The sequence below is a fragment of the Salvelinus namaycush genome, chromosome 19 (genome assembly GCF_016432855.1).
Source record: "Salvelinus namaycush isolate Seneca chromosome 19, SaNama_1.0, whole genome shotgun sequence".
NCBI classification, from domain to species: domain Eukaryota; kingdom Metazoa; phylum Chordata; class Actinopteri; order Salmoniformes; family Salmonidae; genus Salvelinus; species Salvelinus namaycush.
Window position 1 is genome coordinate 37090912 of NC_052325.1, and position 72089 is coordinate 37163000.

Sequence of the window (72089 nt, forward strand, 5' to 3'; positions counted from 1 at the left end):
TGTCTCTCCAAGTAGCAGCAGCAGTCATTACAATTGCCTTTTACAGAAAATGATCCCTGGGAGGGACAAAGTGCCTTTGTTACCCCCGAGTTAAGGAGATCCATCTCTAACCTTTGTCCACGTCAACCGAAATAGAGATCAATATCCCCAGCGGTGTCTGTGTGCGTGCGTGTCCAGGGGTCTACATCCTGAGGTTAATGGTTTTGAAATGAGGACAGATATGTGTGGAACGTCTTGATTGGAGATAGCTAGCGTGTGTTTGTTGGGACAGGTATAGACCACATCATTGCTTCTGGTACAAAATCAAATATGGGAGGGTCACAATTGATATCGAGCAGGTTCTCCTCTCTCTCTGTACTCGTTTTCCCAAACAGTCTCTCTCTCTCTGCCGAGAGGTCTTGAGGGATCAATGGGCACAATGGCATGCTGGGGGCGGGGGAGGGGCTATGAAGGTCAAACGTTGAAATCTGACATTTGATTGGCAGTCAGGGATCGTGAAAGTTGAGCTCTGCCGTGAAAGAGAGGCGAGGAGAAAAGAGAGAGACACTGGCACTAAAAGTAGAGAGAAAGATGCGCGCTGACACTGTTGGCTGACACTGTTGATAGAGGGATGCAGAAAAAGTGAAGGCATATGAAAGAGTGACACGAAGAGAGGAAGAAGACAGGATAATGGGAGGCAATGATGAATGGACAAACAAGCAAACAGTATTATTTATAAAATGTAAATGAATGAGGGATCAGGGGAAAAAGGAAATAGGTGGTCCACATCTGTGTTGCTCTCTTCTCCCATTACCTGTGCCTAAGTGAGAGGCCCGCTGCATCTGCTAGTTTGGATGGAGATCTGAGAGGAGAAAACGATCTCATTCACACAGCCCCGTTCTCATTATGACCAACATCTGCCATGAGATAGATGAGCTCTCAGAGGAGAGAAGGAGATGAGAAATTAGTGTGGAGAGAGGAGTGCAGCTGCTCTCACTCAAACCTCCCTCCATCTGCTTTCTCACTGCAAACCCTCTGTCAATCAGAGAAAAGGAAGAGAGAGGGAGGGAGGGAGGAAGGAAGAGGGAAGGGGGACGATAGATTGAGAGAGATGGAGAAGGCAACAGGAGATGAGTGAGTGGAAAGGTAACAGGAGGTCGGAATAGAAAATATGCACAGAAGTCAATTTAAGATTAAAACACGGTGATCTGATTTCAGAAATTGAATTGCTATACAGCCTGTACTCATTTCAAATGTCAGCGCTTTGTATTTCAAATACTCAATGTATTTAGTCACTGTCGAATGAGCCCGCATCTGACTGAATGTCAGACTAGATTCAGTAAAGAACCGCTAAGGTTCATTCACTCGCCTCAATTAACGGGGTACGCTACCTGCTATGCTTCCCTGCATTGTCACACACTGCATCAAAGCCAACACTAAACTTCCTCAGAACATTCAGAGAACTTCATCATTGACTATTTCAATATGTATGCGAGACCTCTGTTTCCATATAGCCTCCTGACATGCATAAGCATGTAATAAAGTATGAACTTCGGCTGTTTCGTGACAGTGCAAAGCACACAAACTAACCGCTATTGCATCTTGCCTCAGTACTTCAGAATTGACTAATTCACTGTCCACTAACTGATTGGAAAGCCGATCTGCAGTGCAACCAATCTCCAGCGTCCCATGGGATTGAGACACTGCTAGGTCTTACCAGACTACAGTACTTACCAGGCTGACGAGCCATAAGAAGAAGATGGAGGTCAAGGAGGCAGACAGACAGACAGTTAGGTACGCAGAGAGACAGACAGACAGGCACAGACAGGGTTGAACATTAATCTTCTTCTAGACCAGTTTATCAGATAAATGATGACAGAACCTTCAATCAATCACTATGTAATCTGCAGGTTAGCGTTATTTGTCATGAATCTTGTTCTGGAGGCAGCTCTACAGAGGTCACTAGCTGGCACAGCCACAAATTCATAAACACTGGAGTTTAAGCCTAACCACACTGCTTAACCCATATCCTAACCCTAACCTTAAATCAAGGCCAAAAAGCGATTTTATTTTTACAATATAGCCCTAAAGGGAAATCATTCAGCGCTGCCTCCAGGACAAGACTCGCGACTATAAACGTCAACTTGCATGTAATCTCCCCCGGCATCCATCCTGAGCATCAATCATTACGAACCACACCAGAGACACTCTACACCCCCACCATAACACCATGAGCTTCCTCCCCAGTCAGCCAGGGGTGCCAACCTTAATCCCTTACCTGTTCAATAATTCCCTCTCTACTGCACCAACAGGGACCCCCAGCTCCAGACCCAGCCCCCACAATACACTGGGATGTGGCAGATCTGAGAAGAGACCCTGTAAAGGGGCTGGTTTGCCCCTCACCCCACCCCTCACCATGGCAGCCACACTCCCCACCCCACCCTCCATGAGAGATCAATGGTCTGTGTGTGACTATGCCGTTGGTTTTAATTGAGACTTCCAAAGGGCTGCATGGAGGCCAGGTGAGTTTAATGAGCTAGGGGTCGTGTTTCATCCTGACCTTTGAGGCGGTGCACTGCAGGTGGCCATCCTCTCATCTCCCTCTTTACCCAGAGACCTCTCTACCGTAGGTTTATGTAAAAAGTCAACAGTATGGCATGGTTGCGCAAAAATACATTCATCCTTACTCTGTTCTTCTGAAAGTCCGAGAAGGTTTTATACATACATTCCTGTAGTAAAGTTGATCTTAAGAGTTCCAAGGACAAATAGATGAACAGGTTGTTGTTTCTAGTTGTCACTAGATTGCGTTGCCTTATGTAAGGAAGCATGTTGTTTTACTAAACACACACACACACAACACTGTTCATTTGCTGTTTTATTTGTGCTGTTGCCAGTGTCTTCGGACTGCGTTGTCCGTTTTGTCTTACATTGGTTGGTTTATTTGTTTTTATCCCTGCCCCCGTCCCCACAGGCATTTTAAGAATTAGTTGTTAATTGACTAGCCTGGTTAAATAAAGGTTAAATAAATAAATATATTGTGGCTGAGTGGAACATTTTGTTTGTGGAGACAGACAGGGTTGCTTAGACTTGCTGGAGTGTTGATCCAGGATCAGGTTCCCCCCTCTTCATCATTATGATCTAAAATCACAACTGATCCTAGATCATCGCTCCTACTCGTTATGAATACAGGCCCAGAGCTAGTGGGTACAGTTTATCTAGATGAGACATATTTCTCTAAAGCATTTCAGGAGTTAGCATGAGCAATTAGCAGCATGACTAACCAAATGTGCTTTTAAATAGCTTCCTCTCCTGGCCTGCTTCAGGACCACAGATCTGATAGGGCAGGTTAAAGCTACGCTGCTATACGATGGAAGCCCCTGAGAAGCTCCGCTTGTTTTTCTACTAATTTAATTGGCCTGAAGATGCAAGAGAAGTGTGTGTGTGTGCGCCCGTCTCTTCGCTAGTCCTCGGGGATAGCACTTCACCTTGTCTAAACTCCACTGTCGACATTTGAACTAATGCGAACTGGCAGCTTCTCCCTAAGCCATTTGGCCAGGTTCGACAGCCGTATAAGCAAGCTCACTTTTTGAATCTGAAGAGAAACTACTCGCTGTTGATGAGGTACCGGCAATGTCTCTACGAGGAGAAATAAGAAGACAACCAAACCTGTAATGGAATGTATCCAAGCAAGATCAAAAATTGACCAATAAAGACAAAGAAATACTTAACTGAAATCCTCAAAAGTATCATCTGCTTTAATGCTGTACCTTTACAAATCAATGAACTTAAAACGTTAGGCAAGTGGCTCTTCATTGACAGGCTCAACTAAAGATGTGGCGGAGCCTAGTGGTGGGGAGGTGGTACAACTCAAAAGGGCAAAGGTCAAAACCATAGTAGAGAAAAGCAAAGAGAAATTTAACATAGTAAACATTCCCCATGTTCATGTTTAGCCAAAAAAAGAAAATTAGACACTCTTGGCCCCTTTGCCAGTATACAATTCAATAAGGATACCCTCTCTTTAAAAAAACATTGAATTACCATGATTTTCTTCTCAATCTCTTTACACAGTATATGGTAGTTCTTCCCTAACAGGTAAATACTGCTCTGTAAAAAAAAAGACACCGTGAAAAATTTATCAGAAGCAGAGAGTTGAAGGTTGGAGTGGTACTGTGTCTCACACAGCGACAGAGACACCGTCATATACGGTCACATTTCGGAGGGAAAAAGCCACATGCTCTGCAAATGTCATCCCCACGCCACCGCTAAAGGCCTCGCTATGGGGGGTGCCTCCGCGTTTGAGCAGGTCACCCCATCCCGGGGGTTACCGCAGTAACATCAAAGCCAGTATTATTCGCTCCAGAGTTGTCTCTTTCCCTGTGGAGGGAGCCCCCCCCCCCCAAAAAGCCTCTCAATCGGATGAAAAAAAAGAGAGCTTGTGTGTGAGAGGAGAAATGAATAATAAACAGCTTGCCCTGAGAACAGTAAAGAATTCACGGAGTGTGGAGACAGAGAGCCATAAGGTTGGAGCACTGGGAGAGAAAAGGAGCGGCGTGGTCTACTGTGGTCTAATGAACTGGTTGGCAACTGTGTGTGCGTGAGTGCGTGTGACTTGTTTTTCTGGACAGGTTCCCAGATCTTCAACTCTGTTCCTGTTTAGTAATGGGTACAGGAGGTAGAGACAGGATGAGAGGGGAGGCAGTGTGTGTGTCTTCACTAGGCATCATGCTGTGGTTACAGAGCAAAACTAGAGTAGTGTGCTGTAACATTCAGCTACTGTAATACTGAGGAAACACTGACTGGTTGAGCTGAGTCTGAGTGACTTGCCAGACTAACACACTGCTAATACACCTGTCATGGCAATAGTCTGGTCTCTAGAACAGAATTGGAACTAGAGTGACATCTTGTTTTCCCTCTTCGAGGGGAGAAGACGAGAGGGTGAAGGAGACACGACAGAGAGAGACAGAGAGAGAGAGAGAGAGAGAGAGAGAGAGAGAGAGAGGCTGTGTACGTGAGTGTCTGAAAACACACAGTCAGAAGTACATCTCCTGGAAGATGTTCTGTCCCATCTCGATGTAGGCCTCTTTCTCCTGAGAGCTCATCTTCTCCACTAGCTCTGGTCTCTGGCTCACCTCCCGATAGGAGAAGGACCGTCCCCCCACCATCACCATGGACTCATCGTCCCCCACCTCCTCAAACTCGTCATCATCATCCTCCTCCTCCATCTCCATGCCAGTCGGCCGCCGCTGGGCCGCAGCCACAGGCGGCGGAGCCGTGGGAGCGTCCTCGTCTGATTCGCTGGTGTCGCTCTCCGAGTCGCTGCCCCTGGCTGCTGATGAGGAGGTGAGTGCCCTGGCTGCCGCTACGGCTCCGCCTCCTGCCGGCCCGGCACCGCTCCTCTTCTCGTGGATGAGCAGGGCGCGCATCACTTCCTCGTTCTCGTCCGATTGGCCGCCGCCGAGCCCGGCCACACCCACCTGGGCTCCTCCCGCGTCGTCTCCGGCTGCAGAGAGAACATCACAAGTCAATCAGAAACAGCTAATAATAAATCGTTAGAAAAGCAACAGTACATACGGCTATACAATTACAAGTAAACTAAAAGACGAGATGTGCAGATTAAATGTCTTCTTTTAAAGTTCAATGGTCTCGGAGGTCATTACAAAGACAAACACCTCCAATAAAGGACTGAAAGATCATGAATCAGACAGGGTTTTATTAAAGGGATAAGTGCAAGATTTTATCTGTCTACTTTCCCAGAGTCAGATGAACTTATTAATACCATTTGAATGTCTCTGAATCCAGTATGGAGGAAGTTACGAGGTAGATTCGCGAGCCAATGAAAATGGTATCCATGAGATCTGACTCTGGGTAAGTAGATAAAGGGCTTCAGTGCCAAAATCCTGCACTATGCCTTTAATGAGCAGTCTAACCTCAGACACACTGATTACTCCCATTCAGACATCAAGGCTTAGCCTTTAGTGGGAGATGGTAAAACATGTAGAACCTGATGTCTTAAGGCCTTAACTGAGGAGACGGATCGACTTCAGTGCCAACAGAAATTGTATTCAAATTTCATCATTTTGAATTTGTATTAGGATACAGAATTTATTTTTTATTTGCAAATTGTATCATTGAATTCATAAATCAGAGTTGTATTCCATGATTTAATTATAATTATATATATATTCAGTTTCATCCCGAGACTCGAACTCAGAACCTTTGCCTCGCAAACACACTTGACCGCCCACCTGAAGCATTCCAGCCCGCTGCGCTATTGAGAAAAAAGGCCTTCTTCAAATTGCGCGAGGAGCAACGCTTCAGACGCTGATGAGTGAGTTTCAAAAGAGCTTCATCTGCTTCATTCACCCCCTTTAAAAATCCCTCCACAGTGACCCCAGCAGTTGAACCGGCGCAACAGTAGATCCAAGTCCAGTGGCACCACTTTAAAAGAAGTCACGCTGCCTGCTTAGCGAGTTACGCTTCCCCTGATCCAGCTCATATGGAGACTCGAACTCGGGTCTTAACACGAACCCATCGTGCTATTTTAAAATAAAGCCTTCTACAATTGCGCAAGAGGCTACACTTCAGGCTTGAGTGAGTGTTACATTTCCCCATCTGCTGCAACATCACAAGTCTTCGAAGATCCAGCAAAGTTACTCGCCTGGTTTGGTGATCCATGCTTACGTGATGAGAACCTTGTCTGAGACCCGTTTAGACATTTTTTAAGCAGGGGCGGACTGGTTATCTGGCATTTCGAGCTAATGTCAGATGGGCTCGTCCATTTTAAACTATGGTTTTCTTGCTCAAAATGATCATTCTCTGGCTAATAATGGGGGCCTCAAGGAAAATAATGTGCCAGTGTGGGGACCTCAGGGGAAAGAAGGGGCCGGTGTGTTAGAAATGCCAGGGCCGATTTTCGGTCCTAGTCCGCTCCTTGGTTTCAAGTCTCCGGCAAGGGCAGTCGTTATAAGGTTAACATGACTGACTGGGTTAGGACTGTGTTAGCCTGTTGAGCTAAAGCCCAGGCATCGGTCCCGTGTCTTTGACGGGCCTCTTCAAGGAGGAGGTCAAAGGGGAATGAAGTGTAACACAGGTGGTTCGGTGACCAGACTCATTTGAGAGTAACTTGTCTGAGACCTGAAAAGCGGCATTGTCTGGTGCACAAGAGACCTGGGTTAGCGCCCCATCAGTTAAACGAACACATCTTCAGCCAAGGTTGTCCATCACATAGCCTCCTCGCACCTGGTCCTGACCCCGCGAGCTTACATGAACGGTTCGCTACAAGCGGGAATCAGGCAGGTAATTACAAGACTACTCATTAAATGGGGTGCACAGAGCTTTCTGTTTGCCACAGAAAGTGTTGTTGTGCAGTAGGTCTGAGTTCGAACCCAGTCACTTATATTGGTGCAGTGATCTCTGAGTATGAGGTCAAAGGGGGTTCGATGATGCTTGCTGGAGACTAGCGTCAGCTTCCTGAACGCATCCCTCTGGGCTTTCTCCCAGTGGGCTAACACAGTATTGTGACATGCAGGAGACCCGGTTCGAACCCAGTCAGTCACAAGAGCAAGAGGAAACAGGGAGTGGAAAGAGTATCCTTAGACGGGTTCTGACATGGCTATTTAACTATATTATATTTGGGGTCGTCTTGCGGTTTGAGTGACACTCCATTCTAACGCGGCCTGTGATCATCAGAGTGGAACAGAAGGCACGTCCATGCTCCCAGAGAGTCTTAGCATTCATAATAGCTCGTAGCCAAATTGGTTCAAATGCTAGAGCCAAATTCATGGGCAAGAAAATAAACTCAACATGCCACATTGGATTCAGAAACTGTTCTCCTCTATCTTTCCTCTCTGGCGAAGTACCAGAATGTTGTCTCTGATGATTCAGAGAACTGAATTAGAAATCTGAATCCATTGGGGAAGTTGAATACAAAACTTTGATCAACTTGAAATGACAGGTTTGTCAACTTGATAGACAATGAATGCAATAGCTACCATATTGAAACTGAATATATACACATATTGAATAATACATTTAAAAACAATGTGATATTCATTCAATTTCAAATCATGAAATACAAGTTTGATTTATGAATTCAATGATTACATTTATGCATTACAAATTCTAAAATATTAAACTCAATATCCTAATACAAATTAAAATACTGTTGGCACTGAAATCGCTTCATAAAATGATTTGGAGAACAAGTACACAAAGGAAAGCCTAGACAGACAAAGAGAAAGAGACACAGACAGACAGACAGAGGGAGAGAGAAACAGCAGAGTCCGTACTGTGTGACAGCAGCACTTAGTAACTCACAGTTCTTGAGTGGGTCTGGCTCGCTGTACGTTCCTCCATGCACAGTGCTCTCTGTCAGCCACACGGGTCTCTCCCGAGGTGCCTTCCCCTCGCTGGCCTGCTTGCGCTGCTGCTCCTCCTGCTCCCCCATGCTGATCTCCACGTTCTGGGTGTACAGGTCGGCGTAGGACGAGCCCTTGGTGGACCAGGCCTCGCGGTGGGGACCGCCAGCTGCTGCACCCGCTGCCGCCGCCGCACGGTCTCGACTACAGGGCGGGACAGAGAGGAGAGCGCGACAAGTTAGCACTGTTGCACGGGACAGTAGTTCAGTGTGATCTGTTAATGAGAAGCCCGAGAGCAGTAAACTACATTGCATTCCACTAATAACAGACACAAGGACTTCATCTGTGAATAAGTCACAGATTGCAGGTTAAGCAGAGCTGTTACAGGTCAGTTTACAGGAGAGCTATATATTTAGGAACTTTTTACATTTAAAATATCGTTCTAAATTCTAGACATTGTTACATAGCATTCTTTAAATACCCCCCATGTAATGTTAATGTGGTGCTAACATAGCTGCCATAGAATGTTGTAGTGTCATGTAAAATGCATCATAAGTCAGAAACCTCAACGTCCTAACTAAATATAACGCTCTGGTGTACAGGACTAGCCGAGCGGTGACAGGACCACATTTACAGCGGGACTCAGAAAAACGTGAACACTGATTGGATGTTGGAGATGAAAGGGGGTGAGGCCGACCTCTGTTTGAGGGCAGGGATCTCGGCAGGTTCGGGCTCCAGCAGGTCGTTTGATAGGTGGACGTCCTCGGTCTCACGCAGCAGCACGTATATGGGCTCGATCTGTTCGTTGAAACGGGCCACCAGGGTCCTGGCATCCTTCTTGGGCACCGCAGACTCGTCTTCCTCTACCTCCGTCTGACAGAACGTACAGCGAAACGTCCCTGAGAGATAGGGAGGAGAGAGAGCGAGAGGGAGAGAGAGATAGGAAGGAGAGAGAGAGATAGGGAGGAGAGAGAGAGAGATAGGGAAGAGAGAGAGAGAGAGATAGGGAGGAGAGAGAGAGAGAGATAGGGAGGAGAGAGAGAGAGATAGGGAGGAGAGAGAGAGAGAGATAGGGAGGGGAGAGAGATAGGAAGGAGAGAGAGAGTTAGGGAGGAGAGAGAGAGAGATAGGGAAGAGAGAGAGAGAGAGAGAGATAGGGAGGAGAGAGAGAGAGATAGGGAGGAGAGAGAGAGAGAGATAGGGAGGAGAGAGAGAGAGATAGGGAGGGGAGAGAGAGAGATAGGAAGGAGAGAGAGAGTTAGGGAGGAGAGAGAGAGAGATAGGGAGGGGAGAGAGAGAGAGTGCAGCATGAGTTCTAGGTCTCCAGGGCTGGTGCTGGTGCAGTTTAAGGCTTGCGTGAACATGGTTGATGAATAATGCATGGCGGTGGTGGTGGTGTAGCTCCAGAGAACAGATAAAACTTGAAAATGTGCATTTCTCTCCCTCCCTCCCTCCCTCTTTCTCACCCCCGCTGGCTAGCTGATTACACCCCCCCCCACTACCACCCCTACCACAGAAAAAACGAACTAAGGCAACCTACAGTAGGTTAGTAGGTATCGAACGCCGTTTTGGTCAGTACTCGTCTCGTTATCTGACGCGTCAAATAAGAGTAATTGACCAATCTGGACTTGAATAGCACAGCACGTCACTTAATAATTGAACACGTACATAGTTTTTTTTACGAATTGATTACACTACCACTCGTAATTCACATGTCACAGAGATTTCACTGGTATATTTGGTATATTATATATTATAAACTGGGTGGTTCGAGCACTGAATGCTGATTGGCTGACAGCCGTGGAATATCAGAACATATACCACATTCAATTAGTAAAAAAAAAAAAATTTTGTCATACGTGGTAACCAGTTTATAATAGCAATAAGGCACCTTGGGGGTGTGTGCTATATGGCCAATATACCACGGCTAAGGGCTGTATCCAGGCACTCCGTGTTGTGTCGTGCGTTAGAACAGCCCTTAGCCGTGGTATATTGGCTATATACCACACCTCCTAAGGCCTTATTGCTCAAGTATGACGCTGGTAAAGTTGGTTGGGTTAGACGGTTCAGACCACAGGCAGGAGCAATGCAGTGACGGAGCAGATAGACCAGAAAGAAGAACACGGATGTAGAGGCGTCTGCCTGTCTGTCGTTCCTCTATAGTTACTCAATCCCCCTGGAGGAGACCGGCTGTGTGACGGAAACCCACCCGAGTGTGTGTGTGTGGTGTGTCATCATACAGACTTCTCCCCTCTGGTCCTCTGAGGGGGACAGTTACAGTATCTCATCCCACACACCATGGGAGACCCAATATGGCCCATACAAACAAACACACAGATACACACATGCAGTCATTTACACCACCACACAAACACGGTGCCCCCTGCGAAGAGATCCTGATTAGAGCATTGGGAACATGATGGACACACACACACATTCATTTTTGTCAGCTGTATTACATTTGTCTTTTTCTCTTATATACAGAACAAAAATATAACCGAAACATGCAGAGTGTTGGTCCTATGTTTCATGAGCTGAAATAAAAGATCCCAGAAATGTTCCATACACACAAAAAGCTTATTTCTCTCCAATTTTGTGCACAAATTTGTTTACATCCCTGTTAGTGAGCATTTCTCCTTTGCCAAGATAATCCATCCACCTGACATAAGCAACGGACAACAAACAAAATTGAATTTTATCGATGGCTCCGTGACGAGACCCTGAAGCCCATCGTCATGCTATTCATCCGCTGCCATCACCTCATGTTTCAGCATGATAATGCACGGCCCCATGTCGCAAGGATCTGTACACAAATCCTGGAAGCTGAACATGTCCCAGTTCTTCCATGGCCTGCATACTCACCAGACATGTCACCCTTTGAGCATGTTTTGGGATGCTCTAGATCACGCCTGGGCAATTCCTGTCCTCGGGGGGGTGGGGGGGTTGATTGGTGTCACACCCCCCCCCCCCCCATCCCTAGCAAACACAGCTGATTTAAACTAATTGCATTCTAAACTGAAGATCATGATTACGTGATTATTGGAGCCAGGTGTGTTAGCTGGGACTGGGGCAAAACTGTGACACCAATCAGGACACCGAGGACTTTGCACAGCCACTGAAGAGGAGTGGGACAACATTCCACAGGCCGCAACCAACAGCCTGATCAACTCTATGAGGAAGGAGATGTATCGCGCTGCATGAGGTAAATGGTGGTCACACCAGATACTGACCGGTTCTGATCCACGCCCCTACCTTTTTCTTTTAAGAAAGGTATATGTGTAGATCAGGGTCTAATTTACTTATTTAAATTGACTGAATCCTTTAAATTAACTATACCTTTAGTAAAATCTTTGACATTTTAGCAAGATGCGTTTATATTTTTGTTCAGTGTATTTAATATTATTTACCTATAACTTCTATCATGTGCACATTCAGATAGGTCCAACTAGGCTACTACCCCCTCATATAGCTGACACACTGCTATTGTGGCATATTGTGACCAACGCCAGTCATGATTTACCATGTAGGCTACAAAGCCTTGGCTACAGGTTAAACAGTTTAGGTATACCGCTCTTTTCTCCCAATCACAACACTGGGATGCGGTAGATAAATTATTCCCTTAAAAAGGGGGATAATCTGAGCTTGACAACACTGCTAGAAATATTACTGTGCTTCAATTGTTAAGCAATTGCTAATAGCATAAATATTTTCCCAAATCGAAAAAAAAAAAAAAAATGCGCTCGCATTTGCCGACCACGAGAGCGGCAACACGGATTAATAACAACGCACAAAAAGAAATTCTGATGTGAACAAAGCAAAATAGCCTAGCTACATGAAAGTTCAAGAGAGTATACGTCATTTCTTCTAGTTGAGGTTAGTTACAATCGAAGTGTCCTGGCTCGCTGGCTACGCATCAGTTCAAAACTGAGCCATCTGCTCCATAGGCTATTTTCAGTCCCTTAGATGGGAGCGGCACCAGCATGACTACAGACCCTCAACCACCCGCCCTGTGTGTGTGTCTCCCTCAAATGAACGCCTGTCAACAGTTTGAAAGATCCACTGGCTCATCGCCAACAACTTCAAATAACAAGAAACAAAAATCGCAGTCCGTTTTGGTCTGCTTTTCCTGTTTCCAATGTGACAGACTAAAATAAGGAAAAAATGAAAATCTGACAAACGAAGATAAGAAAAATAGCTACGGGTGAAAACATAGCAATACGTGTATTTTTTTCCCCCCTTGACAGGGGAATGTATGGACAAGCAAGAAGAGTGTGATCTCTCTCTCTCTCTCTCTCTCTCTCTCTCTCTCTCTCTCTCTCTCTCTCTCTGCGTACGTCTGGCCACCACAATGCACAGGAGCTAGTACCGGCTGCACCAGGTGAACAGAGAGGACCAACAGCCACTACATACTGTGTGTGTGACAGAAAATGGCCTCCGGCTTTCTGATTGGTGACAAGGTGGAAAGTGAGGGCACGCTTGTCGAGAGTGACACCTCTCCACAGAGGAATAGCGACTGACATGGACTGAGGTGTCATTACCGCCGCAGGAGAGAGGGAGGTGACATGACTCAACTCTGGCTGACGAGCTGAAGAACAAAATACTCCCTGTAACAAGAAAATCTATATTGAAAAGCTTAAAATAACTCCTTAGCACAAACTGCCAAACTGCAATGAGGAAAAGTCAGACAGTTATAGAAAATCGAGTGGTACAACACTGCCCAGTGTACCCCCAAACGTTTCACAAGTTTGTTGTAGCCCTGAACTAGCTAATTAATTTACCTAATCGAGGGCTTTATAATTCGTTTAAAAGTAGACACAGATGTACTAGTTCAAATACATGGAACCATTAATGCAAAGGACAATGGGGGGGGGCTCAGACCCAGACAGAGAGAACAAGCCTCAGAGGGAGCCCATGCTAGTCTAACAGAAGGGAGACGAGAGATCAGCGAGAGAGACCATAGAGAGAGACCAGAGAGAGAGAGACCATAGAGACCAGAGAGAGAGAGACCATAGAGACCAGAGAGAGAGAGACCATAAAAACCAGAGAGAGAGCGACCATAAAAACCAGAGAGAGAGCGACCATATAGAAAGAGAGAGACCAAAGAGAGACCAGAGAGAGAGACCATAGAGACCAGAGACCATAGAGAGAGACCAGAGAGACCAGAGAGGGAGAGAGAGACCATAAAGACCAGAGAGAGAGAGAGACCATAAAGACCAGAGAGAGAGAGACCATAAAGACCAGAGAGAGAGAGACCATAAAGACCAGAGAGAGAGAGAGAGAGACCATAGACAGAGACCATATAGAAAGAGAGAGACCAAAGAGAGACCATAGAGACAGAAAACATATAGAGAGAGTAGAGGTCGACCGTTTAATTGATTAATTAGGGGCGATTTCAAGTTTATAACAATCAGTAATCTGCCTTTTTGGACAACGATTATGGACGATTACATTGCAATCCGCGAGGAGACTGCGTTGCAGGCTGACCACCTGTTACGCGAGTGCAGCGTCAAAAGGACCTTGTGGCTGCAAGGAGCCAAGGTAAGTTGCTAGCTAGCATTAAACTTATCTTATAAAAAAAACTATCAAATCTTAACATAATCACTAGTAACTACACATGGTTGATGATATTACTAGTTTATCTAGCTTGTCCTGCGTTGCATATAATCAAAGTGGTGCCTGTTCATTTATCATCGAATCACAGCCTACTTCAACTTCGCCAAACGGGCGATGATTTAACAAAAGCACATGCGCGAAAAAAGCACAATGGTTGCAATAATGTACCTAACCATGAACATCAATGCCTTTCTTAAAATCAATACACAAGTATATATTTTTTAAACCTACATACATAGTTAAAAGAAATGAATGTTAGCAGGCAATAGGGAAATTCTCTTGCGTTCAGTGCAAGCAGTCAGTGTATATGCAGCATTGTTGGCCGCCTGGCTCGTTGCGAACTGTTGAAAGGCCATTTTTTCCTAACAGAGACCGGAATTAATTTGCCAGAATTTTGAAAAATAATTATGACATAACATTGAAGATTGTGCAATGTAACAGTAATATTTAGACTTAGGGTTGCCACCCGTTCGATAAAATACGGAGCGGTTCCGTATTTCACTGAAAGAATAAATGTTTTGTTTTCGAAATTATAGTTTCCGGATTTGGCCATATTAATGACCAAAGGTTCGTATTTCTGTGTGTTTATTATATTATAATAAAGTATATGATTTGATATTTGATAGAGCAGTCTGACTGAGCGGTGGTAGGCAGCAGCAGGCTGGTAAGCATTCATTCAAACAGCTCTTAGCAATGTTTGAGGCACAGTGCTGTTTATGACTTCAAGCCTATCAACTCCCGAGATTTGGCTGGCAATACTAAAATGCCTATAAGAGCATCCAATAGTCAAAAGTATATGAAATACAAAATGATATAGAGAGAAATAGTCCTATAATAACTACAACCTAAAACTTCTTAACTGGGAATATTGAAGACTCATGTTAAAAGGAACCACCAGCTTTCATGTGTTCTTGTCACGTTCCTGACCTGTTTTCCTTGTTTTTGTATGTGTTTAGTTGGTCAGGGCGTGAGTTGGGGTGGGCATTCTATGTTATGTGTTTCTATGTTGGGTTAAATGTGTTGCCTGATATGGTTCTCAATTAGAGGCAGGTGTTTGACGTTTCCTCTGATTGAGAACCATATTAAGGTAGGCTGTTCTCACTGTTTGTTTGTGGGTGATTGTCTTCCGTGTTTGTGTTCGTCACCACACGGGACTGTTTCGTTTGTTCGTTCGTTTGGGTAGTCTGTTCCTGTTTCATGCGTTCTTCGTGTTTATGTAAGTTCTTATGTTCAGGTCAGTCTACGTCGTTTGTTATTTTGTAATCAATTCAAGTGTTCTTCGTGTTTCGTCTTTATTTAAATAAATTCATTATGTATTCAGCACCCGCTGCGCATTGGTCCGCTCAATCACCTATAGACGATCGTTACAGAATCACCCACCAACAAAGGACCAAGTGGCGTGGGAGAAAGCAACAGCGATCGCAGGATTCATGGACATGGGAGGAAATATTGGACGGTAAAGGTCCATGGGCACAGCCAGGAGAATATCGCCGCCCCAAAGCTGAGCTGGAGGCAGCGAAAGCAGAGAGGCGGCATTTTGAGGAGCTAGCCCGGAAGCAGGAGCAGGATCTGGGCTACACTACGTGGGAGGAAATCGACAGGTGGGCGATCGACCCAAGGAGAGTGCCGGAGCCCGCCTGGGATTCTCTGGCGCAGTGTGAGGAGGGATACCGGCAAATGGAGGCAGCACGACGACGCGGTAGGAAGCCTGTTAGTCAAGCCCAAAAATGTCTTGGGGGGGGGGGGGGGGGGGGGGGGGGGGGCTAAAGGGTAGTGTGGCGAAGTCAGGTAGGAGACCTGCGCCAACTTCCCGATCTTACCGTGGAGAGCGAGAGTACGGGCAGACACCGTGTTATGCGGTAGAGCGCATGGTGTCTCCTGTACGTGTGCATAGCCCGGTGCGGGTTATTCCACCTCCCCGCACTGGCAGGGCTAGATTGAGTATTGAGCCAGATGTCATGAAGCTGGCCCAACGCATCTGGCCACCAGTGCGTCTCCTCGGGCCGGCATACATGGCACCAGCCTTACGCATGGTGTCCCCGGTTCGCCTACATAGCCCAGTGCGGGTTATTCCACCTCCCCGCACTGGTCGGGCTACGGGGAGCATACAACCAGGTAAGGTTGGGCAGGCTCATGGTCCGGTATATCCGGCGCCACCTCCCCGCCCCAGCCCAGTACCACCAGTGCCTACACCACGCACCAGGCTTCCTGTGCGTCTCCAGAGCCCTGTTCCTCCTCCACGCACTAGCCCTATGGTGCGTGTCTCCAGCCCATTACCACCAGTGCCTACACCACGCACCAAGCCTCCTGTGCGTCTCCAGAGTCCTGTGCGTCCTGTTGCTGCTCCCCGCACTAGCCTGAAGGTGCGTGTCCTTAGCCCGGTACCTCCAGTTCCGGCACCACGCACCAGGCCTACAGTGCGCCTCAGCCGGCCAGAGTCTGCCGTCTGCCCAGCGGCGCCTGAACTGCCCGTCTGCCCAACGGCGCCTGAACTGCCCGTCTGCCCAACGCCGTCTGAGCCGTCCGTCTGTCCTGAGCCTTCAGAGCCGCCCGTCTGTACTGAGCCTTCAAAGCCGCCCGTCTGTACTGAGCCTGCAAAGCCGCCCGTCTGTACTGAGCCTGCAAAGCCGCCCGTCTGTACTGAGCCTGCAAAGCCGCCCGTCTGTACTGAGCCTGCAAAGCCGCCCGTCTGTACTGAGCCTTCAGAGCCGTCCGCCAGACAGGAGCCGCCAGAGCCGTCCGCCAGACAGGAGCCGCCAGAGCCGTCCGCCAGACAGGAGCCGCCAGAGCCGTCCGCCAGACAGGAGCCGCCAGAGCCGTCCGCCAGACAGGAGCCGCCAGCCAGCCAGGAGCAGCCAGAGCCGCCAGCCAGCCAGGAGCAGCCAGAGCCGCCAGCCAGCCAGGAGCAGCCAGAGCCGCCAGCCAGCCAGGAGCAGCCAGAGCCGCCAGCCAGCCAGGAGCAGCCAGAGCCGCCAGCCAGCCATGAGCAGCCAGAGCAGCCAGCCAGCCAGGAGCAGCCAGAGCCGCCAGCCAGCCATGAGCAGCCAGAGCCGTCAGCCAGCCAGGAGCAGCCAGAGCCTTCCGCCAGCCAGCCAGGAGCAGCCAGAGCCTTCCGCCAGCCAGCCAGGAGCAGCCAGAGCCTTCCGCCAGCCAGCCAGGAGCAGCCAGAGCCTTCCGCCAGCCAGGAGCAGCCAGAGCCTTCCGCCAGCCATGAGCAGCCAGAGCCGCCAGCCAGCCATGAGCAGCCAGAGCCGCCAGCCAGCCATGAGCAGCCAGAGCCGCCAGCCAGCCATGAGCAGCCAGAGCCGCCAGCCAGCCATGAGCAGCCAGAGCCGCCAGCCAGCCATGAGCAGCCAGAGCCGCCAGCCAGCCATGAGCAGCCAGAGCCGCCAGCCAGCCATGAGCAGCCAGAGCCGCCAGCCAGCCATGAGCAGCCAGAGCCGCCAGCCAGCCATGAGCAGCCAGAGCCGCCAGCCAGCCATGAGCAGCCAGAGCCGCCAGCCAGCCATGAGCAGCCAGAGCCGCCAGCCAGCCATGAGCAGCCAGAGCCGCCAGCCAGCCATGAGCAGCCAGAGCCGCCAGCCAGCCATGAGCAGCCAGAGCCGCCAGCCAGCCATGAGCAGCCAGAGCCGCCAGCCAGCCATGAGCAGCCAGAGCCGCCAGCCAGCCATGAGCAGCCAGAGCCGCCAGCCAGCCATGAGCAGCCAGAGCCGCCAGCCAGCCATGAGCAGCCAGAGCCGCCAGCCAGCCATGAGCAGCCAGAGCCGCCAGCCAGCCATGAGCAGCCAGAGCCGCCAGCCAGCCATGAGCAGCCAGAGCCGCCAGCCAGCCATGAGCAGCCAGAGCCGTCAGCCAGCCATGAGCAGCCAGAGCCGTCAGCCAGCCATGAGCAGCCAGAGCCGTCAGCCAGCCATGAGCAGCCAGAGCCGCCAGCCAGCCATGAGCAGCCAGAGCCGTCAGCCAGCCATGAGCAGCCAGAGCCGTCAGCCAGCCATGAGCAGCCAGAGCCGTCAGCCAGCCATGAGCAGCCAGAGCCGTCAGCCAGCCATGAGCAGCCAGAGCCGTCAGCCAGCCATGAGCAGCCAGAGCCGTCAGCCAGCCATGAGCAGCCCCTCAGTCCGGAGCTGCCCCTCATTCCGGTGTTGCCCCTTAGTCCGGTGCTGCCCGTTAATCCAGTGGGGTTAATTTGGAGGGTGGCCATTTGGAGGAGGCTACGGAAGCGGGGTTTGACTATGGTGGGGTGGGGACCACGTCCAGAGCCGGAGCCGCCACCGTGGACAGATGCCCACCCAGACCCTCCCCTAGACTTTAGGTGGTGCGCCCGGAGTTCGCACCTTGAGGGGGGGGGGGGGGGTTCTGTCACGTTCCTGACCTGTTTTCCTTGTTTTTGTATGTGTTTAGTTGGTCAGGGCGTGAGTTGGGGTGGGCATTCTATGTTATGTGTTTCTATGTTGGGTTAAATGTGTTGCCTGATATGGTTCTCAATTAGAGGCAGGTGTTTGACGTTTCCTCTGATTAAGAACCATATTAAGGTAGGCTGTTCTCACTGTTTGTTTGTGGGTGATTGTCTTCCTTGTTTGTGTTCGTCACCACACGGGACTGTTTCGTTTGTTCGTTCGTTTGGGTAGTCTGTTCCTGTTTCATGCGTTCTTCGTGTTTATGTAAGTTCTTATGTTCAGGTCAGTCTACGTCGTTTGTTATTTTGTAATCAATTCAAGTGTTCTTCGTGTTTCGTCTTTATTTAAATAAATCAGTATGTCATCATACAACGCTGCATTTTGGTCCGACCCTTACTCCTCCTCCTCATCCGAGGAGGAGGAATTAGACAGCCGTTACAGTTCTCATGTTCTGAGCAAGGAACTTAAACGTTAGCTTTTTTTTTTTTTTTTTTTACATGGCACATATTGCACTTTTATTTTCTTCTCCAACACTGTGTTTTTGCATTATTTAAACCAAATTGAACATGTTTCATTATTTATTTGAGACTAAATAGATTTTATTTATGTATTATATTCAAATAAAAAAGTGTTCATTGTTCATTCAGTATTGTTGTAATTGTCATTTATTACAAATTATATATATATATATATATTATAAAAAATATATATATATTTTTTTTTAAACGGACGATTAATCTGTATCGGCTTTTTTGGGTCCTCCAATAATCGGTATCGGTGTTGAAAAATCATAAATCGGTCAACCTCTAAGAGAGAGACCATATAGAGAAACCATAGAGAGACCAGAATGAGACCATAGAGAGAGAGAGAGACCAGAATGAGACCAGAGTGAGCCCATAAAGACAGAAAACAGAGACCATATAGAAAAAGAAACCTTAGAAAGAGAGAGAAAACAGAAAGACCATAGAGAGAGAGAAAAAACAGAGAGACCAGAGAATAGAGGTTCAGGGGTCCAACCTGTTTTTACAATTATAAGCATTGGGAGAAAAACCAAATAGAAAATCTACATACAGAATTCCGCAGAATTATCCTACATATCAAAAGAAACTACCAAATAATGCATGCCAAGCAGAACTCGGACCATTCCCTTAAATTGTAAATATAAAGAAATGGACACCAAAAAAGGGAGACACAAAAAGACATGGCTACCCAAAGAGGAGTGTCTATGTGGTCACTGCACAACAGGGGAGGAAGAGACAGAGATGCACTTTTTCCTTCACTGTGAGAAAAACTCCCAAATAAGATAATTTTTCAAGGAAATATCTCAATCAATTCCCAACTTCTGTGCATTTACTAATAACATAAAGCTGGGAATTATTCTGGGTGAGGGAGAAACTGCAAATATTACCGCCAGATATGTATATGATTGCCAGAGCCTGAGGGACATCCCATGACCATTCATTCCTTTGAAGTATTTACATTGTATATAACTAACAAGAAATACATAGTGTAGCCATTATCCATGTACATTTGGTTGTTTATTTATTAGCCATTTCTTTTTATTTCATTAAACGTATCAACCAAAGATTACACAATACAACAGTCGTGTTCTACCTGTATACATGATTACACACTAAATACAGTATCAGTCAAATGTTTGCACACACCTAATCATTCAAAGGTTTTTCTTTATTTTTTACATTGTAGAATAATAGTGAAGACATCAAAACGATGAAATAACACATATGGAATCATGTAGTAACCAAAAAAAGTGTTAAACAAATCAAAATATATTTAATATATATTTGAGATTCTTCAAAGTAGCCACCCTTTCCCTTGGTGACAGCTTTGCACACTCTTGGCATTCTCTCAACCAGCTTCACCTGGAATGCTTTTCCAACAGTGTTGAAGGAGTTCCCACATTTGCAGAGCACTTGTTGGCTGCTTTTCCTTCACTCTGTGGTCCAACTCATCCCAAACCATCTCAAATGGTGCAGCACTCCATTACTCTCCGTCTTGGTCAAATAGCCCTTACACAGCCTGGGAGGTGTGCTGGGTCACTGTCCTGTTGAAAAATAAATGATAGTCCCACTAAGATGGGATGGCATATCGCTGCAGAACGCTGTGGTAGCCATGCTGGTGAAGTGTGCCTTGAATTATAAATAAATCACAGACAGCGTCACCAGCAAAGCACCACCACACCTCCTCCTCCATGCTTCACGGTGGGAACTACACAGAGAAATCTTCCGTTCACCTACTCTACGTCTCACAAAGACACGACGGTTGGAACCAAAAATCTTCAATTTGGACTCAGACCAAAGGACAGATTTCCACCATTGCTCGTGTGTCTTGTCCCAAGTAAGTCTCTTCTTATTATTGGTGTCCTTTAGTAGTGGTTTCTTTGCAGCAATTCGACCATGAAGGCCTGATTCACGCAGTCTCCTCTGAACAGTTGATGTTGAGATCTGTCTTACTTGAATTCTGAGGCTGGTAACTAATGAACTTATTCTCTGCAGCAGAGGTAACTCCAGGTCTTCCTTTCCTGTGGCGGTCCTCATGAGAGCCAGTTTCATCATAGCGCTTGATGATTTTTGTGACTTCACTTGAAGAAACTTTCAAAAGTTCTTGAAATTTTCCGGATTGACCAACCTTCATGTCTATTAGTAACGGACTGTCGTTTCTCTTTGCTTATTTGAGCCGTTCTTGCCATAATATGGACTTGGTCTTTTACCAAATAGAGCTATCATCTGTATACCACCCCTACCTTGTCTCAACACAACTGATTGGATTAAACGCATTAAGGCACACCTGTTAATTGAAATGCATTCCAGCTGACTACCTCAAGAAGCTGGTTGAGAGAATACCAAGTGTGCACAAAGCTGTCAAAGGCAAAGGGTGGCTACTTCATAAAATATATTTTGATTTGTTTAACACTTTTTTGGTTACTACATGATTCTGTGTGTGTTATTTCATAGTTTCTAGTTTCTAGAAAATTGTAAAAACAAAGAAAAGCCCTTGAATGAGTAGGTGTGTCCAAACTTTTGACTGGTACTATAAATACAAAAATATGTGGACACCCATTCAAGTTAGTGGATTCAGCTATTTCAGCCACACCCGTTGCTAACAGGTGTATAAAATTGAGCACATCGCCATGCAATCTCCATAGACAAACATTGGCAGTAGAATGGCCTTACTGAAGAGCTTAATGACTTCCAACGTGGCACCGTCATAGGACGGCACCTTTCCAACAAGTCAGTTCTACACATTTCTGCCCTGCTACAGCTTCCCCGGTCAACTGTAAGTGCTGTTATTGTGAAGCGGAAACGTCTAGGAGCAACAAAGGCTCAGCCACAAGGTCAGGCCACGTCTGTCCTCGGTTGCAACACTCACTACTGAGTTTCAAACTGCCTCTGGAAGCAACGTCAACACAAGAACTGTTCTTCGGGAGCTTCATGAAATGGGTTTCCATGGCCGAACAGCCGCACACAAGCCTAAGATCACCATGCACAATGCCAAGCGTCGGGTGGAGTGGTGTAAAGTTTGCCGCCATTGGACTCTGGAGCAGTTGAAACGCGTTCTCTGGAGTGATGAATCACACTTCACCATCTGGCAGTCCGATGGATAAATCTGGTTTGGCGGATGCCAGGAGAACGCTACCTGCCCAAATACATAGTGCCAACTGTAAAGTTTGGTGGAGGAGGAATAATGTAGCGTATTATTATTATTACTACTGAAATTAACTGTATTTCATTATCCTCATTGCAGTATTTACTGAAATGGTGTACCACTACGCTGCTCTGGCAATATCAAAAAATTGTATTTCATGCCAATATAGAAATCATTTTTTTTGGAGAGGGACCAGAGAGAGAGAGCTTGGCTGTTAATGGTAATCCCATTTCCACTACTACTAATATTATTGCCATTGGTCCCACCATTTTTTTGTTATACGTATTCTTTGCCAATGTACGTAATTTAACTTGCCATGTCAATAAAGTCTACTGAATTGAATTGAGAGAGCAGAGATTAAGTATATGTTGCTATGTGAGTACGCCTGTGTAACACATCCCTCCAGATTACACTGCTGTGTTTCTAACAGTGAAGGCCGACTCGCCAGAAAATAACCACTCTCCAACACTCCATCCCCTCTCGGAAAGAAAATGGGGAAAAAAGGAAATCACCGTCTTTGATTTGACTAAAGACAGGCCTTTGCAAATTACACGTAATCACAGGCTAAAAACAGAGTGCTGGCTGGCGAGCCTAGACTAGACAACGTTAGCAGGCCTTTTTCTATCTCATCAAAGCCCGTGACAATTAGCCGGGTGACAGAGACAATGAGGCTTGGGGAGGCTTTTGTCTCAAGCTGAGAACAGAATGTATCTGGAACTGGGATCCTAATTACAGCTCTGCTCACAGCTTATTTGGGTGGGGGAAAAGTTGGCATGCAGATTCCCCTTCATGCTTATCAAATATTAATATGTTGGGCAAAAATGATACGGACTCCGGCGTAGAGAGTTGGGTGGTGATATGTCTTTCGTAGAGAGAACAAGACTAGAGGTCTGTAATGGAGAGGGTGGGTTAAATTGGGAGGCTGGTGACTAATTGTGTTAAAGGGAAGTTGGAGCTCAAAGTTGAGTTCAAAGTTAATCATAAGACTTGAAGGAAGTGAATTCAGTCTTACCAGGAAAAATACCATTTGATTACCTAGTTGCTAGTACTGTACAGTCGGGAGTGGCTTGTTATTTCACATCTCATTTATGGAACAATGTTCAGAATAACCTACAGTTGGATGCATTGGTGCCACTCGGGCAATTCAGAGTGTTGGTTGAAGACCTCTTTTCTGAGGAATGTGGTTGTTTTTTTATGATGCCCCCCCCCCCCCCTATTTATTGATTGCACTTTGTATTTGATGCATCTATTTCTGTATTCTGCAGGTCTCATTTGTAATAGAGAACTGGGACACAATGTCCCAGTTAAAATATAGGTTAAATAAAATAACCCACAAATTTAGAAAATGCACTGTAGCCTACAGTCAGATGCCGCAACGATTTTTTTGACAGGGGGTGCAGTGTTATTATTACCATTTGCCCAATTTAGATAAGCAGAAACATATGTCTATAATTAACAACATTTTGGTGGGCTATTTCTTGGTCAACTTGTCTATAATAAGATACATGCAGCTTCTCTTGTGCCATCACTTGTTGCCCTGGAAGACAAAATAAACCCTTTCTTACCAGAAATTGTCATAAAATCAATAGAATGAATGCTACACTGAACAAAAATATAAAATGCAACATGTAAAGTGTTGGTCCCATGTTTCGTGAGCTGAAATACAAGATCCCAGCTTATTTCTTTGAAATGTTGTGCACAAATTTCTTTAAATTACTTTTAGTGAGCATTTCTCCTTCGCCAAGGAGACCTTGGCAGGTGTGGCATATCAAGAAGGTGAGTAAACAGCACGATCATTACACAGGTGCACCTTGTGCTGGGGACAATAAAAGGCTACTAAAATGTGCAGTTTATCACACAACACAATGCCACAAATGTCTCAAGTTGAGGGAGTGTGCAATTGGCATGCTGACTGCAGGAATGTCCACCAGAGCTGTTGCAGAGAAATTATTGTTAATTTCTCTATCATAAGCCGCCTCCAACGTTGTTTTATAGAATTTGTCAGTATGTCCAACCGGCCTCACAACAGCAGACCACATGTAACCACGCCAGCCCAGAACCTCCACATACGGCTTCTTCACCTTCGGGATCGTCTCGAGACCAGCCATCCGGACAGCTGATGAAACAGTTTGCACAACCGTCTCAGGGAAGCTCTTCTGTGTGCTCGTCCTCCACACCAGGGTCTTAACCTGACTGCATTTAGGTGTTGTAACCGACTTCAGCGGGCAAATGCTCACCTTTGATGGCCACTGGCAATCTGGAGAAGTGTGCTCCTCATAGATGAATCCCAGTTTCCACTGTATGAGGTAGATGGCAGACAGCGTGTATGGCGTGGTGTGGGTGAGCGGTTTGCTAATGTCAACGTTGTGAACAGAGTGCCTGCTGGTGGCGGTGGGGTTATGGTATGGGCAGGCATAAGCTACGAACGATGGCAATTTGAATGCAGAGATATAGTGACGAGATCCTGAGTCCCATTGTTGTGCCATTTATCTGCCGCCATCACCTAACGCTTCAGCATGATAATGCAAGGTCCATGTCACAAGGAACTGTTCAGCTGGAAGCTGAAAATGTCCCAGTTCTTCAAATGGCCTGCATACCCACCAGACATGTCACCCATCGAGCATGTTTGGGGTGTTCTGGATCGACATGTACGACAGGGTGTTCCAGTTCCCACCAATATCCAGCAACTTCACACAGCCATTGAAGGGGAGTGGGAAAAATTCCACAGGCCACAATCAACAGCCTGATCAACTCTATGCGAGGGAGATATACACCATATACTTACTGGTCTTCTGATCCACACCCCTACTTTTTTTAAAGGTATTTGTGACCACCAGATGCATATCTGTATTCCCAGTCGTGAAATCCATAGATTAGGGCCTATTTAATTAAAATTGACTGATTTCCTTATATAAATGGTAACTCAGTAAAATCTGACATTTTTACATGTTGTGTTTATATTGTTGCGTAGTTGACGTCGGTAAAGTTCTCTTTTATCTCTGCTTCTCTCACACACAGCAAATGCGTTTAGGGACCGGGGAGATAATGGTATAACAAAAACAAACAAAAAAGATTTTCTGGGCAAAATTTACAAACGACATCCGTTTTACCGGTTTTAAGGGAAGTAAAAGACGTGAAAAATCGACCCAACATGTACCTGATAAGATTTCAGTTCGGCTTGGATGCATATTTTGTGTGTTTGAAATACTATTAGCTTTTACGATGCTGATAAAGATAGAGCACCTTTTTAGACGGTCCCTAACCGCACATCCATTCTCCCTGTAACGTGCGCGCTAAGAAACGGGAAGCAAGTACAGGGAGTGAATTTAATAAATAAATGAAACAAAACAAGAAACACGAGTAGCGTAGACATGAGACAGGAACAGAAACAACAACGCCTGATGAAAGAACCAAAGGGAGTGACAGATATAGGGAAGGTAATCAGGAGGGTGATGGAGTCCAGGTGAGTCTGATGAGGCGCTGGTGCGCATAACGATGGTGACAGGTGTGCGTAATAATAAGCAGACTGCCTACCTCGAGCGCCGGAGAGAGAGGAGAGAGAGTATACGTGACACTCTCAAGATGCTGAAAGAAATCAATCATATTTCTCCACTCCTGTTCCAGTCAAAATGTAAACTTGGTGTATAGTTTTACTGTAAAAGCTGCTTAATTCTGCAGGAGTTAATATATGACTCCAATCTATTCCGATGGTAAATAAGCAGCCTTTCAAGAGCCTTGCCTTATGCGGGCCAAAACTGCTCATAGCAGCAGGAGCCCATCTCCTGTTTCTGTAGCACGAGGCAGCTTGTTGTACAAGTACACCCCCTCTATCACATTCCAATGGTAGCTGTGAAAATCCAGAGCTGTGCTTTAGGGAGGGTGGAAACACTTCCATTGTCATCTGTTATTCCCTGTGATGTGGTGTTGAGTGTTGCTGGGCCAGCAGAAACAGCTAACAGATTGGTAACAGTGAACCCCGTGCTCTCTCCCTGTCAATCTCTGCAGGCAGGCCTAGCTGTCTCACTGGTATGGGGTACTGTTACTGCCACAGCGGCACCATTCGATATGGACGACAGGAAAACAGGTGCTCAGTGCTCTGGAGAGATGGACGGTGACATAGCCCTGTACACTCGTACCCGTATACAGTTTGAAAATTGGAGATTTGGGCACTAAAATTGGAACATAGTGGCTGTGCAGTAACATACTATACATGACGTCAGAGCTCTGGCTCTGCGCTCACAGTGCTGTGTGGGTTTTGACTGACAGCGGTTCTGAACTTGAGCACAGCACACGACAAGTTGCCCCCATCCCTCCCCGTAATTGGGCAACTTTTGCTAATTTTCCGTTGTTTGAGTGAGGATTAGAGGACTTTTATGTATTTTGAAAGATGAGACATTGAGGATTATAATAAATACTACTTGATGTCATACAAGCAAGCCAAAAACCTGTGAGTCCAAATGTGCTCTACACATTTCATATCATAAAACACATGTCATATACAGTGTCCACATGATCACTATGAACATGGTGTCATACTCTGGGTTGTTCTGAACAGAATGAGCTTGTTTTTGTATTGTGAAGAAATTTTGCCGCGGAACACGCACCTGAATGCACTCACGACTTACAATTACGATCAGTTTCTCTGAGACGGGTTGTGTTGCAAGCAAAGCAACTACAAGTGGGATTGCTCTAGTTCCTCAAAGGCACAGCTAGGAGAGCAAAAAAAAAAAAAAAGCCTTATAGTTGACTCTTCTTTCAGTCATGAAATTACGTAGGATCTGTGCACTTTGGAGGTGTGTGGCAACTTGGAAACCAGTTAGTCCTCTCACTCAAACCCTTTTATTTGTCTTATGTTCTACCTACCCCAAATATCATGTTACTGAATGTATCCAGAGTATTTTCAGATTTCGTTATCAACAAATGCAGCGAAAAGTACAGTAAAATGCACATAAAATCAACAGCGTAAGGTTTGGATTCAGTCTTGTGTAAAGTGTAAAGGGTTAATGGAGAAGAAAACAATTGAGAGACGTAAGCAAAATGCTTCCAAAAAATGGACAGTAGGGCAAGATTTGGCAACAGCACTGGTGACCCGTCATTCAGGGCAATTGGGGCAGAGCCTCACCTATTTAGCAAAAAAATTCAAATATATATAATTTTTTTGTTGCCTGTTTTGCATGTTATTTTGGCATTAATTTGTGTCACATATCAGTTCGCAAACAATGAAAAAAAAGAAAAAAAATCATTGAGTTAATAAAGTCGCATACAAACATGGTCTCCTTTTTGCTTTCTTGAGTAAGGCAGCTCCAAAATGCAGGTGTTTCAGCCTAGCTCAGTGCTTTCTGTGGTGGTGGTGCAGCCAGCGGAAAATAAGGAGTGTAGGGGTTGGTAATATTCTCTAGTTGCGCCGTGATTGGCTCAGTGTTGTCACTCATGGGACCACTACGTCACCGCAAAATCTACGGGTAGAGCTCGAAAATTCCCTTGGGTGCTGCCATATTGTTACATTAGAAGTGCCTATCCAAGAAGGCTCAAGGTCATTGGTCACAGATAAAATGATGTGAAATCATGTTATATCTACCATAGCTTTGATTGGACATGGCAACATTATTCTTTCAAAATCTTAGCTAGCAGTCATCATCATGAATCAATACGACAATCTACTTGCAAGTCTTTTTCAATCGTTGTCATATGAAGAGAAATTATAGATAAAACGTATCGGTGCTCATCAGCCATTGGATAAACATTACACAACAAGTTGGAAATCGCAAATTCAACAAATTAGTGGTTTGGAAGGAATCAGTGGGTAACTGCAAGCATTGCAAATAAATCCCTAGCCTGCCATTCAGTGGAGTGGGTGTGTGGTCCAAGTCTGGGTTTAAGGGTCTCCTTACCAAGCTTAAAAAAATAAACATTCAACACCATGGGCATTGGCCATGCTGTCAATCCAGCATGACGTCTGACGCATTCAAAACAACTAGAAACTCTGAAATCTCAGACTTCAGTGAGTTCAAGACAACTGGGAACTTGTAAAAAGTAAATAAAATAAAAACTATCCCCAACTGGGAAAATAAGTTTTGAATGGTCATCCAATTCGGAATTCCAAGTCGGGAACTCGGGCCTCTTTCTAAAACTCTGATCTGAAGATCACTGACGTCATAATTCAACCTTGTTTTTTTCTAGAGTTCGCCGCTGTCTTGAAAGCACCTTAAATCCAGAGAATGGCAGACTTTGATGACAAAGTTTGATGACAAAATTTGCCCACAAGGACCGCCACACCACCTTCCTGTTCAAGTGAGCACAGCAGAACAAGGTGAGTCCAAAAATGTATTGTATGCAGCTGCATAAATTATGTAATATGCCAGGGAGACATGTATACTGTAGCTAAGAAAGTAATACTAAGTGTGTTAAGCTGTTAGTAGCCCATGTGCCTCACCCTAATAATTTGGTCCCTTTCCCCCTCATAATTTAGCCTACCGTTCAGACTTGGTGGTGCACATGTAGCCTATAGCCTGTTTTAGAATAATGTAATTATCGAATATTGTAAGAGCTTTCATTGTCTGCTTATATGCCCTCTTTATTTATCCTATGGTTCTGACTTGGTGTACAGGGAGAATACTGTAAGAACGGCCCATGTTCTGAATTATGTCGCTGTACATTTCAAAAGTGCTGAACAAATAGTTATATTGACTACGTCCATCCTAGCTCACTCATTGTCTTAATCAAAATTGCGGATTGCCTCATCCTCTCGTCGTCCCGTTATGCCATAGTTTGTACATCTCAATTGTCAGTAGAAACCACATTTGTTTACGCAAGTCAGCCATATCAGCTATGTTTTTTTAAAGGCAGTAAATTAAGCTGTTATAATCTGTTTTGCTGCCAGACAAGGCTCTGCTGATAGCCAGGTGTAGAAGTGGTAAGGATTCACTCCACGGTGCTGAAAAGAAAGCTCTGCTATTGGGACAGCTTTATCTAGGTCCAGCCATTTATTCAGAAAATGCTGATTTATATACAATTTTTTTTATTTGATAAATTGGCAGTTAAGGGCCCAAAACAGTGTGGGTTGTAAGGACAATGAAATGTTACGTTATAGGAGCCCCGGCTAAATTTTATGCTTGAATGTGACTTCGACAGCCAAAGCAGAGCTTATCTGCCAAAGACAAACGGCAAATCAAACCAAAGATAAGCATATCTGCCCGGGACAAACAGCCTATCATGATAAAGATCTTTCTTCTTCATGATAAAACACGTCGAGTAGCCCTAATAACTGGAGAGCATCATTTATCTACAAAAGGTTTGGATATTCCCTTCTCCAATCATAGACGATATGGGGCCGAAGCAGTGTAAGAGTGGTCACTTGGTCCTTCAAGCTCTCCCGTCTGTCTCCGGCTCTTCTCCTCAAACCAATGAAGATGACACTACTAACCTACTGAGACCAACTTCACAATTGGAATCAATGCTGGTTGAGCAACATTGTCCCCCTCTGCGCTTTCTTCCACGAGACAGGATTCTCATTGGAGGTAATCACTAGGCCAACACATGAGTGGGTTAGAAGGCTCAAATCTATTTTACTGAACCTTTATTTTGACAGTGAGTCATGCTGAGACCAAGGTCTCGTTTAGTGACTCGGCAGTGGGCTGAGTTGGGCATCACCATCAACCACTAAATGGCTTTATGGTTTGTGTTTAGCATCTAAAAAAAAGGTGCAACAGATGCAAGACGTTTTTTTTTACATATTGACTCTTGTAAGAAATTAAAACTTTAGGTGTGGTCTAGTTAGGCTCACTTTCACGAGGCTGACAGTCTTTCAGAGTGTGGAGTAGGCCTGGAGAGTATCGTTTAGCTACACAGGTTTGGATATTCCCTTTTCCTGCATGACCAATGGTGTTCCTTCTACAAACAGCTCGGTTTTTAACTGGATTCGTACACAGGCTGACTTGTGTACTACCCCTTCACTGACTGTCGTGCGTATCCTAGCAACAGCTCCGGTTCTCTGATGTCTGTTTTGAGGCAGTGGTGATATCGTGGAGCCTCACCTTGACGAAGGAACAATCAAGACCGCCAAAGGAATGATGAATACATGTATTTAGCTATTATCCAACAGTAGAACAGAACTTCGACGTAGTTCCAGACAAAGTTGTATGTAGACTACGCTGTCTGGATTCACAACGAGACACATCCTGAATAGCTGTGTATCAGTCATACCACACAAACATATGCACACACACAGAAGAGAGGGAGTGTGTAAAGTGTAGCTCCCGCTGCAGCAGCGGAAGGCTGTGATGTCATTCATTTTGCAGCAGTGCACCCTGGACAGGTGCCAGTCCTCCAGGATAGTGTAAGGAGAGAAGAGATTAATAAACATGGGACAGATGAATTAGCTTCTCCCTCTCGCCGTCACTGAACCTCAGTCAATGTGTCAGCACTGAGGATGACCTCAGGCCGTATGGATACAAAGGATTCAGCACTGGTGTTGTGTAGGATTCTGCAGCATTAGGCTAAACTTTCTGAGCCTCGTTTTTCAATTAGGTTGTTAGCATGTTATCGTTACACAAATGGACTTTCTTGGCAGCTGTGATTCGCAAGGCGAGGAAATGGAGAAAAGAGTTACCCTCTTGCTGTTGACAAATTTGTGCCATACTTCCTGTTTTTCTATCACTAACTAACGGAGCCCTGCCTTGTCAATGCTTTGCTTGGCAACTGTGTTGTATAAAGTGGTGCTGGGGCCATGGCACGTTACAGTAGCTGTGTTCTGAAACAACTTGGTTATTCAGTAATCATAGATATGGGAGCAATTAGCCGAGTTCCTGCTTCACCTGGGAGGCAATTGTCATCAGCAAGGCCTAAGTGGAAATGAGGCCTTTGTGCACTTTACCAACCAACTCGGCATCATTCAAATCGCCTAAAAGCTTATAAAAGGCAGCCAATTTCCTCAAATTAGCTCCCAATTTTCTATCCAGTGAGCGGAAAATTACAAAAACGAGAGAGCAGAGAGAATATAGGAAAGGTTTCCGAGCTTTAGGGTGTGTTAGCGCAGGTGCGCACGTGTGTGTCCAGAAAGTGTTCATACCCCTCGACTTATTCCACATTTTGTGTTACACCCTGAATTTTCTCACCCATCTACACACAATACCCCATAATGACAAAGTGAAAACATGTTTTGGTACATTTTTGAAAATGAAATATAGAAATATAATTTACATAAGCATTCAGGGGACACCCCTGAGTCAATACTTTGTGGAAGCACCTTTGGCAGCGATTACAGCTCTGAGTCTTTCTGGGTAAGTCTCTAAGAGCTTTCCACACCTGGATTGTGCAACATTTGTCCGTTATTCTTTTCAAAATTCGTTAAGCTCTGTCAATTGGTTGTTGATCATTGCTAGACAACTATTTTCAGGTCTTGACATAGATTTAAGTAGATTTAAGGCAAAACTGTTACATTCACTGTCTTCTTGGTAAGCAACTCCAGTGCAGATTTGGCCTTGTGTTTTATGTTATTGTCCTGGTGAAAGGTGAATTCATCTCCCAGTGTCTGGTGGAAAGCCTCCTCTAGGATTTTGCCTGTGCTTTGCTCCATTCAGTTTATTTTTTATCCTGAAAAACTACCCAGTCCTTAACGATTACAAGAATACCCATAACATGATGCAGCCACCACTAAACCTGAAATTATGGAGAGTGGTACTCAGTAATGTGTTGTATTGGATTTGCCCCAAACATAACACTTGGTATTCTGGTCAAAAAGTTAATTGCGTTGCCACATTTGTTAACTAGGCCTTTATTACTCTGATCACTGTGCTTTTTCAACTAAATTAGTGTACTAGAACTTTATCATTCCTGGCGACAGCACACCCAACCCAAAACATCTTCCCACGGCCATGCCCATCTACCAATTGGAGCCCTTCTTTGCGAGGCATTGGAAAACCTCCTTGGTCTTTGTGGTTGAATCTGTGTTTGAAATTCCCTGCTCGACTGAGGAACCTTACAGATAAATGTATGTTTGGAGTACAGAGATGAGGTATTAACTCAAAAACCATGTTAGACACTATTATTGCACACAGAGTTCATGCAACTTATGTTGTGACTTGTTAACTAGATTTTTACTCCTGAACGTTTTTAGGCTTGCCATAAGAAAGGGGTTGAATACTTGACTCAAGACATTTCATTTTTAATGAATTTGTAAATATATATATATTTCTTAAAACATAATTCCACTGACATTATGGGATATTGTGTGTAGGCAAGTGACAAAAAAAAAAAAAAATCAGTCTAACAACAAAATGCAGAAAAAGTCATGGGGTGTGAATCGTTTTTGAATGCACTGTATGTGCATGTGTGTTTGGGGATATATGCATTTTGGGGGGGAGGGTTTGAAAAGCTTACTGTTGAAACAGCCCATTTTATGGTAAATACTATACCAGTGGTCGCCAACCGGTCGATCGTGATCAACTGGTCGATCTTCAAGACATTCCTAGTCCATCACCAAATATTTCTGTAGAAAAGCCAACGAACGGCAAAGGCATGCGCTCCTTTTTTTAAATCATGTTGAGCTGTTGCCGGTAGGTGCACTTGATTCAAAAGTCCTGCGCACCGGGTGAGAAAAGTGTTCCCATGAGACAAACTCTGCCCACCTGGCGGACCAGCAAATCTGTGACTAAATGGAGTGCACCTACTGAGCTGCCCAATCGGATAGCTCAAATTACCGTGGCTACAGAGCTTCCATGACCCTGGCCACAGACAAGTTTAATAGGCTACTAGCCTGCGGAAGATTTAATAACTTTTAAAACCATGACCACAGAGGGACTGTTAACGAATACAGCAAAGAGCTGCTGTTTTGATGAGTGAGTTCATGTTTAAGTTTATATTCAGCATTGTCACTGTTTAAATTCAGCACTTCCACCCGTACTTCCGCTCGGGCTGCAGCTGCAATGAATGAGTAGCCAAGTATCGAAAGCCCTGCGTTTTATTATTATTAGCAGCTCGACGTGTCGATTTTAATATTAAGGAATATTTAACTTTCTCTGGTCATAGGAACAACATTAATTTGTGCATGAGGCAGATGCGGTGCGACTCGAGTTTTGCCATCAGGTGGATGTCTGTGTCCCCTCTCTCTGGTCAGTCTCAGCGGAGGAAAGGAATAAGAGAGCAGAGACCGTGAGGAGCGGTTGGGAAAAATAGTTTTGAACGGTCATCCAACTTGAAATTCCAAGTTGGAAACTCGGGCATCTTTCTAGAGCTCCGACTTTGATGTCGTGATGTGACCTCGTTGAACATCAGATGCAGCTACCATCAGTCCAGTAAAATAAAAAAGCAATTTTTTTAAATTCATGCTCCACAGTGCCTCACAAGTGCTAAACCAACTGCTCTATTTTGTTATCATAGCTCGAGTTTTGAAATATAATATGGTCTCATTAACAATATTGGCAGGCCAATCATATAGCCAATATGCTGTGATAATGTATTAGGCCTACTTCCCAAAACTCATTCCAACAAAATTGTTTGTGTATATATACACTGCTCAAAAAAATAAAGGGAACACTTAAACAACACAATGTAACTCCAAGTCAATCACACTTCTGTGAAATCAAACTGTCCACTTAGGAAGCAACACTGATTGACAATAAATTTCACATTTATTTTCCATTTCTGCTGGAGGTCATTTTGCAGGGCTCTGGCAGTGCACCTCTTTGCACAAAGGCGGAGGTAGCGGTCCTGCTGCTGGGTTGTTGCCCTCCTACGGCCTCCTCCACGTCTCCTGATGTACTGGCCTGTCTCCTGGTAGCGCCTCCATGCTCTGGACACTACGCTGACAGACACAGCAAACCTTTTTGCCACAGCTCGCATTGATGTGCCATCCTGGATGAACTGCACTACCTGAGCCACTTGTGTGGGTTGTAGACTCCGTCTCATGCTACCACTAGAGTGAAAGCACCGCCAGCATTCAAAAGTGACCAAAACATCAGCCAGGAAGCATAGGAACTGAGAAGTGGTCTGTGGTCACCACCTGCAGAACCATTCCTTTATTGGGGGTGTCTTGCTAATTGCCTATAATTTCCACCTTTTGTCTATTCCATTTGCACAACAGCATGTGAAATTTATTGTCAATCAGTGTTGCTTCCTAAGTGGACAGTTTGATTTCACAGAAGTGTGATTGACTTGGAGTTACATTGTGTTGTTTAAGTGTTCCCTTTATTTTTCTGAGCAGTGTGTGTATATATATATATATATATATATATATATATATATATATATATATGTATCTGAGCAGTAGATCTCAGCTTGCTTTTTGACTGCAAAAGTGATCTCGACTCAGAAAAGGTTGGTGACCCCTGTACTATACGGTATACTGCCCAAGCCTAATACAAACCATGTCATGATGACTCATACACTACACAAGTGCACAAAATGTAAGTGTAAATGCTTGTTGAATTATTCATTTTCTACTGACAATAGATACTGCGGTTTGAAAATGAAGGGTTGTCTACATAAGCAATCAAGGTTTTCAATAGATGAGAATTTTCTTACCCTGTGATTTCTGTGACTGAAAAATCGTCTTTTAAAGTGCTATGGAAGAAGGTTTAAACAATTTGCTCAATTGTTATGGAAAAGAATAGACCCAATATGGAAAGGAGGGCACTCTATCAGCGTTTTAACTTTGCTTAAATAAAATGAGTTTTTAGAGCGAGCTTCGAGCCCCACCCAACCCCCAAAAAAAGGGTTCCACTCCCAGGAGTGTGCAGTGTGCAGTCAGCAGGATCTGTGCCTGCCTCAGGGCAGGGCTCACTGACTGTGCTGGTAGGCCTGGGCCCTGCTACAGCTATATCTCCAGCTGTCCTGTTGGAAAATGGATGCCCTAGAGAGAGCTAGGAGCAGGCAGGCGGACTTCATAGCTGATTTGTGTGTGTTTGGGTACGTGTGAAATACCCCGGAGTATTTAGACAGTCTTCAAATCTACGACAACGTCCCCTGCTACCAACCAGCCAGGCAGGCTGAGTTATAACTCACGCTAAGGAGCTGTGGTGGGACTACTGCGCGTGTGGATTCGCCTTCAGTCGCTCTCTCGCTCTCTCATTCCTTTACTCCCCCGCTCCACTCTTAGTAAATAATTCTGGGGGAAATGGGGGGTGGGAGAGACGCAGTACTAAACTGCAGGTCGGATGAATTATACATGGCAGAGAGCGCTGAAAGGCAAACTGGAGCCTTCACTGCACAGTCGGGGTAGCGTTACGGAAAAACCACGTGACAACATGTAACTGCACAAATTAAAACATTTGAAAACATGATCTCATGTGAAATACAACATGGCGATGCAAAATTTCAACATGATACCACTAAACTACACGTGACAACATTTGGATGTTTTTCACACGTGAAACTGCAAATTTCACATATAAATCTGCAATACACACGAGGTGAAAACATGTTATTACATGTGAAAAGGGTGTTACGATATGAACTGCAATACATGTGAACATATGGTTTCACATATGAACAACTGACCACACGTGTCTCTTTTTTTCACATTATAATTTCTGCTCATTGTTCAACATGTGAAAACGCGATTTCACGTGTTTTTTTTGTAAGGGAAGTAAATAAATGGTTTGTGGGTTTTAAGGTAAGTGGTATGCTGTACAGTTAAAATAGTGTAAACATCTTCAAATCAATATGAATACATTTGACATGATCACTTAGTGATGACTTTCAATATGACCTCACCTGGGATTTGAACTCACAACCGCTGGATTTGGGGTACGCCGATCTTTCTGCCACAACACAAAATCTGTAGCATTCTCAGAAATCCCCTACAGATTCTGCATTGAGGAAAACCGTGCCATCAGCACTGCTAATTTAGTTCATCAGTTAATCTGACTATTCTCTCAGAATTTATTTCATTGACGTATTTCAGCAATTTAAGGGCTTTGTGTAGTTTTCTAATGTTGGTGAGGCATATTATTCTGATTTAATGTTACTAGTGCTGTTGCTTTGACTATATTACCGCTACACCGGCAGTCATGTGGAATTTTACTGAGGTCATGGCGCGTGTCCGTTTAGTCAAAGTATTCTCTTATTCACTCTGGACATGCGTTGGTTCAACAACAGGTTCAAACCGAGTGGGAAAACATGGTCGTTGTGGATGTTGTTTCAAAGCCTAATACAAATGAAATGGACAGCGTTTCTAAGGTGATGATTGATTCTTGTGGCAAAGCAATTAACTTTTTGTTCTGAATACAAAGTGTTATGTTTGGGGCAAATCCAATACAACACATTACTGAGTACCACTGTCCATATTTTAAAGCATAGTGGTGGCTTCATCATGTTATGGGTATTCTTGTAATCGTTAAGGAATGGGGAGTTTTTCAGAATAAACAATTAAATCGGAATGGAGCTAAGCACAGGCAAAATCCTAGAGGAAAACCTGGTTCCCCTTTCAGCAGGACAACCTAAAACACAAGGCCAAATCTACACTGGAGTTGCCTACCAAGATGTTCTAAGTGAGTGAAAATCTATGGCAAGACTTGAAAATGGTTGTCTAGCAATGATCAACAACCAATTTGACAGAGCTTGAAGATTTTTTTCAATAATAATAATAAAAAATGGACACAATCCCAGTGTGCAAATCTCTCAGAGACATACCCAGAAAGAGTCACACCTGTAATCGCTGACAAAGTGATTTGAACATGTATTGACTCAGCAGTGTGAATACTTATGTAAATTAGATATTTCTGAATTTCATTTTCAATAATATATATTTTTTTAAATGTAACTTTGTCATTATGGGGTATTGTGTGTAGATGGGTGAAAAAAAAAGATTTAATCAATTTTGAATTTAAGCTGTAACAACAAAATGTGGAATAAGTCCAGGGATGAACACTTTCTGAAGGCACTGTATTGAGTCCAAGCCTGAAAAAAAAAATGAATTCAAATAAGGATTGTGCCCTTACACAGTACATACCCTACTGCATATTACGCACGGCAGAATTGTTTATATTTGGTATTTAATTGGTCTAGCCCAGTGGTCACCAACTGGTCGATCGTGATCATAGTTGATCACCAAACATTTTTCTAAAAAACAATGATAAAGCCTTGCTTTCCGATTTTTGGGGGTTTAACGCTGTTGGCAGTAGGTGCACTTGATCCAGCAGGCCTAGCGCCGGGAAGGCAAATTGTTCCCATTTTGAACCATTTCATGTATCGGAAAGTAGAACTCTGCATACCAGGCAAGACCAAATAGCTAATCAAGTGCACCTATAGGCCTACCGCTGGCCAATCAGATAGCTCAGATCACTGTGTCTGAACAGTTTCCTTGAGCAATAGAATGTAAAAACAAAAAAATAAGCCTAGAGCGCACAGCAAAGTTGATCAAATCAAAATCAAATCAAATGTTATGTCACATGCGCCGAATACAACAGGTGTAGACCTCACAGTGAAATGCTTACTTTACAAGCCCTTAACCAACAATGGAGTTAAGAAAAATACCTAAAAATATAAGAAATAAAGTAACAAATAATTCAAGAGAAGCAGTAAAATAACAATAGCGAGGCTATATACAGGGGGTACCGGTACAGAGTCAATGTGTGGGGGCACCAGTTAGTCGAGGTAATATATACAGTGGGGCAAAAAAGTATTTAGTCAGACACCAATTGTGCAAGTTCTCCCACTTAAAAAGATGAGAGAGGCCTGTAATTTTCATCATAGGTACACTTCAACTATGACAGACAAAATGAGGGAAAAAAAACAGAAAATCACATTGTAGGATTTTTTATGAATTTATTTGCAAATTATGGTGGAAAATAAGTATTTGGTCAATAACAAAAGTTTCTCAATACTTTGTTATATACCCTTTGTTGGCAATGACAGAGGTCAAACGTTTTCTGTAAGTCTTCACAAGGTTTTCACACACTGTTGCTGGTATTTTGGCCCATTCCTCCATGCAGATCTCCTCTAGAGCAGTGATGTTTTGGGGCTGTTGCTGGGCAACACGGACTTTCAACTCCCTCCAAAGATTTTCTATGGGGTTGAGATCTGGAGACTGGCTAGGCCACTCCAGGACCTTGAAATGCTTCTTACGAAGCCACTCCTTCGTTGCCCGGGCGGTGTGTTTGGGAACATTGTCATGCTGAAAGACCCAGCCACGTTTCATCTTCAATGCCCTTGCTGATGGAAGGAGGTTTTCACTCAAAATCTCACGATACATGTCCCCATTCATTCTTTCCTTTACACGGATCAGTCGTCCTGGTCCCTTTGCAGAAAAACAGCCCCAAAGCATGATGTTTCCACCCCCATGCTTCACAGTAGGTATGGTGTTCTTTGGATGCAACTCAGCATTCATTGTCCTCCAAACACGACGAGTTGAGTTTTTACCAAAAAGTTATATTTTGGTTTCATCTGACCATATGACATTCTCCCAATCTTCTTCTGGATCATCCAAATGCTCTCTAGCAAACTTCAGACGGGCCTGGACATGTACTGGCTTAAGCAGGGGGACACGTCTGGCACTGCAGGATTTGAGTCCCTGGCGGCGTAGTGTGTTACTGATGGTAGGCTTTGTTACTTTGGTCCCAGCTCTCTGCAGGTCATTCACTAGGTCCCCCCGTGTGGTTCTGGGATTTTTGCTCACCGTTCTTGTGATCATTTTGACCCCACGGGGTGAGATCTTGCGTGGAGCCCCAGATCGAGGGAGATTATCAGTGGTCTTGTATGTCTTCCATTTCCTAATAATTGCTCCCACAGTTGACTTCTTCAAACCAAGCTGCTTACCTATTGCAGATTCAGTCTTCCCAGCCTGGTGCAGGTCTACAATTTTTGTTTCTGGTGTCCTTTGACAGCTCTTTGGTCTTGGCCATAGTGGAGTTTGGAGTGTGACTGTTTAAGTTGTGGACAGGTGTCTTTTATACTGATAACAAGTTCAAACAGGTGCCATTAATACAGGTAACGAGTGGAGGACAGAGGAGCCTCTTAAAGAAGAGGTCTGTGAGAGCCAGAAATCTTGCTTGTTTGTAGGTGACCAAATACTTATTGTCCACCATAATTTGCAAATGAATTCATAAAAAATCCTACAATGTGATTTTCTGGATTTTTTTCCCTCATTTTGTCTGTCATAGTTGAAGTGTACCTATGATGAAAATTACAGGCCTCTCTCATCTTTTTAAGTTGGAGAACTTGCACAATTGGTGGCTGACTAAATACTTTTTTGCCCCACTGTACATGTGGGTAGAGTTATTAAAGTGGCAGGTAGCCTAGTGGTTAGAGCGTTGGGCCAGTAACCGAAAGGTTTCTGGATTGAATTCCCGAGCTGACAAGGTAAAAATCTGTCGTTCAACTAAAGTTTACAAATAATCTAGCATATAGGACCTGTTTCAAAATGGTCACTTTTACACTCAACATAGCCAATTCTATTTTATTCAGATAAATTCTATTATATTCTTCTTACTATAAAATCATATAACAGTACTTATAAGCATATCTCGTCTGTTAAATTAACAAACCTACAGCATGGCGCACAACCAGATAACATACAGTAGGCCAACTCAGTGTTCTTCTTGTTTCTTTAAACCTGCCTAAAATAAATGTATTTATTGTGATGGTGTATACTAAATGGATTTATTAGAATTTTTTAATTGCAGATGTTCCAAAGCCATGCATCAGAGGCTTCTATGCGGCTTGTATGCGAGGAAGCCAGGAGATGCTAAACGTGTTTGTTAATTAACTGTCAATTACTGTAAGACCGGCAGTCATTTGTACGACAATAACCGGCTGACAATATGTCATGACTGCCACAGTCCTAAATGTTACCCATGAATCACTATAATCCATTTTCTTTAGTGTATTTTTAACAAAGCTGAGATTTACTTTGAAGTCCAAAGCATAGGAATACAGGTGAAATCAGTTACTGACACAGACGTGATGGCGTAGCGGGATGATCGGAATGCAATGAACCACGAGGTTGTGAGTTCAAATCCCAGGTGTGGACATGTTAAATAATAATTACTGTATAAATGAACATACACAATGTAATCATGTATGTCAAAGTATTTTTCTAACATGTAAGTTGAAAACACTGACTGATGTTCCAGGGACATCCTTACGACTCATTTTTGTTTGCAGGGCATCACCTATGCAATCTCATGTGAAAATTATCCACATGTGAAATATCACGTGAAGTCTTCCAAGCAACTTTTTTTTTTTATTTCACATGTAAAATTGTATTTGACATGTAAAATGTGTGTTTTTTCCCCAGTAAGGGTAGCCTATTACACAGCGTACGTAGGGAGGAGAAGGAAGAAGACAGGAGGGGAGTTTTTCATTTTTGGTCAGAAAAGACTGAAATCACCAGGAATATAGCTAAAAATTAATTTAGGAAATCTGATCCCAAATATTACCACAAATAAAAAAGAGACGATTACATTGAGACACGATCACAAGGTAAGAAATCATTGTTATATTCAAATACAAATCTATTTCTGTGCTTAGTTGTGGTCAAATTGCAGTGTACAAATTATTATAATTTTGTTCCAGTCCACTGACAATCCACTCCGACAAAAATCGACCCGTGTCAGAATTCAGTTGCCTTCTCCTTTGCCTGGAAACCCGACGTTGAATTCTACATCTGGCAGAAATTAGTGTTTAAATCAGGAAAGTATCCTCACACGACCTCTGCAAGCCAGAAAAAAGCTTTGAAAAAAAATTATATTTTAACATACTTTACCGGTTGTCCATGCAGTTGGTCCTTTTGGTAGTAGGAATGTGAGACATATCCACAGGAAAGTATAATTACATCAGCTTTTCAAAGCTCTGGTAGTGCGTTCAGATTCCTATCACCTGAAGCATGCGCAGAACCATGTAAACATGTGCATGCGCAGAACCATGTAAACATGTGCATGCGCAGAACCATGTAAACATGTGCATGCGCAGAACCATGTAAACATGTGCATGCGCAGAACCATGTAAACATGTGCATGCGCAGAACCATGTAAACATGTGCATGCGCAGAACCATGTAAACATGTGCATGCGCAGAACCATGTAAACATGTGCATGCGCAGAACCATGTAAACATGTGCATGTGTCTCGCGCATATATTGTTCTCTTTTATTGGTTGTTTTTGTTCCCAGGCCTCAAAAGTGGTCTACTGACGTGGTTTAAGAATTGTTATTTTTCAGGTTTTCACGTTCAAAATCAAACTTTATTTTTTTATATAAAAAAAGAAATGAAATTGGATGTATGTACAATACAATAATTGGATGTATGTACAATAAATTGATGTATGTACAATACATCCAATTTCATTTATTTTTTTATATAAAAAAATAAAGTTTGATTTTGAACGTGAAAACCTGAAAAAAAACAAGATAAACTAAGAAACATGGAAAAACAATACTGGGAAAAAAAGAATTTACCAAAAGAAAACAGATTTTATAGGTCTTTACAACTATAGAACATAGCTAACCATAACAACCCCTTTCCCGTTCTTTAAAAAGGTATTATTTATTCCCTCCAAACAATCCATGTAAATAATATTATCAAGTTAAAATGTAATTATTTGTGTATGGAGGATAGGTCATTATAGACTATAGGATACTTGCTCAGCCCGCAAATTAAAAAGGTAACATTTAAATGATGGCTAGTCATTATTAGCCTGTATGGAATGCAGGTACATTATGATCAGGTCACCTAAAATTGATGTCATCAACTGAAAAAGGGTTAGAGTTCGAAGTTAGTCTAGAACCCTGAGAAGAACATACTGGATCACATGCCGTGTAGAGGTCCAACTCTAGAAAAGGCCCAGACAGACAGTGGTTCATGGAGCGCAAACTGAGCATGTAGCCAGAATATCTACATTTTATTAGCATTTACTGCCATCTAGTGGAAGAACCCATGAATGACCAAATATTCCTAACATGAATATTGGGGACAATGGAATACACAGATCAGCAGAAGAAAAGCCTGGAAGGTTGGTGCACTATGCATGAATCGCTCTGCCATTTCCTGGTTGCTAAAAAATCTAATAGTTCGCCTAATTTCAGTTTGTGACAAAACAAGCAAGTATAGTGTTGAGAATCATTGTACCATCTAACCAAAACTATTGTATGTCAGCTGGTTGAAGCTGGTGTACAACACAAAAAGCAAAAGATGCAAAAACTAAATTTAAAGAAGGTGAGGTATAGAAATAGCGCACATAGAACAGATTTACTGCTTCATAGACTTGCTTTCAATGAGAATGACAGATATTTAACTCAGATATCTATGCGAATTTGGTCAGGTTGCCTAAAAAGTTACATGTTGCAGCTTTAACTGCCAAAATATCTCCCCCTCTCCCCAACCCAGGGGCAGATTTAGTGATTTGAAGGCCCCAGGCAGAGCCCAGTGTGAGAACCCCCCCCCCCCCCCCAAGCTAGCCTCATCGAAAACCAGGCATCCCTAATACGGGTAAGCCTGGAGAAGTTCATGGCAAAATAGCTAAATTGGGATGGAGACCTGGTGTAAATCAGTAACGCCTCGCTACACGTCAAACCAATCAAATGCCTTGCTTGGACGAAGCACTAACCGTTTTTCAGTAACACTTCCTTTTAAAGGGTCCTGATTACAATGTAATACATGCGATTACACTAACAAGTATTTTAGTTATATGTTATTACACTGAGAAGTTACAGTTAACTGGTAGTAATTGAAGTATGTAATTACAGAGGTATAACAATTAATGCTTGTTACCATGCTGGTTACAAATGGGCATGTTTCCACTAAATTCACCAAGTGTTTCGCTTCTACGCTTCTGCAAACAGTTACAATTGTCACAAAAGGTTGTGATCCCTCGTGGATGTGCTGGGTGTCTATGCTAAATAGGCTCTAATTACTTTCCCTCGAATGTGCACTGTTATCAGTAGGTCAACCTCACTGACTGGGATCTAACGTGGGTGGCATACCAGATGTGGCAAAACACACTATCTCAAAGCGTAGTACATGTAATGTCTGCCTAGTACAATGTAATAACTAGTTGTTACACAGGATTTAGCTAATTCAAATTAAGTATATCTTGAGGGGTACTTACTTGTAATTAAATGTGGGCTTATATAGTACATTACCCATCATGACAACCTGGTCCTCATGGTGAAATTAAACTTCCAGAAGCTTTAACATAAGGTACAGAAATGAAGTGAAACTTCCAGAAGCTTTAAAATGAAGACCAGTTTGTCATGATGGGTAATGTACTATATAAGCCCACATTTAATTACAAGTAAGTACCCCTCAAGTTACACATCATCTTAACTAGCTAAATCCTGTGTAACACCTAGCGATTACGTGTAGTACGCTTTGAAACTGTGTTTTTCCCTCATCTGGGATGACCAAGTTAACCCAGATGGTTCACTTTATTTTGGTTGCAAGTGCTTGCAACAACGTTGAGTGGAGATATATTTCCAACCGTGCATATTCATGGGTAAGTAATTAGAGCCTATTGAACAAAATCTCTCAAACACCGAGCGCATCCACGAGGGGTCACAACCTTTGTGACAGTTGTTACTGAATTGGATGCAGCTGAGAAGAAACAAAACACAAAGTTTGTATAACCGTTTCATACATGGAAAAACAGGCAGTCAAATCTTATCAAAAGGAAGTATGTTTTGAAGTGTCTGTACTATAGCTGAGAGATATAAAAGGCTGGCCATGGCTCACATCAACACCAGCATCCCAGAAACCCTAAACCCACTCCAATTTGCATACCGCCCCAACAGATCCACAGATGATGCTCTCTCTATTGCACTCCACACTGCCCTTTCACACCTGTACAAAAGGAACACCTAAGTGAGAATGCTATTCATTGACTACAGCTCAGCATTCAACACCATAGTGCCCTCAAAGCGCATCACTAAGCTAAGGACCCTGGGACTAAACACCTCCCTCTGCAACTGAATCCTGGACTTCCTGACTGGCCGCCCTTAGGTGGTACGGGTAGGTAATAACACATCCACCATGCTGAGCAACACGGGGGCCCCTCAGGGGTGCGCTCAGTCCCCTCCTGTACTCCCTGTTCACTCATGACTGCACGGCCAGGCACGACTCCAACACCATCATTAAGTTTGCTGATGACGCAACACCTGATCACCGACAACGATGAGACAGCCTATAGGGAGGTGGTCAGAGACCTGACCGTGTGGTGCAAGGACAACAACCTCTCCCTCATCGTGATCAAGACAAAGGAGATGATTGTGGACTACAGGAAAAGGAGGACGGAGCACATCCCTATTCTCATCGACGGGCCTGTAGTGGAGCAAGTTGAGAGCTTCAAGTTCCTTTGTGTCCACATCACCAACAAACTATCATGGTCCAAACATACTAAGACAGTCGTGAAGAGGGCACGACAAAACCTATTCCCCCTTCAGGAGACTGAAAAGATTTGGCATGGGTCCTCAGATCCTCAAAAGGTTTTACAGTTGCACCACCGAGAGCATCCTGACTGGTTGCATCGCCGCCTGGTACGGCAACTGCTCGGCCTCCGACCGCAAGGCACTACAGAGAATAGTGCATACGTCCCATTACATCACTGGGGCCAAGCTTCCTGCAATCCAGTACCTCTATATCAGGCATCAGAGAAAAGGCTGTAAAATTGCCAAAGACTCCAGCCACCCTGGTCATAAACTTTTCTCTCTGCTACCGCACGGCAAGCAGTACCAGAGAGCCAAGTCTAGGTCCAAAAGGATTCTTAACAGCTTCTACCCCCCAAGCCATAAAACTCCAAAACAGCTAATCAAATGGCTACCGGTACAATTTGCATTGTCCTCCCACACACACATTTTGACGCTGCTGTTACTCTCTATTATCTATGCATAGTCACTTTACCTCTACCTACATTGACTAACCCATTCCCCAGCACATTCACTCTTTACCGGTACCCCCTGTATAGCCTCGCTACTATTATTTTTTACATTTTTATATAATTTTTTGTTGTTGTATTTTCTACATTGTAGAATAGTGAAGACATCAAAACCATGAAATAACACTTATAGAATCATGTAGTAACCAAAAAAAGAGTTATATCAAAATATATTTTACATTCTTCAAAGTAGCCACCCTTTGCCTTGATGACAGCTTTGCACACTCTTGGCATTCTCTGAACCAGCTTCATGAGGAATGCTTTTCCAACAGTCGTGAAAAATTCACACATATGCTAAGCACTTGTTGGCTGCTTTTCCTTCACTCTGCGGTCAAACGTATCCCAAACCATCTCAATTGGGTTGAGGTCAGGTGATTGTGGAGGCCAGGTCATCTGACGCAGCACTCCATCACTCCCCTTCTTGGTCAAATAGCCCTTACACAGCCTGGAGGTGTGTTGGCTCATTGTCCTGTTGAAAAACAAAATTATCGTCCCACTAAGATGGGATGGCATATCGCTGCAGAATGCTGTGGTAGCCATGCTGGTTAAGTGTGCCTTGAATTCTATATAAAATCACAGACAGTGTCACCAGCAAAGCACCCCCACACCACCTCCTCCATTCTTTACGGTGGGAACCACACATGCGGAGATCATCCATTCACCTACTCTGTATCTCACAACAACGTGGCGGTTGGAACCAAAAATCTCAAATTTGGACTCATCAGACCAAAGGACAGATTTCCACCTGTCTAATGTCCATTGATCGTATATCTTGGCCTAAGCAAGTCTTCTTCTTATTGGTGTCCTTTAGTAGTGGTTTCTTTGCAGCAATTCGACCACAAAGGCCTGATTCACACAGTCACCTCTGAACAGTTGCTGTTGAGATGTGTCTGTTACTTGAACTCTGAAGCATTTATTTGGGCTGCAATTTCTGGGGCTGGTAACTCTAATTAACTTATTCTCTGGGTCTTCCTTTCCTGTGGCGGTCCTCATGAGAACCAGTTTCATCATAGCGTTTGATGGTTTTTACGACTGCACTTGAAGAAACGTTCAAAGTTCCTGAAATTTTCCAGATTGACTGACCATGTCTTAAAGTAATGATGATAACTTTTAACAAGGCACACCTGTTCATTGAAATGCATTTAAGGTGAGTACCTCATGAAGCTAGTAGAGAGAATGCCAAAAGTGTGGCAAAGCTGTCATCAAGGCAAAGGGTGGCTACTTTGAAGAATCTCAAATATAAAATATATTTTGATTTGTTAAACACTTTTTTGGTTACTACATGTTATTTCACAGTTTTGATGTCTTCACTATTATTCTACAATGTAGAAAATAGTACAAATTAAGATGTCTAGTTTAATGCCGATGTTAAAACCCGATGTCAAAGCAGAAGTGCACACCTATATAACGTAGGTACATGAAGTAATGACGCCAGGTAAAATGTTGTGCTAAACATGCAACACAGCATCCCTAAACTACCCCACAATGTCTGTTGTGTGGATCGAGCAGTCTATAAGTCGAGCAGTCATTTGAAATTTCAGCGAGACAACTCAAAGGAGAAATCCATTAAAGCCAAGATAAAGGAATTCAATGCCCTGACAATCAACTGTTCTCTGTCGTGGGTGATGTTGGCTTTCGCCGACTAGTCGAGCACTGGTACACACTACCAAGTGCGCCATTTGTCAGATGTTGCCCTACCGGAGTTACACAGTAATGGCGTCACTGCTAATATCTTCATGACATAAATTCGATGGAATGCCGTTTGGGTCTTTGCGTGTCAAAAAAGATACAGTCGCACAGTCAAAGCTGTACAAAAAAAGTCAGCAAACAAGCAAACACCGGCCACGAACAATGTGTTTTCAATACCGCGTTGGTAATAAAGCATCATTTGTTCGACCACAACCTCTGGGGTAGCTAGCTTTAGCTTGGTACCTAGCTAACAGCAATACAACTAGTCTGAAAACATTGACTAGTAGAAACTGCAGTCATTTTCATTATTCTTAGCAATAATTTAGGAGTCCTTGTGAGTAAGTATTAGCTAAGTTGCCAATTGTTGTTCGCCTATTGAAATTGAACTTCAGTTCATGAAAATAAATAACTAGCCAGCTACTTAACCCCGTTGCCCAAAGCTAACGTTAAAAGCAGCCAGCTACTTTCATCATGCTAGTGAGGCTCGACCGAACTGGGTTGTTTTGTGAATCTAGCCACAATAAGGATTAGGCACAATAATGAAATTCACGGTTTGCCTTCAAAATAAAAGTATGTCATTGACAGTGATGCAAATGAATACGAACAGTAGAATTATGCCATACTTTTATTATGAAGGCCAACTTCAAAGTCCACTATTGTGGCTAGCTTCACATAGATGGGTCCGACCACCATTAATGAAATAAGAACTGTCTTATAAATTAGGGTTAGTTTAGATGGATGACACCTAGCTATATAGTTAGCAAGCTAACTATAGCTCCTGAAACAGATTGTCATTTTGCTATGTTTTTGGGGAAGAACATTGTTTGCATCCATGAGCTAGCTAGCTTTTTTATGACCAGCAATGTAGGTGCGCGAGACAACTTCACCAGCATCACAGCATACGTATCGATGAATCGTTGTGACATATGAAATACAAGTGATAGTGTAATCAATGTGTAATAACTACATTAAAAAAATGTATGAACGAGATAAATTATTATGTGACGTGCAGTGATATTCAGATCCTGATTGGTCAACAAGCTTATTTGACACGTCAAATAGTGTTATGTGACATGTCAAAGAGTGCTATTTGACGTGTATCTTTTTTGACACGCAAAGACCCAAACGGCTATCCATAGAAATCCAGGTTGAGGATGAAACGACTGAAGAAACAACAAAACAGCAAGTAAGTGAAATAAATAGGTTTTGATTATGTTTTACTGGTAATGTTGACATAAGTAAATCCCAACAAAATATTTTTTGGGTCAGTGTGGTGTGTGTGTATGTAACCTTTATTTAACTAGGCAAGTCAGTTAAGAACAAATTCTTATTTACAATGACGGCCTACCTGGCCAAACCCGGACGACGCTGGGCCAATTGTGTGCCGCCCTATGGGACTCCAATCACGGCCAGATGTGATAGAGTCTGGATTCGAAAACAAGAGACTGTAGTGCCTTAGACCTCTGCGTCCATGTCTGTGTTAACTATTTAACTGTACTAGAATGCTTAAAAGGCCACAATTTTAAATATCGATTATCTGTATCATCTTTTGGGGGGGCAAGAAAACCATCGGATATCGGCCAGAAAATGTAATATCGGTGCATCATTAACGTTTTCTGCAGGTTTATATATTATGCCTAGCTCATGCGGACCCTTGATGATGTGAAGCCTGAGGCAATTGCCTCTTCTGCCTAATGGGAAGTCCGCCAGTGCCTCTCTGCCCGTCTCATGCTGTTGCAAAACTCTCCCTCTCACATCCTCCTCTCCTCCCTCAACCCTATTATCCCACCTACTCCCCCCCACCCTCTCTCTCCTCACCGGTCATGGGGTCAAACAGCTGATTGGCCTCCAGGTCAGTGAAGGTGCTGAAGCAGCAGGGGCAGCGGAACGACGCCCTGTTGGTGGAGTCCCTTTCATCCGTCTCGATGCGCCGCCGCATGTGATCCAGCTTGTACTTCACCACATTGACCAGCAGTCGGTAGTTGATGAAGTAGTAGTTGTGACGCGTGGTCTTGCCGTCGGGAGCCGTCTCCACCCGCATGCGGCACTTGACGAACTTGTCGCCCTTGAGCGTATTGAGCACCGAGCGCAGCTGCTTTCGGTCAAACTTGAGCAGCTCCAGCATGTCCTCCTCTCGGACGCAGGGGTTGCGGATAAGAACGTCCAGAGCCAGGGCATGCTCCACCCCGTAGAAGCCCCGCACTACCTGCTTGGCCAGGCGCTTCAGCGAAGCAGGGACCTCTGTTAATAATTCTGGCTCTGACATCTTCTATATGGCTGTCCTATGGGGTAGCAGACTGGTAGAGAGAGTGGCTTACGGAATAAGTAAAGGTTACAATAGATAGCCTGAAAAGTGTCTATGGGGTGGTTGGACAGGAGGGTGGGTAAACTTCAGGCAGAAAGGAGAGGATCTTGAGGGGGAGAAACCCCAGAAAGGGGTCAAGGGGGTCCTTCTCTGTGGTAGGATCTGCAACAAAAGAACACTGTTTATACAATCTGGTATTGAAACGTAGACATCACCATCCATCAGTAGGATTATTATATAACTAAGGAACTCTGTTAAAAACATGAACATGTGTTCATCCAACGTGGACGGGGTGGCAATGTAGTTAGCTAGCTTGTAAGTCATAACAGTTACAGTCAAACATATCCAAATGAGAGATGAACCGGCTGTAAGGCAGAAACTATATGGTTATCCAAAATATTATTTAGTAAACGATACTTTTTGCTGTTAGTTAATACTCGCGAATGGAAACGGAATGAATAGAAATCAAACTGGCTAGCTAGCAACTATGCTAACAGTAGCTAGCTCAGTTTACAGCTAGCTACATCACGGGTTAGCGCAACACAATTGATCTCTGTAAGAATAAACGAGCTAGCTAGCTTTAACTACAACACATGTATGAAATACAGAAAATCCGACACTCACTCAATTGCATGTGTTCTCTTGCAATAACTTGAAAGCTTGTGGATGATCTGCTTCGTACTTTTCTCTATATTTTTTTCGCCATGGAAATCTAGAAATAAAATCTCTATTCCGATTGGCTGTATGTCATGCTGTACTTTAACAGCCAATCAACGCAACAATTTTTTGATTGACGTTCACAATTTCCAATGTTGTTGTTATAAAAGTGGATCAGTTTGAAACGGAAACCGTTCTCCTAAACCAATCAAAGAACAAATATTATTCTTTGGGCTGGAACTTTACTATTTACTTCCAGGACAACAATTAAATGGCGTCTCTTGACAGAGTAAAGGTGTTAGTTTTGGGTGATTCAGGTTGGTATCCTATTGATTTATGTCTCACTAATCGTATTGTCTTTTGTAAATTTTGTGTCGTTCGACATGGTTTGGTCAAATATAATGCTTATATAAAACATTAATGTCCCCCTTGTTCCTATCCGTGGAAACTAGCTAGACATATAGCTAATGTTTGCTAACTACCTATAGTAGTTTTTTAGAAAACCATCTAAAAGTCGAATCTTATTTTCTAATCTCTGCTGATGGCTTCCCTTGATGCACTTAAAAATATACCTAGACAAGAGAAGTGAACTTAGCTATGTGTTTGAAAAATACTGGATTTGTCTCACTAACTATAATTATTTTGTCATGGCAGGTGTTGGGAAGTCCTCACTCGTTCATCTGCTGTGTCAGAACCAAGTGTTGGGAAATCCATCATGGACTGTAGGCTGCTCCGTGGATGTACGGGTAGGAAAGGACTGCGGTAGAAAATTAGCCGACTGGCTAAAACAGGCACTTTTACTGAAATGTTGATTATTGTGCACTGTCCCCTGTAAAAAATAAACTCAAACTCAACGGTTGCTTTATCTTTGTTACTTTAGTCCATTAATTGACTCATTGTTTTTTCCTGAAGATTACTTTACTTTACACATTCTAAGGTTATTCTAAGAGTTGGTTTTACAGGTCCACGACTACAAGGAGGGCACTCCAGAGGAGAAGACCTACTACATTGAATTATGGGATGTTGGAGGATCTGTGGGCAGTGCCAGCAGTCTGAAAAACACCAGAGCAGTTTTCTACAACTCTGTCAATGGTAAAGACGCAGCACTGACTGGCTCTGTCAGTCACCACATGAGGAAAATGATAACCTGTATATATCTGTAATGACACATAATTGTATCCCTACAGGTATTGTATTAGTTCACGACCTGACGAACAAGAAATCCTCCCAGAATCTGTATCGCTGGTCACTAGAAGCCTTGAACAAAGACTCCTCCCCAACGGGGGTAATCGTCTCAAATGGGCAAGTATCTACTACTGCTGGAATCAAATAGCTTACCTCAATTTAATAAATTTTAAAGCTTGTTAAATAGAAGTTGCTATCCTCTATAGGCACTTTGAGAAAGTGTATGTACTTCTTGAAAGTCTTATCTTGAATGTCTTGCCTGAATACTTCCAGTGATTATGACAGAGAACAGTTTGCTGATAGCTCAGTGCCTCTGCTCCTGATCGGCACCAAGTTTGACCAGATCCCAGAGAACAAGAGGAATGATGTTCTCACCAGGACAGCTTTCCTGTCTGAAGACTTCAACGCGGAGGAGATCAACCTGGTAGGTGAAGCCTCACCTCAACTATCCTTCTAGGCCTCTATGGATTCTGAGCTACCCATCACTCGGTCAAAGAAAACCTTATTTGCTTCAGCAATGTACTTTTGCTAACAATAAAAGGCCAATGTGTGGGCACACATTAGTATTGTAACATCTATTGAATAAGCTACAGGTAGTGGAAGTCATTTTTAACCTTTTTGCATTGAGGCTTGGGGTTTAGGTCATGTTTTGTCCTCGACTCTCATGACAGGATTGCACCAACCAAAGATACTTTGCTGCAGGCACGTCCAACGCTGTAAAGTTGAGCAGATTCTTTGACAAGGTGAAATGTTCAGAAGCGGCTGCTTCTTCTTACATATTTTAACCCCCTTAATACAGTGCCTTCAGAAAGAATTCAAATCCCTTGACTTTTTCCACATTTTGTTACGTTACAGCCTTAATCTAAAATGGATTAAATAAATAAAAATCCTTAGCAATCTACACACAATACCCTGTAATGACAGAGTAAACAGGTTTTTAGACATTTTTGCAAATGTATTACAAATAAAAACCAGAAATACCTTATTTACGTAAGTCTTCAGACCCTTTGCTATGAGACTCAAAATTTAACTCCGGTGCATCCTGTTTCCATTTATCATCCTTGAGCTGTTTCTACAACTTGGAGTCCACCTGTGGTAAATTTAATTGATTCAACATGATTTGGAAAGGCACACACCTGTCTAAATAAGGTCTCACAGTTGACAGTGCATGTCAGAGCAAAAACCAAGCTATGAGCTTCGAAGGAATTCTCCGTAGAGCTCCAAGACGGGATTGTGTTGAGGCACAGATATGCGGAAGGGTACCAAAAATGACTGCAGCATTGAAGGTCCCTAAGAACAGTGTCCTCCATCATTCTTAAATGGAAGAAGTTTGGAACCATCAAGACGCTTCTTAGAGCTGGCTGCCTGGCCAACTGAGCAACCGGGGGAGAAGGCCTTGGTCAAGGAGGTGACCCAATGGTCACTCTGACAGAGCTCCAGAGTTCCTCTGTGGAGATGGGAGAACCTTCCAGAAGGACAATCGTGCCTTTATGGTAGAGTGGCCAGATGGAAGCCACTCTTCAGTAAAAGGCACATGATGACTTGCAGACCATGATAAACAAGATTCTCTGGTCTGATGAAACCAAGATTGAACTCTTTGGCCTGAATGCCAAGCATCATGTCTGGAGGAAACCTGGCACCATCTCTACGGTCAAGCATGGTGATGGCAGCATCATGCTGTGGGGATGTTTTTCAGATGCAGGGACCGGGAGACTAGTCAGGATCGAGGCAAAGATGAATGGAGCAAAGTACAGCGATCCTTGATGAAAACCTGCTCCAGAGCACTCAGGACTGGGGTGAAGTTTCACCTTCCAACAGGACAACAAACCTAAGCACACTGTCAAGACAACTCATGAGTCTCAATGTCCTTGAGTGGCCCAGCCAGAGCCCGGACTTAAACCCGATCGAACATCTCTGGAGAGACCTGAAAGTAGCTGTGTAGCGACGCTCCCCATCCCAGCCTGACGGAGCATTAGAGGATCTGCAAAGAAAAATAGGACACCCTCCCCAAATACAGGTGTGCCAAGCTTGCTACCAACGGTGCTTCAACAAAGTACTGAGTAAATGGTATGAATAGTTATGTAAATGTGATATTACTGTTTTTTGTTTTTTTATAAATTAGCAAAAAATTCTGAACCCGTTTTTGCTTTGTCATTATGGGATATTCTGTGTAGATTGAGGGGGGGGGGGGGACAATGTAATCAATTTTAGAATTAGGCTGTAACCTAACAATGTGGAAAGTCAAGGTGTCTGAATACTTTCCGACGGCACTGGATACTGTTCTTTCTATACATGGGTGTTCATTATTCAGAGTCCATGAGCATGTACAAAAAAAACGTAATACTTGTCTTTTATTTTAGGTCGTAGAGAAGAGATACTTCACCAGAGACCCTAGTCAAGTAAGTGATTGTCTATGTATCCATAATGAACATGATACACTGCTCTGGTCTTTCCAATTTTGAAACCATTACTTTATCAGTTTTGGACTTGAAACATAAATCCATCTCTCCTCCTCTCTCCAGATGACAGGTTTCACAGAGAGGAAACGCTTCAACTTCAAAAGCGTTCACTACGACTGAGATAGAGGTGGACAGTGCTGGGGCCTCTGGTTTCAACCTGCTTCAGTACAGTCCCTCACTCAACAAGTGTACTTTGTCTCTCTCTCTTATGCTTTTTTTTATCTCTGTTAAAGGCACAGTGCAGTCAAATGTGATTTTTCTGTGTTTTATATATTTTTTCACACTGAGGTTGGAATAATATTGTGATCATTTCCTTTTAGTGTAACAGCTGTTTGAAAACACTGAGTGAAATTTCAGCTTGTTGTGGTGGAATGTTTTTGGCCTGGTGACAAATGTAGTTAATAGACCAATAAGAAAGTTCCAAACCTCTCTGCCAATAATAGCTAGTTTTCCCCTCTCCACTCAGACCACTCCCAGACAGTCCTAGCACAATTCTTGATTGAGAAATAGCTTCTTAACCTCTGGAACAGTACCTTTTTCTAGTAGCATAGAGCCATATCCATTAGGTTAGAGGACAGTATTCCTCACTTTGCCCTGTCCTGTGTGTTTGTGTGTATAGTACAGGAGAAGGCAAAGTGTGGAATGCTCTTCTCTGGCATAATGGATATTAGAAAAGGTACCGTTCCAGAGGTTGCCAACTTTAAACAATCACATTTGTTACCCAGAAATAATTTTGAGAACTGCTGCATTGGATCTATAATACTGTGGTCAAACCCACTTGGCACTTATTGCAAGAGTAGGGGTGTTAACCCCATTGTCCTGGCTAAATTCTCAACCTGGCCCCATTTCCATCATGGCCACCTAATCGTCCCCCTCATTCCTCATTAGCATATACAGTAAGCTCAACGTATTGGGACGGTGACACTTTTGTTGTTGTTTTGGCTCTGTACTGGATTTGGATGTGAAAAGGATACAATGATTATGAGGTTAAAGTGCAGACTGTCAGCTTTAATGTGAGGGTATTTTCATCCATATTGGGTGAACCTTTTAGATATTATAGCACTTTTTGGACAGTCCCTCCATTTTAGGGAACCAAAAGTAATTGGGACAAATTCACTTGTGTAGTAAAAAGTGTATTATTTGGTCCCATATTCATAGCACGCAATGACTACATCAAGCATGTGACTCTATACGTTTGTTGGATGCATTTGCTGTTTGTTTGGATTGTGTTTTAGATTATTTTTGTGCCTAATAGAAATTAATGGTGAATCATGTATTGTGTCATTTGAGTCACTTATTGTAAATAAGAATATAATATGTTTCTAAACACTTCTACATTAATGTGGATGCTAACATGATTATGGATAGTCCTGGATGAATTGTGAGTAATGATGAGCGAGAAAGTCTTGGTTAGCATGTCTTGGGGTTCTGATATTTGTGCAGCTGTAACTTTCTAAGTCATTCACGATTCATTCAGGATTACCCATAATATGACACAGTAAAGATTTACAGTAAGTGTTTAAATTTATTTTCCAATATGATTTGTTATAAAATGATAACAACATAGAAATCTGAATACAAATTAACATTTTGACTAAAATAATCCAGGACTCAAGGTATTTTCTGGGTGTAAGCATGGGATGCTTCCTGTGGTGTCTTGTATGGGTCATAATACATCGTCTTATACGTTTTGGGCTAGGACACCATCCTTAGTGCTTGCAGATATTCTGTCTTAAGAGTTTGACTGCCGGGAAATCATAGAGCCTATAAGAAAACAACTGAGGGTAAGAGGACAAGGTGCGTTTGCAGCCCTGCTGTAAACTATGGACGTGTGCTATGAATCACTGTTTCAAATGGGTAGGAACAGATATTAGATTACATCCCCTTTTATTAATTTTGTTCAAGTCAGCACTCGGCACAAAAAAAACGATTTACATAATTCTGTCAGATACAGTTAGCTGACTCGTATTCAGTCAAGCAACAATGTACACAATCATAGGTGTGTCTGGGTAAAAGCCATGATTAAAGTGTAGAGAATGTGTCCTAGGAACTAATAGTCAGGCGGTTGATGTGCCCTCCCACTGGGCACAGACGTCAGTTCAACGTCAACTTTTGATTTACATTTGAGTTGTAAAATAACGTGAGGTCAACAACTTGAACCATGTCATTGGATTTAGGTAAAAAGTTGGGTGAAAAAAAAGAAACGTTCCTGAAATCCCTTTTATGTTGATGACTTTGCAAATCCAATCAGTTTTTTTGGTTGAAATGACATTCAAACAACTGCCTGTACCTAATGTAATTTGATTACTTTGTATCTCTGGCCAGAGCAGGGTCTGAAAGCAGCTGGAGTTTGTCTCCTGACTTTTCAGATTCCATCCTTTTTTGTTTGGGTGTTGTACAACCTCAGGAGGATGGGGTGTAGGGGGAAGTTGCCCCTAGATGCTGATCTTGGGTCAGTCTTGCATTTTCCTCACTAACGCTTAAGGTTAGGATTTGGGGAGAGGAACTTCACCCTGGAGCGGAGGATGTATGTATTCCTGCTTAGCTAGCAACCACCCAGGACACCAATCTTAGCCTGTTGAAAAGCCTTCGTAGGCGGCTGGTTGGTGGCCTTGCATTTGCGGCTTGCAGTCTTGTCATGGCAAGCCACCTATTGAAAATGGTTATGTGTTGGTCCTTTGATGGCATGTTGCTGATTTATTTGCCTACCCCTGCTGTAGGGGCGTCATTATTTTAGAGGGGACACAAAGTTAGTTAGGGTCAGTGATGGAAAAAGTACTCAATTGTTATACTTGAGTAAAAGTATAGATACCTTTAATAGAAAATGATTAAGTAAAATACTACTTGAGTAAAATTATTTGGTTTTAAATATATTTAAGTATCAAATGTAAATGTATTTGCTAAAATATACTTAAGTATCAAAAGTATAAATCATTTCACATTCCTTATATTAAGCAAACCAGATGGAACAATTTTCTTCTTTTAAAAAAAATTGATGGATAGCCAGGTGAAACTTAGGCAATAATTTACAAATGAAGCATTTGTGTTTAGTGAGTCTGCCAGATCAAAGGCAGTAGGGATGACCAGGGATGTTCTCTTGATAAGTGCTTGAATTGGACTATTTTCCTTTCGAAATGTGACGAGTACTTTTGGGTGTCAGGGAAAATGTATGGAGTAAAAAGTACATTGTTTTCTTTAGGAATGTAGTGGAGTATAAGTAAATGTTGTCAAAAATATAAATAGTAAAGTAATGATAACCCAAAAAACGACTTAAGTCATTTAAAGTATTACATTCTTTTTTTTTTACACACACAAACACACAGGAGCGTCATGCACCCATTATTTTAGAGGGTGGTCCGAAGCGGTGTTGTGGAATTTAGCATTTTTCAAACACCTGAAGATTTTTCCTGCAATCTAGATACATAATCGGTATTCCTAATTCTATGTCAAAATGATGTCTATTTGATATCCTGAAATGGCTTGGTAGATAGTTAGGTTCTCAATCTCCCAACTTCCTATCTACAGTAGCTGGCTAGCTAAAGCCAACTTCATAAAATTGCTAGGTGGCTAGTATTACAGAGAAACGAAACATTTGTTTTATTTATTCATCAGGAAGGAATCAATGGACTACATAGCTTTATCAAATACATTTACAAACATACCTTCGGAGAGTCCTGCCCATCACCGCCAGCTAAAATCACATCAAACACTTTGCTGCTCTACATTCTCTCTCCTCCACTGACGATACTGTTTGCATGCACTAGACTAGAGTATCTTCTTCTTTACGAATTGGTTGGCGAATCTTATCCAACTTTTAGAGCTACTGTACTGGTGTGTGTGAGACCATTCACGGCCTACCAACATTACATTCTTGATACAGTAAATCAACATTTGAGAAAAGGAAAACCACCCCATTACCTTATTTAACCCTATCTAATCCTACTCCAGACCCGTAATGGTCTGAGAGGACAGAACACTACCACTCAACACCCCCTGCAACCGTAAATCCTCGCAATCCCAAGTACTTCTCTGCCACTGCCACCCTATCCTCTATTTTCTGTGACTTCCGATCCATTTCTGCAGTACAACTGACAACCGTGGCTATAAATGCTAAAACGCCCACCTTACTGAAGCACATATTCTTCCCATCTCTCTCTCTCTTGATCTCTGCCTACTCACAGGAATCCTCTCACTATCCCTCACCCTGTAGCCATCATCCTCTACCACTCTCTTCACAGCTTCGGCATACGACACTTTCTGCACTACTGTAACCCTGGCAACCTCAACCTGCCATTCTCTCACTGGACACCTTCGATCTCCAGTCCCATGGGCACCCCCACAACTAACACACACAACTTTCTCCACCGACACTACACATTTTCTCCACCGGTACAACGCATTCCTTCATCTCATGCCCTTCAGCACACTTCTCACATCTAGGAATCGCCCTCCTACACACTGCTGCAACCTGCCCATGAACTTGACACCTAAAACACAGTAGTATTTTCTGGAACTAAAGCTCTCACGGGATACCTTATACTTCTTAACTTGACATTGTCGGGCAAAGACTCCACGTAAAAAGTTAGCGGGCCAGTCTATGTCCTCTACATTTCCCCGCGCTCTCCACCGGATCTGCGTCACACCAAATGGCGGGCATCACAGACACCAGGAATCTTCCATTTTAACTGATCCACCTCAACGCGCCCTCTCTGGAGAACAAAGCAAGTCACATTTCTTGTCCCTAATTGTGTGATCCGGAGCACCCGTTCCTTCTGGCCAGAATCATCCTTTTCATCCTTTTCATCCTCGGGATGAGGCCCAAACTCGGTGGTATGACATCCATGCTCTCTGCCAGATTCCATCTTTTAGCTACTGGAGCACGTATCCCTCTTTTTGCACTTGACACAACCTTCCTCACCACACCGCTTCCCTCAACAATCAGCTCCTTCTCAGCGGTCATCACTGCACCTGCCAACCACAATTAATTAACCCTCGTCACGTTCACTTTCCTTCTATAGCTCTTCTAAAAGTTCTGTGCGATCCTTCATTCCATATTCCTTCAAAACATATTCCACTTTCCTCCTTTTTTCCTTATCTGCCATCTTTTCTTCCACCAGTTTGCTTGTGCAATCCTATACTCCATAATTATTCATAATACTGTATGTTCCTCTTTCTTCCTTTTTTTATTTCTTGTCCGCCATCTTCTTTTGTGACTGCCATTGATCTTCCGATTGTTCTGATCCATTTGAGTATCTAGCATCCTGCTTAGCATATCTTTCCTTCGAGGCGCATTGTGGAAGAAACCACTTACTAGGGAGAATAAGTGGGGTTGGATGAGTGTACTGGTGCAGTCAGTGTGCCCCCTTCGCAAAATACCGCTGACGGATATTTTTTATAAATAATTATGATAAAATATGGGCTTAAAGGGGAACTTCACCTGCTGGTTTGACCTCACTTTTTGGGTTGTTCTTCAAGAAATTCTGGCGGCAATGACAGAAGTGAGTTTTGCTTGGGGGTGTGGTTTGATGTGGATGTTTCTTGGGTGTGTCCTTGCCATCACCTAGACTCATCCATCTGTCAGAACCTTGCCCGCAGCTATTTCTCCCCACTCAATCACAACAAACAAACCTCCAGCAGGTTGAGTTCAATAACTACAGGCAGATAGATGTATGATGAGATGTCGAGGAAGCTTTGAATAGGTCAGTAGCCTACAGAGTAATAAGAGAAGAATGCAATTGCTGAATTTATGTAGATATTCTAAACTAAGTCTTTTGATCACTTTCAAATGTAGTAACAGGTCCATGTAGCATAAACAACCCTTTACATACAGCGCATTCGGACCCCTTGACTTTTTCCACATTTTGTTACATTACAGCCTTATTCTAAAACAGATTACATTCATTTTTTCCTCATCAATCTACACACAATGCCCAATAATGACAAAACTAAAACAGATTTTTAGAAATGTTTGCAAATGTATTAAAAAATAAATAAAACGGATACCTTTACGTAAGTATTCCGACTCTTTGCTATGAGACTTGAAATTGAGCTGAAGTGCATCCTGTTTCCATTGATCATCCTTTAGAAGTTTCTACAACTTGATTGGAGTCCACCTGTGGTAAATTCAATTAATTGGACATGATTTGGAAAGGCACACAACTGTCTATAAAAGGTCCCACAGTTGACTGCATGTCAGAGCAAAAAGTTTTTCCTCCAAACATAACAATGATCATTATGGCCAAACAGTTCTATTTTTGTTTCATCAGACCAGAGGACATTTCTCCAAAAAGTATAATTTTTGTCCCAATGTGCAGTTGCAAACCGTAGTCTGGCTTTTTTATGGCGGTTTTGGAGCAGTGGCTTCTTCCTTGCTGAGCGGCCTTTCAGGTTATGTCGATATAGGACTCGTTTTACTGTGGATATAGATACCTTTGTACCTGTTTCCTCCAGCATCTTCACAAGGTCCTTTGCTGTTGTTCTGGGATTGATTTGCACTTTTCGCACCAAAGTACGTTGATCACTAGGAGACAGAATGCATCTACTTCCTGAGCGGTATGACGGTTGTGTGGTCCCATGGTGTTTATACTTGCGTACTATTGTTTGTACAGATGAACGTGGTACCTTCAGGCGTTTGGAAATTGCTCCCAAAGAATGATCCAGACTTGTGGAGGTCTACAATTTTTTTCTGAGGTCTTGGCTGATTTCTTTTGATTTTCCCATGATGTCAAGCAAAGAGGCACTGAGTTTGATGGTAGGCCTTGAAATACATCCACAGGTACACCTCCAATTGGCTCAAATTATGTCAATTAGCCTATCAGAAGCTTCTAAAGCCATGACATAATTTTCTGGAATTTTCCAAGCTGTTTAAAGACACAGTCAATTGAGTGTATGTAAACATCTGACCCACTGGAATTGTGATAGAGTGAATTATAATTGAAATAATCTGTCTGTAAACAATAGTTGGAAAAATTACTTGTGTCATGCACAAAATAGATGTCCTAACCGACTTGAAAAAACTATAGTTTGTTAACAAGAAATTTGTGGAGTGGTTGAAAAACGAGTTTTAATGTGTTTAAAGTGTATGTAAACTTCCGACTTCAACTGTATGCAGGGAATGCTAGAACAGAACACATCACCAGGGCATTACTTTTTTACTTCCAACACATTTTAAAAGTTCAACAAGTTTAATCTTTATATATTTATCTGTTTATGTAATGTATGTATGTATGTATATTTTTACAGCTCTAGGGATATAATTATTGTTTGGATAACATTATTTACTATTATGTATTGATTTTTGTTCACTTTTTATGCGATGTGCACTGCAGAGAACACCGAAAGAAGAATTCTCACTGAATTATCACAGTGAATTATTATAATGTGTGTTTGTGTGTCAATTAATCCCAAAAGGGATGGGTTGCCAACTGGCGATTTGACACAAAACATTTTTTAAATATATTAATTCAGTTCAAACTCTTAATGAAATCCTGAGAGCATTTCAAAATAATAGGTGCACTATCAAGTTACCTAATCACCTACTAAATATCATGAGAATATCCAGAGAGGATGTCATTAAGAGGCCATTGAGAGGACTTCCAAAGGACACAGCAAAACGCATCAATCACTTTTTGACAGCAACCGTCTACTAGATTCTCTCTAACAGTGGAGGTTAGCATTTTGAGAGGGTATGATATACTATACTGTGCCTTTAGAAAGTATTCACACCCTTTGACTTTTTCCACATGTTGTGTTACATGGTGGGATAATGGATTTAATTGTCATTTTTTGTCAACGATCTAAACAAAATACTCTTATCAAAGGTTGAAGAAGAATTCTAACAATTGTTAAACATTTATGAAAAATGTAACACCAATGCAAAACATTAAGAACACCTCTTCTTTCCATGACCAGGTGAATCCAGGTGAACGCTAGGAAGGAAGTGACGCCGACAGAGAGGGCTGCCGTGCTTCTATCACTTATGAAACTTTGCAGTATTTTGTTTTTTTATGTATTATTTATTACATTATTAGCCCAGATTTTTTTTTTGTGCTATTGCATACAGCCGGGAAGAACTACTGGATTTCAGAGCGGCGGTAACTCACCAGTCCTACCAGCATTATGACCAGGAATGCGACTTTCCCGAAATGGATCCTTTGTTTGCACCCCCAGGGCAATTGAACTGATTCCAGAGGCTGACCAAAAACACTGCCGGTGGAGAAGAGGTACTCGGAGTGCTCTTCTAGTCCGACTTAGGAGGTGCGCACACCACCCACCGCTTCTGAGTATATTACTCGCTAATGTTCAGTCTCTGGATAATAAAGTTGACGAGCTCAGGACGAGGATTTCTTTCCAGAGAGACATCAGGGATTGTAACATACTCTGTTTCACGGAAACATGGCTCTCTCGGGATAAACTGTCTGAGTCCGTCCAGCCAGTTGGGTTCTCAGATCATCGCGCAGATAGGAATAAATATCTCTCCGGGAAGAAGAAGGGTGGGGGTGTATGTTTCATGATTAATGACTCATGGTGTGATTGGGATAACATACAGGAACTCAAGTCTTTTTGTTCACCCAACCTAGAATACCTCACAATCAAATGCTGACCATATTATCTCCCAAGAGAATTCTCTTCGGTTATAGTCAAAGCTGTGTATACCCCCCTCAAGCCGATATCACGATGGCCCTCAAAGAACTTCACTGGACTTTATGCAAACTGGAAACCACATATCCTGAGTCCGCATTCATTGAAGCTGTGGATTTTAACAAAGCAAATTGGAGAAAAAGGCTGCCGAAGTTCTATCAACACATTGACTGTAGTACTCGCGCTGTTAAAACACTCGACCACTGCTACTCCAACTTCCGGGATGCCTACAAGGCCCCATCCCCCGTCATCCTTTCGGCAAATCTGACCACGACTCAATTTTGCTCCTCCCTTCCTATAGGCAGAAACTCAAACAGGAAGTACCCATGCTAAGGATTATTCAACGCTGGTCTGACCAATCGGAATCCACGCTTCAAGATTGTTTTGATCACGCGGACTGTTCCGGTTAGCCTCCGATAATAACATTGACGAATATACTGATACGATGACTGAGTTTATCAGGAAGTGTATAGGAGATGTTGTACCCACTGTGACTATTAAAACCTACCCTAACCCGAAACCGTGGATAGATGGCAGCATTTGCAGAAAACTGAAAGCACGAACCACCGGATTTAACCATGGCAAGGTGACTGGGAATATGCCAGAATACAAACAGTGTAGTTTTTCCCTCCGTAAGCAATCAAACAGGCAAAATGTCAGTATAGAGACAAAGTGGAGTCGCAATTCAGCGGATCAGACACAAGACATATGTGGCAGGGTCTACAGACAATCATAGACTATAAAAGGAAAACCAGCCACGTCGAGGACACCGATGTCTTTCTTCCGGACAAGCTAAACACCTTCTTCGCCCGCTTTGAGGATAACACAGTGCCACCGACGCGGCCCGCTACCAAGGACTATGGGCTCTCCTTCTCCGTGGCCGATGTGAGTATGACATTTAAGCATGTTAACCCTCGCAAGGCTGCTGGCTCAGACGGCATCCCTAGCCGCGTCCTCAGAGCATGCGCAGACCAGCTGGCTGGTGTGTTTACGGACATATTCAATCTCTCCCTATCCCAGTCTGCTGTCCCCACATGCTTCAAGATGACCACCATTGTTCCTTTACCCAAGAAAGCAAAGGTAACTGAAATAAATGACTATTTCCCGTAGCACTCACTTCTGTCATCATGAAGTGCTTTGAGAGACTAGTCAAGAATCATATCACCTCTACCTTACCTGTCACCCTAGACCTACTTCAATTTGCTTACCGCCCCAAAAAAGCCACAGACGATGCAATCGCCATCGCACTGCACACTGCCCTATCCCATCTGGACAAGAGGACTACCTATGTAAGAATGCTGTTCTTTGAGTATAGCATTCATTGACTCAGCATTCAACACCATAGTACCCTCCAAGCTCATCATTAAGTTTGAGGACCTGGGTCTAAACCCTGCCCTGTGTAACTGGGTCCTGGACTTCCTGACGGGTCGCCCCCCAGATGGTGAAGGTAGGAAACAACATCTCCACTTCCCTGATCCTCCACACTTGGGCCCCACAAGGGTAAGTGCTCACTCCCCTCCTGTTCACCCGTGGCCACTCACGCCTCCAACTCAATCATCAAGTTTGCAGACGACACAACAGTAGGCTTGATTATCAACAATGATGAGACAGCCTACAGGGAGGAAGTGAGGGCTCTGGGAGTGTGGTCCCAGGAACATAACCTCTCACTCAATGTCAACAAAACAAAGGAGATGATTGTGGACTTCAGGAAACAACAGAGGGAGCACCCCCCTATCACCATTGATGGGACCGCAGTTAAGAAGGTGGAATGCTTCAAGTTCCTTGGCGTACACATCACTGACAAACTGAAATGGTCCAGCCACACAGACAATGTGGTGAAGAAGGCACAACAACGCCTCTTCAACCTCAGGAGGCTGAAGAAATTTGGCTTGGCACCAAAAATGTTCACAAACTTTTACAGATGCACAATTGAGAGCATCCTTTCGGGCTGTGTCACCACATGGTACGGCAACTGCAACGCCCGCAACCGCAGGGCTCTCCAGAGGGTGGTGCGGTCTGCCCAACGCATCACCGGGGGCAAACTACCCGCCCTCCAGAACATCTACAGCACCCATTGTCACAGGAAGGCCAAAAAGATCATCAAGGAAAACAACCACCCGAGCCACTGCCGTTTCACCCCGCTGTCATCCAGAAGGCAAAGTCAGTACAGGTGCATCAAAGCTAGAACTGGGAGACTGAAAAACAGGTCTATCTCAAGTTCATCAGACTGTCAAACAGCCATCACTAGCACATTATAGGCTGCTGACTACATACATAGACTTGAAATCACTGGCCACTTTAATAAATGGAACACTGTCACTTTAATAATGTTTACATATTTTGCATTACTCATCTCATATGTATGTACTATATTCTATTATATTCTACTGTATCTTAGTCTATGCCACTCTGACATTGCTCGTCCATATATTTATATATTCTTAATTCCATTCCTTTACTTAGATTTATGTTTATTTATTGGGTATATGTTGTGAAATTGTTAGATATTACTTGTTAGATATTACTGTACTTTCCAATGCCTCACAAAGAAGGTCACCTATTGGTAGATGGGTAAAAAAAAAAGCAGACATTAAATATTCCTTTGAACATGGATTGTGTATGTGTGCCTTTCAGGATGAATGGGTAAGACAAATAATGGAAGTGCCTTTGAATGCGGCATGGTAGTAGGCGCACCGGTTTGTGTCAAGAACTGCAACCCTTTTTGGTTTTTCAAGCTTAACAGTTTCCCGTGTGGGGGCAACTCAATATTAGGAAGGTGTTCCTAATGTTTGGTGTACTCAGTGTATCTTGATTACATAAGTATTCAGCCCCCTGTCAATACATATTTGACAGCGATTACAACTCTAAGAGTTATGCAGACCTAGATTGTACAATATTTGCCCTTTATTCTTTAACAAATTCTTCACGCTCTGTCAAGTTGGTTATGGATCATTGCTAGACAGCCATTTTCAAGTCTTGCCAGAGATTTTCAAGATGATTTAAGTCAAAACTGTAACTAGGCCACTCAGGAACATTTAGTGTTGTCTTGGTAAGTAACTCCAGTGTATATTTGTCCTTGTGTTTTAGGTTATTATCCTGCTGAAATGTGAATTTGTCTCCCAGTGTCTGTTGGAAAGCAGATTGAAGCAGGTTTTCCTCTAGGACTTTGTGTGTGCTTAGCTCTATTCCGTTTCTGTTTAACCTAAAAAAAAATACTTGCTACACTCTTAGAAAAAAGGGTTCCAAAACGGTTATTCAGCTGTCCCCATAGGATAACCGTTTTTGGTTCCAGATAGAACAATTTTGGGTTCCATTGAAACCCTCTTTGGAAAGGGTTCTACATGGAACCCGAAATGGTTCTACTTGGAACCAAAAGGGTTATTCCCGGAACTAACATGGGTTCTTCAAAGGGTTCTCCAATGGGGACAGCCGAAGAACACTTTTAGGTTCTAGATAGCACCTATTTTTCTAGTCCTTGCCGATGACTAGCATACCCATAACATGATGCAGCCACCACCATGCTTGAAAATATGAAGAGTGGTACTCAGTGATGTGTTGTGTTGGATTTGCCCCAAACATAACACTTTATATTCAGGAAAGAAATATATATTTTCCACAATTTTTGCAGTATTACTTTAGTGCCTTATTGCAAACAGATGCATGTTTTGAAATATTTGTACAGGCTTCCTTCTTTTCACTAATTTAGGTAATTTAGGTTAGTATTGTAGAGTAACTACAATGTTGTTGATCCTTCCTCAGTTTTCTCCTATCACAGCCATTAAACTCTGCAACTGTTTTAAAGTCACCATTGTCCTCATGTTGAAATCCCTGAGTGGTTTCTTTCCTCTCTAGCAACTGAGTTATGAAAGACACCTGTATCTTTGTAGTGACTGGGTGTATTGATACACCATCCAAAGTGTCATTAATAACTTCACCATGCTCAAAGGAATATTCAATGTCAACTTTTTTTATTTTTACCCATCTACCAATAGGTGCCCTTCTTTACGAGGCATTGGAAAACCTCTGTGGTCTTTGTGGTTGAATCTGTGTTTGAAATTCACTGCTCAACTGATGGACCTTACAGATAATTGTATGTGTGGGGTACAGAGGTGAGGTAGTGAATCAAAATCATATGAAACACTATTTTTGCACACAGAGTGAGTTCATTCAACTTATGTGAATTGTTAAACACACTTTTACTCCTGGACTTATTTAGGCTTGCCAATACAAAGTGTCTGAATACTTATTGACTCAAGACATTTCAGCTTTTCATTTTTAACTTATTAGTAAAAATGTCTACAAATATAATTCCACTTTGACATTATGGGGTATTGTGTGTAAATCAGTGACACACAATCAAAATGTTATCCATTTTAAATGCAGGCTGTACACAACAAAATGTGGACTTTGTAAAGGAGTGTGAATACTTTCTGAAGGCACTGTATGCCTCTGTAACTTTCTCACTATTTCTCAACTTTCTCACTATTCTCATTATTCACAATTCATTCAGGATTATCCGTAACCATGGTAAAATCCACATGAATATAGAAGTGTTTAGAAACATTTTCTATTCTTATTAACAATAAAAGTGACTTCAAAATGACACAATACATGATTTACCAATCATTTCTATTGGGTACAAAATAATCTGAAACACAACCAAAACAAACAGCAAATCCATCCAACAAGTCTGTAGAGTCACAAGCTTGATGTAATCATTGCGTGCTAGGAATGTGGGACAAAATACTATACGTTTTGACTACTATATAAGTGAATTTGTACCAATACTTTTGGTCCCCTAAAATTTTGCGATTAAGTTCAAAAGTGCTGTAATTTCTAAACGGTTCACCCGATATGGGTCACCATACCCTCAAATGAAAGCTGACAGTCTGCACTTTAACCTCATATTCATTGTATCTTTTCAAATCCAAAGTGCTGGAGTACAGAGCCAAAACAACAACATTTTCACTGTCTCAATACTTTTGGAACAGTCAATAATTATTATCATTATTATTATTATTAGGCTATAGTTGCCGCTCCTGAATGTGTTACCGCCAGGCCAGGATTACAGTGCAGTCAGCCATGATGCAAATACGAGCCAGGTCTTTCTGCAAGACACACGCAGGGAGAGGGATGAGGGAGAGTGGGCTTTTAGGCAAAGCTGCAATGTGATGTGTATCCCTCAACATGCAAAACAGTATCCGTATAACGTACACTGAGTATACCAGACATTAGGAACACATTTCTAATATTGAGTTGAACCCCCCCTCCCGATTTGCCCTCAGAACAGCCTTAATTCGTCAGGGAATTGATTCTACAAGGTGTCGAAAGCATTCCAAAACCCACAGACACAAATGGAAGAGGGTTAATATGAGAACCTCTTCCATTACAACAAACCTGACCAGCAGGTTACACCATAAAGTTTGATCCAGAGAAGTCTTTGCATAGCAACAGAGATCACGTGGAGCTGTGTTGGTTTGAGGTCCTGTCCATTTCTGAGAAGGTGTAGGTTTCCAGAACAACAACAGGAAAAGCCCACGGTTAGCGGTTTCTCACTAGCTAGGTGACAGGTGGTGTAGTGCTAGGCAGTGATGTAAAGTACTTAAGTAAAAAAAACTTGAAAGTACTACTTAAGTAGTTTTTTGGGGTATCTGTACTCCACTTTACCATTTATATTTTTGACAACTTTGTACTTTTACTTCACTACATTCCTAAAGGAAATATTGTACTTTTTCCCCCATACATTTTCCCTGACACCCAAAAGTTACATTTTGAAGGCTTAGCAGTACAGGAAAATGGTATAATTCACACACTTATCAAGAGCACATCCCTGGTCATCCCTACTGCATCTGATCTGGTGGACTCACTAAACACATGCTTCATTTGTAAATTACGTTTGATGGTTGGAGTGTGCCCCTGGCTATCCGTAAATACATTTAAAAAAACAGGAAAATGGTGCCATCTGGTTTCCTTAATATAAGGAATTTGAAATGATTTATACTTTTACTTTCGATCCTTAAGTATATTTTAGCAATAACATTTACTTTTGATACTTAAGTATATTTAAAACCAAATACTTTTAGACTTTTACTCAAGTAGGATTTTACTGGGTGACTTTCACTTTTACTTGTCTTTTATTAAGGTATCTTTACTTTTACTCAAGTATGACATTTGGGGACTTTTTCCACCACTGCTGCTAAGTAACAGGAGTGTAGTGCTAGGTAACAGGAGTGTAGTGCTAGGTAACAGGAGTGTAATGCTAGGTAACAGGAGTGTAGTGCTAGGTAACAGGAGTGTAGTGCTAGGTAACAGGAGTGTAGTGCTAGGTAACAGGAGTGTAGTGCTAGGTAACAGGAGTGTAATGCTAGGTAACAGGAGTGTAGTGCTAGGTAACAGGAGTGTAGTGCTAGGTAACAGGAGTGTAATGCTAGGTAACAGGAATGTAATGCTAGGTAACAGGAGTGTAGTGCTAGGTAACAGGAGTGTAGTGCTAGGTAACAGGAGTGTAATGCTAGGTAACAGGAGTGTAATGCTAGGTAACAGGAGTGTAATGCTAGGTAACAGGAGAGTAGTGCTAGGTAACAGGAGTGTAGTGCTAGGTAACAGGAGTGTAGTGCTAGGTAACAGGAGTGTAGTGCTAGGTAACAGGAGTGTAGTGCTAGGTGACAGAAGTGTAGTGCTAGGTAACAGGAGAGTAGTGCTAGGTAACAGGAGTGTAGTGCTAGGTAACAGGAGTGTAGTGCTAGGTAACAGGAGTGTAGTGCTAGGTAACAGGAGTGTAGTGCTAGGTAACAGGAGTGTAGTGCTAGGTGACAGAAGTGTAGTGCTAGGTAACAGGAGAGTAGTGCTAGGTAACAGGAGTGTAGTGCTAGGTAACAGGAGTGTAGTGCTAGGTAACAGGAGTATAGTGCTAGGTAACAGGAGTGTAGTGCTAGGTAACAGGAGTGTAGTGCTAGGTAACAGGAGTGTAGTGCTAGGTAACAGGAGTGTAGTGCTAGGTAACAGGAGTGTAATGCTAGGTAACAGGAGTGTAGTGCTAGGTAACAGGAGTGTAGTGCTAGGTAACAGGAGAGTAGTGCTAGGTAACAGGAGTGTAATGCTAGGTAACAGGAGTGTAGTGCTAGGTAACAGGAGTGTAGTGCTAGGTAACAGGAGAGTAGTGCTAGGTAACAGGAGTGTAGTGCTAGGTAACAGGAGTGTAGTGCTAGGTAACAGGAGTGTAGTGCTAGGTAACAGGAGTGTAGTGCTAGGTAACAGGAGTGTAGTGCTAGGTAACAGGAGTGTAATGCTAGGTAACAGGAGTGTAATGCTAGGTAACAGGAGTGTAATGCTAGGTAACAGGAGTGTAGTGCTAGGTAACAGGAGTGTAGTGCTAAGTAACAGGAGGGTAATGCTCCGTAACAGGAATGTAATGCTAGGTAACAGGAGTGTAGTGCTAGGTAACAGGAGTATAGTGCTAGGTAACAGGAGTGTAGTGCTAGGTAACAGGAGTGTAGTGCTAGGTAACAGGAGTGTAGTGCTAGGTAACAGGAGTGTAGTGCTAGGTAACAGGAGTGTAGTGCTAGGTAACAGGAGTGTAGTGCTAGGTAACAGGAGTGTAGTGCTAGGTAACAGGAGTATAGTGCTAGGTAACAGGAGTGTAGTGCTAGGTGACAGGAGTGTAGTGCTAGGTGACAGGAGTGTAGTGCTAGGTGACAGGAGTGTAGTGATAGGTGGGCACGTATGCTATGACACAGGTTTCAGTGGAGCAGAAGAAGTCACACCACACACAACAATTAAACACACACACATTTAGCCCTAACACACAGGGTCAAACGTCCATATACATGTAGCCAACTATGGCCATGCATGCACACACCATGCGCAAACACACACACACACACACACACCTGAGGACGAGAGCACAGGTAGTCTGTCCCAGGACATATTCAGGAGCCACTTCTCCAAACTCTCATGGCACACACCTCACAAACTTCAGAATAGGATTTCCTCTCTGCAAAGGATGTAACAGCAAGGATACGAAGACATTAGTAACACAACAATGCTGAGGTTGCTTACACTATTTTTATTTTTTATTTAACTAGGCAGGTCAGTTAAGAACAAATTATTGTTTACAATGGCGGCCTACCCCGGCCAAACCGAGACGACGCTGGGCCAATTGTGCGCCGCCCTATAGGACTCCCAATCACGGCTGGATGTGATACAGCCTGGAATCGAACCAGGGACTGTAGTGACGCCTCTTGCACTGAGATGCAGTGCCTTAGACCGCTGCGCCACTCAGGAGCCCAAAATATTAGTTTAAGTCTTCCTGAACACAGACTTTCAATTCAATGATTTCGTTGGTAAGAATGCTACTAAGGCATAATGTGTAAATGCCAATCATCTAACTAGACACATTACATTTTTTAACTGTACCTTTTCAACATTCATCCCACTTACCTGTCTGGGGCTGACTATGATACTGTTTCCTGAGCCCATTGGTTTAGGATGACCCAGGATGTTGATGCCTTCTGACCTTTGACCCTCCTGCTTCTGCTCCGGTTGCTAAGATGTCGTCAGTAATTTGTTGCAATGTTATGTATTTAAGGTTGCCTATTCGTACTGGCCATTTTTGCACTAGCAAAACTAGTCTGTCCATTCAGCCAAGGTATAGCTAGCTAGCCTGCCTGTTACCTTAGCATGTGGTTGCAAAGATCAACTTAATAGCCAGTAAGCCACATCACGGTAGAGAGCAGACCTTCCACCAGAGACTGTAACACTGTAACAATGTAGCTAACATTGTGATGGAGGTTTTTTTATGTGTCATAGTATTTATCCCTGTAGTTTAATTTCATACAGTGGTTTATTTTCCACTTAAGCCGATCACCAGTAGCCTACAGGCTTCCATTCACTCTGTGCCTGACAAAAAATATGTATAGCCATGTATTTTTCATCCAGACAGTAAATGCAATGAAACCTCTAGTGCAAACCTTTCTTTTGATCACTTTTGTTCATTGACCATGCTTTCCATGCTGTCTATTCTGCACTAGTGTAGCAGCCCCAGCAGGAGGCAGCACATCCATACCCCAGAGCCAGGCAGGCAGAGGTGTATTATAGAACCTTCTCCTGACAGGACATGCTCAACTTTTGCACTAGATAACTACAGGGACACCAAATGTGTCAATAAGTCAGATTTGACAGTTGCATTACACAGTTTTGGATGGATGTATCAACGTGCTGGTCACATTTCATTGAAACGACGTGGAAACAATGTTGATTCAACCAGTGTGTGCCCAGTGGGAAATGTCATATTGCCCTCACAGCACAACAACCAGTCCTAACAGTGGCATCACAGCAGCTCTGATTTTAGCTACAGTGAGGTCCTAAAGTATTGTGACAGAGACACATTTTTTGTTGTTTTGACTCAGTTCTCCACCATTTTGGATTTGAAATAATACAATGACTGACTGTCAGCTTTAATTTGAGGTTTGAACTGTTTAGAAATTACATCACTTTTTTGTACTTAGTCGCCCCATTTCAGGGGACCAAAACTATTGGAACAAATTCACTTATATGTGTATTAATAAAGTAGTCAAAAGTGTAATATTTGGTCCCATATTCCTAGCACTCAATGATTACATCAAACTTGAACATTATACCCCCAAGACATTCTAACCTCTCGCCATTACAATAACAGGGGAGATTAGCGTTTTTTGGGGGAGCATGATATTTATGCCTCTGTCACTTTCTCACTCATCATTATTCACAATTCATTCAGGATTATCCATTGTCATGGTAGCATTCACGTTAATGTAGAAGTGTTTAGAAACATATTGTATTCTTATTTACAATACAAGTGACTCCAAAATGACACAATACATTGTTTACAATTAATTTCTATTGGGCAGAACATAGCTTTGATAAGCTGATGATCACGGAGGGTTGAATTGTAAATGTTAAAATGTAGGTCACACAACGCTGATGAATAACAATGATCCCCTTTGCCCTTCTGTGGCTATTTAAAGTCTGAGACTGGCTAGCTTATTTAGCGCTCAGCATGGTTTATTTGATTTGCAATTATAAACTATATCAACCGAATCAACAAAAAAGCACTAGTATATCAACAAAATATGCTTCATCACCAACATACCCTCCCCCCCAAATGCAGATGATTAATTCTGATTGTTGCATTAATTTAGAACCTTTAGGTAATGGTTGTGCATTATTCATCTAATGATGTGAATGTTAATTTGCTGGAGGCTGCATTTATGAGCGCTGAAAGCATCCATGCCGACCGTTGTCT

At 43.1% G+C, this 72089-nt stretch overlaps 2 protein-coding genes across 3 annotated transcripts; one reads left to right on the plus strand and one right to left on the minus strand.

The window, feature by feature from the left end:
- Nucleotides 1–3718: 3718 nt before the first annotated feature.
- gtf2e1 (general transcription factor IIE, polypeptide 1, alpha) lies at nucleotides 3719–49573 on the minus strand. Its single transcript, XM_039014922.1, has 5 exons — nucleotides 49491–49573; nucleotides 48380–49028; nucleotides 9034–9235; nucleotides 8296–8540; nucleotides 3719–5479 (listed from the first exon to the last, which is right to left on the minus strand). Exons 2-5 carry the CDS (start codon nucleotides 48825–48827, stop codon nucleotides 5010–5012), a joined length of 1365 nt encoding a protein of 454 aa, XP_038870850.1. The 5' UTR covers nucleotides 48828–49028; nucleotides 49491–49573; the 3' UTR covers nucleotides 3719–5009.
- Nucleotides 49574–49743: 170 nt separating this feature from the next.
- On the plus strand, nucleotides 49744–54366 carry rabl3 (RAB, member of RAS oncogene family-like 3). 2 transcript variants are annotated; one of them, XM_039014133.1, is made up of 8 exons: nucleotides 49744–49840; nucleotides 50178–50269; nucleotides 50486–50615; nucleotides 50711–50825; nucleotides 50982–51132; nucleotides 51380–51451; nucleotides 53069–53107; nucleotides 53231–54366. In XM_039014133.1, the coding sequence occupies exons 1-8, from the start codon at nucleotides 49795–49797 to the stop codon at nucleotides 53285–53287; spliced, it is 702 nt and encodes a 233-aa protein (XP_038870061.1). In that variant the 5' UTR covers nucleotides 49744–49794; the 3' UTR covers nucleotides 53288–54366. The 2 variants fall into 2 exon arrangements, with proteins under 2 accessions (XP_038870061.1, XP_038870062.1); XM_039014134.1 differs by having other exon boundaries at nucleotides 50178–50263.
- Nucleotides 54367–72089: the final 17723 nt, after the last annotated feature.

Coding starts and splice junctions, on each gene's coding strand:
- gtf2e1 (XM_039014922.1), bottom strand. CDS start 48,827: ATGTCAGAGCCAGAATTATTAACAGAGGTCCCTGCTTCGCTGAAGCGC. Junction 8,541..9,033: donor ATCCCTGCCCTCAAACAGAG/GTCGGCCTCACC, acceptor CCCGCCCTGTAG/TCGAGACCGTGCGGCGGCGG. Junction 5,480..8,295: donor GCCAGACCCACTCAAGAACT/GTGAGTTACTAA, acceptor TTCTCTCTGCAG/CCGGAGACGACGCGGGAGGA.
- rabl3 (XM_039014133.1), top strand. CDS start 49,795: ATGGCGTCTCTTGACAGAGTAAAGGTGTTAGTTTTGGGTGATTCAG. Junction 50,826..50,981: donor GGGGTAATCGTCTCAAATGG/GCAAGTATCTAC, acceptor GAATACTTCCAG/TGATTATGACAGAGAACAGT. Junction 51,133..51,379: donor ACGCGGAGGAGATCAACCTG/GTAGGTGAAGCC, acceptor CTCTCATGACAG/GATTGCACCAACCAAAGATA.